The sequence below is a fragment of the Camelus ferus genome, chromosome 6 (genome assembly GCF_009834535.1).
Source record: "Camelus ferus isolate YT-003-E chromosome 6, BCGSAC_Cfer_1.0, whole genome shotgun sequence".
Taxonomy (NCBI): domain Eukaryota; kingdom Metazoa; phylum Chordata; class Mammalia; order Artiodactyla; family Camelidae; genus Camelus; species Camelus ferus.
In genome coordinates this window covers 90,691,878-90,763,966 of record NC_045701.1, presented here as the reverse complement: position 1 = coordinate 90,763,966, position 72,089 = coordinate 90,691,878, and the positions used below count along the sequence as shown (strand labels likewise).

Below are 72,089 nucleotides of genomic sequence, written 5' to 3'. Positions count from 1 at the left end.
AGCACAGAGCACACTGGCCTTCCAACGTGAAGCCACGTCCGCCTCCTGCACCGGCTGGTTTTCCCGTTTGCTACGCTGGCTGGCCCAGGGGCCACAGAAGAGACCTTTGTTCTCCCAGAAAAACAGAACAAAACAAAAACAGAAACCAAAAATATCCCAAACGCTCTCACACACACACACTGTGTCCAGTCAGGACCGAGGCAGGGTGTGAACAAAGGTGTCCCACTGGGGCCTGCTTCTTCAGGCTGGACCTCTCGAAGTGACAAAGAGCCCAGGGACTCTTTGGATGCCGAGCTTTGGTCCATACTCTGGTCACTGTCTGTGTGTGTGTGTGTCCGAAAATGACCAGCAGACCCCCAGAATGCTGCTGAGTGGGCCACTGGGGAGTGTTTTAAGGAGAGAAAATAGGAAATGGAGGATGGTCCTTTAGGTGAGACCGAAATGTGGACACGGCGGGAGCGTGAGGGAAGGTGCCCAGGCTGCCTGTCTGCACACCCGGCTGGGGGTCCACCCGCAGCCCCCCTCGCCCAGCCGACCCTCCGGCCTTGCTTCATCACACTGTCACACATGCTGCGGTTCTAAGGGGTCCCAACAATGTCCGCACAGATACAAATAAACATTCCAGACCCTGGCGTTCCTCCGAGAAGCCCTCTGTCTGGAGCGGCATCTCCCCTCACACTATAGTGAAAGTACGCATTTCTACTCTTCCCCGGATTTCCAAGCGTCAGCAACAGCTCAGCTCCCCCTCTCCTGCCCAGTTTAAAGGTTATTCCTAAAAAGCAGCAGTCAACTTATTTTTGAGTTTTTGAAACTGAGAGAATTGTTTACCAGGAACACACAAATCATTTGTTTCACTCTATACTGCTCACTTATTGAAACAACCCTGGAAAAGCCATTTCAGAACAAATAGAAGATTGGTTGAAAAATGGATTTTTTTTTACAACTATTAGGGTTACTGACGTAAGAGAAGTTGTAGTTCAAACAAACCCAAGGCCACTTGGTTCGTTATGTATTAGTTAAATATTGCTGTTTTCTATCAAACAAAAACAGATATTCTTTTGGTTAAAAAAATTCAGTGATTTTGCCTGTGCAACTTTTATCTCAAGTGGAAGATGATTCTAATTTTATCTGTGTTCAATAAGCAGATTTAAAAAAAAATCATCAGGCTGGAGCTGTTTACTTTCCTTACATTTCTCTGAGCAGCTGAAGGAAGGAAAATCCACCTTGAGCTAGCATTTTCTGAGCACACTAAAACCGCCAGGTCCCTTAGACCCATCTGGAACGAAATTAATTACATCTACATGTTGGTTTAATATGAAATTATTTTATTTTCACTGTATTTTCCTTCAGGCTCTTAGGGAAGAAAAGAAAAAAACAGGGTATCTGGGAAAAGGCTTTGGGTCCTCACGGCCCATCTTCTCTTCAGGCTTTTCTTGGTTTCCCACTTTTAAAAAAAATTTTTTTGGGGGTTGAAAAATGGACAAAGTGTGTATTTTAAATATCAAATAATTATAGATTTTGAACATGAAAAAATTTTAGATCCACCATACATTTTGCCAAAAATATTATTAAAAAATACCGTCTGCTTTCAATCCACTTAAATTAAAATGTCATTCTTTTCATTTCACATCTTCTGATCTGTTCAATCTGACATTTTTTAGATGTGAAAAAGTTCTGCAGACTATTTCAGAGAACGTTTGAAAAAAGTAAACAACCGTTATGTAAAAATTCCACGGAAGCACGCTTGCTTAGTTAACATCAATTTGGAAAACAGTGTTGTGCTTGAAATGGCAAGCGTCGCTCATGGGCACGGCGGCTGCCCCCGCGGGGATCGGTTCCCGGAGGGCACCACGGCGGCGGCGCCCTCGGGGCCGGCTCGGCTGCAGCCCCTGGGCGCACTCTCTTTCCCGGCCTGGGCGCGGAGAGGCCTTCGGGTTTGCTAGCACTTTCCTTCTCTGAGGCGCACGGAGGAGGCCCGCAGGCGCCGCAGGAAGATGCGCGGGTTCAGCCGCGCGTCCACCTGCTCCGCCCGGCCCCGTGCGCCCCAGAGCTGCAGCTGCAGAATCCCAGGGCCAAGGCCACCTGGCGGAGCATGCCCAGCTCATTTCTCCGCCTGGCTCCCTCTGGGCTTTTATTCGCCTTTCCCATCCTAAATGGTTCCACATTTGCAACTTCAGAGGCGCGGGGACTCTTTGGGCCGCGCTCTTGGCCCCTTGGGGACCCCGAGCGAGCAATCACCCCTGCGAGCGCACAGCCGGGCCCGCGGGGAACAGGGCCACGGGCAGGGAGTGAACAATGAGGCCGGGGCTCGGAGCTCGCAGCTCGCATTCCGCGGCCCCAGGCACTGGCCCGGCCTTCCCCGCGCGGGACGCAGCGGAGCTGTCCCGGGGTGCACGGTCTCCGCCAGGTCGGGCAGGTTGGGGAGGAGTCCCCAGGACCTCTGGGCGCAGGGCATGAGCCGGCACGGTGGGCAGTGCGGCGCAGACACTTGCTCTCAGGCCCCGCGTCCCCGGAGGCCACGAAGCCCAGCCCTCGGGGGAGGGCAAGACCACCCACGCCGCCGCCGACGTGGGAACCGGCCGTGGCCCAGGCCTGGGGGCGCTGCAGGTCGCGGGGGCTCTGCCATGCCCACCACTCTCCACGCCTGCACCACCATCCCAAGTCACCGTCCTCACTGGGGAGACTCCAAGCCCACCTATTCTGAACCCGCTAGACCCCCAAAGCCCCGCAACCCCAGGCCTGGGTAGGCGGCTGGGCCCCGCAGTCGCCGGGCACCGGAGGGGGAGGGACCTGAGGACCCAGGGCGCAGTTCCAAAGGCCAGAAAATGGAAACTGTGCGAAAAGAATCCCCAAATCCGGCCGGGCCCAAAGCCCACCGGCTTACATAAAGCCCCAGGAGCTGGCCCGCCCGCCCGCGGCCTCCCCTCCTGAGGGTGAACAATCGGCCGGCCCCTGGCCAGGCCGCCCTGGGGCTGGCACCGCCACCGACCCCCTGACCAAGGGCCTGGCATGACCCCGGGGAGGGGGCAGGGGTCTCGGCCTCTTCCCACCGTCTGCCCCGAGAAACATTTAACTGGCCTTTAATCACATTAGCAGCCGGCCCCAATTAAGGCCGCGGGCGGGGGAGGCAGGAGGAAACGGCGGGCTGTGTCACTCGAGGATAAAGATCCTTTCATGCCCTGGGCCTGGCCTGGGGCACCACGGCGGGCCGCCATCCCCAGCCTTTGATTGCCGGCGCCTGGGCTTCGCCGACGCCGCCATCTCTTTGCTCCCTCCACCCCGCAATGTGCCATCGCCCTCGGGTGACCGGGTGGGCACGCAGGGCAGCGACCGAGGCCCAGGCCCAAGCTCGCGCCCCCATGCTGGCGAGGCCTGGCCCCCCTCCGGCCCGCGCCTGCGCACGGGGAGCGCTCGAAGGGGCGGCGGGGGGCTCGCAGAGGGCCCCAGGGACGCGCCGCCCACGCCGCGGATGCCGAGCGCCCGGCCGGGACCCTGGTAAGGCCGCTGCCCCCGGAGTGGTACGGAGGGAGGGTGACCCCCGCCATGGGCGACCTGGGCAGGTCACCTGTGCTCTCCTGGGCTCCCGAGTCGGGCTCTGCCCGGCCTCCTGGGCCCGGAGTGAGTCCCAGCGGGTCCCCTGGGCCGGGCCCAGGCGTAGGCCCAGGCCGGACGCCGCGGTGGCGGGTCTCCTGGGGGCCCGGCTCCGACGTCGGGCCCCAGAGGCGCAGGGAACCCCCGGCCGGCCGGGGCAGCGGGGCCCGCCCCAGGGCTCTCGTCGGCTCGCCCGCCCAGCGAAAGCCAGCGGGGCGCGCTGTCGAGGGGCGAGGGTCCCCCCGCAGTGCTTACCTTGCTCGGGCGCCCGGATCGCGCTCCTCTCGTCGCCCCGCGCGGGCGCCCGGAGGGTCCGAGCGGGGCGCCCTCTGGATGGGCCAGGGTCGTGCGAGGACAGCGGCCGCCCTCGCCGCCGGAATGCTGATGCGGCCGGCGGCCGGGACTCCTGGGGGCCGCCCGCGACCCCCGCCCCACGGCGGCAGCTGCAGCCCGGAGCCGCGTGACCCCGGCCCCGACCTCCCCGCGCTGGGCTGTTTGTCTCACACAAAAGAGAACACTCATATTTTTCTTTCCCCGGCACAGATTTAACACCCACCCCATCTCCCCTCCCCCGAATTACCCCCCACCTCACACACGCTTCGCTGAGAACCGCCTTCTCTCCGCTCACCCACTTTGTCTCAACTTTATCTACTCTTTCATTCCAGCGTTGTATTCGAGGGCGTCAGTATAGCTTAGAAAGTTTCATAGAAAGTCAGAAAGCAATTAGAGAGGCCCTTTTATTGGAGTTTCGCTGGTGCCATGGAATCTTTTAAAGGACAGCCTGAAGCACCGAACGAACGCAATCCCATTAAGCCGCCAAAACTCCCACAGTCCTCAATAGGGGTGCTCAGCACTTCGACAGACTTTCGCTGGCTCATTGGGAACTGAGGGGTTTCAATTCCTAATTCCGCAGCCGACTCACAACAGCTCGGGCCTTGAACCCCTCAGTCCTTCCTTTCTCATCGGAATTTCCATTGGTAAAATGGCTTACCGGGCTCGAGTGGACATTAATTAATGTCTGTGGAACGGCCCGAGGTCTGTGTTTGACAAGGGCTATGAAAACTTCAAGCACTTTCATAGCAACTCCCTATCCTGACTGTTTATTTGAAATTGTAAAAAAAAAAAAAAAAAAAAAAAAGCTAGCCAGTATCTAGAAATGAGAGCTTGATTGAAACCAACTTTTCCCTCTGCCCGCTTGAAAAATTGATCGGCCAACGTTTGGAAAATGGGTCAAAGGAATTATGTGTTGCTGAGAAAAAGGCCACGTATGACCAAAGTTTCAGCTTAATTGAATTTTAGTGCCAAATTATAACTCACTGAATGACTGGACTTGGGCGCCGGTGGGGGTGGTGGTGAAGGAAAAGGCAGTGAAGGACAGGCAATTCTAATGGAAATACCGTCAACCCCAACTGGGGTCGTGTGGCCACCCTCGTATAATCAGAATTGCAGCCTAATTCCAAAGGGGTGAGGTTATCACACTGTGGCTTTTGTGTGGGAAAACTGCGGACCGGCCCCGGTGTGATTTGTGGGTTTTGGTTAATACGCTTGTGTATCATTTAATGTAGCAGGCGACTCTTCTCTAGAGGGTAGCTTTTCCTTTGTTGTGGTAGAGAGTAACTTCTGTTCTGAACATTAAAAATTAATCTCTTCCTTAAGAAGGCAGTATGTAAAGAAAGCAGGTGTTTTAAAGGGGGAAGGTATTGAAAAAATAAAACAGGTACTTGGCTGTCAAAACGGAGTGCTGGGTTTAGAACCACCCAGGTTTTGCCCTGGGAATGTCACCACAGATGTTCATTTTATTAAACAGAAGTTTGAATTTGGCAGTTTCTGGATTAGTTTTAGAAAAGAAGGGTAGGTGATAGGCTCATAAGTAAGGGGTTTGGGTGGTACAGAAATGAGCACCCGTTTGGGGGAAACGGGTTGCTTGCTAAATCTCCAAGGGGATAATTAAAAATGAGCATGAGAAAACTGGATATTTTATTTTCTGATAGTTTGTATTCGTCATCAATTATTTTGAACTTTTTCTCAGAGTTGCTGCCTTTTGTCCTGTTTCCTTGCCCTCCGGGCCCTGCTGCCTCCAGGGTCAGCTTCCTGGCCTCTGAGCTGTTTCGTGTGCACACGGGCCCCTCGGCCTCTGCTGTGTTGCCACACCTCCCGTGCAGACCTGTCCTAGCTTGGGTGGGGTGGGGGGAGGACAGCAGGCTTCAAGCCCCCGGATCCAACCTCAGGCTCTTCCCCGCTGGGCCTGCGAGATCTTCAGCCTTAGCCATAGCAGTTTTTTCACCCATTCCTTCACCGGCTTTTTTTTTTCCCTGCCTCTCGACACCCCTCAGACCCTCCCCCTGCAGAGACACCTTCCACTCTCCCTCCCTGTCCAGACTGTCTCAGGCCTGGCTCCCTTTCCTTTGTCACTCACACCCACATTGACTGGGCCCCTTCGGACTCCCGGGGGACTGTCCCCCCGGGTCTGGCCGCCGTGGAGGTCTTGGTGCCCTGTCTGTTTCCTTCTCCTGCAGCATGACTTTGGGGATGTTTCTTGTTGAGGAGAAAACAATGGAGGCCCCTTGAGAGCAGGAGTCATTTTACCTCCGTCCCGGGGCTCTGTCAGCACCCACAAAGTAGCCATCCATCAGCCAGTCGCATGCTGACCTGTAAATCAGCAGGTGGCGAGGAGAGGAGCTCAGAGGAGCCCGTTCAACGGAGCTGCCAGCGAAGTCCACGGGCTTCTCCCCTGGACTCGTTGGACCTGTCATTGGACTTTTTCAAACAACATAAAACCATTTAAATTAAACGGACTCTTAAGTTGTTTAAAAAGTGAACATGACTCAGTTGGGCTGCAAGAGAAAGTGGAGGAAAAACAAACAAGAGCAAATCCAGGAATCCACACAGTTCAGCCTGCTCTGGAGAGTCTTGATTTGCCCAAGAAAAGGAGCAGATTCCCGAGAAACAAGCGAGAGATTTTGAAAGAGCTGTGGTGTCTCGTCTGCGAAGACGCCGCCCTGGCGGGTTCACCCGCTCACTGTGCTGCACGGCCAGCTTCTAGGAGGTGGCCCTCCACCCCGCAGGCCCGGGGTGGTTGAGAAAACGTGCCGTCCAGGGCTGTCCCTGGGTGCCTGGAGGGGCTGGAGACGGGCGCCTTCTTCCAGGGAACCTGGCCCATGATAAATTCACCCAAAAACCTCGCGGCAAGGCTGGCTCTGAAGAGGACATAATCAGTCTGGTTAATAGCGCAGGATGAAAGCAACAAGATAAAAATGACGCCAACACAGCCACCTTCAAAACTCTTCAGGGAACAGACACTAGCAATTGCTGCGGTGCAGGAAGAAATGGAAACGATGAAAATAACTCAGGAATTTGAAGGAGGAACATTTAACATTTAGAATTCAGTGCAAATGCGTGAACAGTCCATCTGTGAGCAAGGTATCATTTCTCACCACTTAATCGGATGAACCAAATCAGGAGTCGTAGCATTTCGAGACACTGCTGCGGTTCTGAAGGAGGCCATTCTGAGAGTCTCGGTCTTCAGCCGGGACACTCAGCTTCCTTCCGGAGTACCGATTCCCAGCTCAGGATTGCAAGGAACAGGAAAATAATCAAAAGGAAAAGCAGGTATATAAAACCCAGAGCTGGATTTGGAGGACCACCAGGTGGAAAGGTACACATGTCTCTATTTTCGAGCTGTTTTGAAACCTTTGAAAAGCTTCTTCTCTTTCTCCCTGAGGAAGAGTTTCTTCGATGAATGGATGGATGGGTTAAGCCTTTCCCGTCCATGAAACCACTGACCTTCTGCTCCTGTGTTTCTGCCACCGGGGACTTAGACCAGCTGAAATGCTAACTCTGTTCACATATATTTTTAGAGAGGAGTCTCACGTTCTGAATTTGTTCCAATTCAACAGTTTAAGAAAATACATAGGTTCAGGTTCATTTTAAATGGGTTCACTCAGTGTCCTTCTGGAGGAAAGAGAGAAACAAAACAAAGCAAAAGCGTCTCCTTTAGACTCAAGGGTCGACGGGGAATTACTGTTGGGGTTTGGGCCAGCGACTGGTGAATGGGTGCTGTGTGTTTGGGTGTTTGCTAAGGACAGCTTTGGGTCCCGGACAGGGTGTCAGTTTTAATCCCAAGTGTCCCTCTTCTTCTTCACAGTAATTTAGGTGCTTTCTTCTTTATCCTAATTACATGCCAGGCCCCTCTTGCACCAGACTTCGACAGTACCCATCCACACAACCTTTGGGGCAGGATGTTTTCCAGAACTTAGATTTGTTTTTTCTTTCAGATTTTAAAAGGGGACGACAGGGTCCAGACTGTGTGTCCCGGAATTCTGTAGCCTGAGAGTGCTCCTGTCTCAAAGCCACAGGTATTTTCACAGTAAACACGTGAATCTTCACTCTTGGGGCATAAAATAGAGACCACAGATAACCTCACAGCAGCGGAGGGCTAAGTTTAGGAAACAACTTTTGGTTTTCAGAGTTTTAGAGTTTTGGGCTTACATGTAAGGGATTGTGGGCCCTGGTTTACAGGATCGCACCCCTTTTCCTGAAAAAGAAAGACCCGGTTCCAGGGTCCTTTAAGACCCTTTCCCATTGGTCAGTTTTAATTGTAGCATTGGTGTTTCAGTGTTATTTGTTTAAAGAATGCTGATAGATTTTCAGATAACTCACAGCAAGTTATGGACTAAGGGCCATGCTTAGGGTATTAAAAGCGCCCATTCTAACATTTCCAAGGCTCATTTCCACACGTCCTGCTGCAAGTAGGAGGCATCCTGCCGGCCGGGCACAGTGGCAAGGACAGCAGGTGACCTCTGATGGCCACATCTCACTCCTCCTCCTGCCCCGAAAGTCTCCTATGCCGAAGAAAGTGGCAAGTGACTTCATTTGTCTCTGACCTTTGGAACGAAAATAAACTGTACATGACTAATAGAATATAAGGTACTAAGAGATTTTTAAAATAGTTCAAGTTAGGCACCAGCACGTGGACGGGACTCCTGCGCAGGGTAGACCCCTACCATCGCACCCAGGTTTGACTCAGTGAGCCGTGCGACCTGTATCGAGTTCCCGTAAACATTAGCTGTTTCAAGAGATACAAACATTTTGCCCAGAAATAGAGAGCATTTTGATTTAAATGGGAATGCAATGTATTTACTTACCGCATTTTTATTTTGTAGGAAAAATCACGAGTTGTTTGCGAATTTGATTTGAGTTTTTTATAGACCCACCCACAAGGGCCAATGAAATGCACAGGGGCTGTGTGCATTCTCAGAAATGTCCCAAGTCTTGACTAGATTTTACACTGTGTGGGACATAGGTATTCGACCTACATGGGTGCACTGGTGCAGTTAACATGGAAATCCCGGGGCGGGACGATTCAGTTCTGCCCTTGCCTCTTCAGGAATCCATCCAATGCTCGAAACAAAACAGTCCTGTCTTAGTAATGCGGCTTATTAGGGGGTTTGGAGTTCCCATCAGTGTGCATTCCAGAGGTCCTGGCTTCATGGAGCTGACAGCTTACACTCACAAAAGAGGAAGAGGGTTTGGAGGCCGCATCCCCTGTGTCTGAAAGGGTTGGGACGGGTTGGGGGGACCAGCAGGTGGCTCTCAGGGGAAAACTCTGAAGAGAGCCCTTCTGGTACGTATTTTGGAGCTGCCAAAGTGGCAGGCCGGGCCTTAAGAAGGCAGTGGAAGCGGTGGCATTCTGCTTGGTCAGTCACCTGCAGACCCCACACCTGTGACCTGATGTGTATACTTAAGTGCACGCAGAGGGCAGGTGCCCGACTACAGAAGGGCTTAAAACGCTGGCAGGTGCACTTCAGCCCCGAAGAGGGAGAGGCCATGCCTGCCTCGTGGCAATATTTTCATCTAAAGTTCCTCTAAATATTTCTCACATTAGCACTTTTTCATCTGAAGATTTCCAGGTGTTGAACCAGGGTCTTTATGAATGAAGCATCTACTTAATTTTATGTGATTAAAATTAGGGGAGACAGGTGAAAGTGTAGGCAAGAGAAAAGAGAGCTGGGTTAAAGGGATGGTCAGAGGATGGGGGAGCAAATCCAGACGCTGCCCGAGGCAGGGTGGTTAAGTCACTGCTCTAAAGGCAAAGAATATATATCTGGAGGAAATGCTGATTCCAAGAGACACCTGCGCCCCAGTGTTCACAGCAGCACCATTTACAGCGGCCAAGACATGGAAGCAGCCTAAAGGCCCGCGGACAGATGACTGGATGAAGAAGTTGTGGTGCGCGCACACACACACACACACATACATACTACTCAGCCATAAAGAAGAATGAAATATTGCCATTTGCAGCAACGTGGATGGACCCGGAGATCATCATACTAAGTGAAGTAAGCCCGAAAGAGAAAAAAATACCATATGACATCACGTATATGTGGAATCTAAAAAAAATGACACAAATGAACTTATTTACAAAACAGAAACAGACTCAGAGACATAGAGAACAAACTTATGGTTACCAAAGGGGAAGGAGGGGTGGAGGGGTGGAGGGCTGAATTGAAAGTTTGGGATTTGTAGCTACAAACTACTATATATAAGATAGATAAACAAGTTTCTACTGTACAGCACAGGGAACTATATTCAATACCTTGTAATAACCTACAATGTAAAAAGAATATGAAAAGGAATATATGCATATATATAAGAAACACTATGCTGTGCACCAGAAATTAACCCAACATTGTAAACCAACTATACTTCAATAAAAAAAAAAAAGTAAATAAGAAACTGTCTCTGCCTCTTTCTGACCCAATGCCCAGTGAGAGCCACTGAGCACTGGTTACAGGAGAGGGGTCTTGTGTCAGGTGCATGAACAGGGGTGTTTATGGGGGACCCATCAGCCAAGCCAGGCAAGGAGGGGTCCAGCGACACATCCTTGGAGAGATGATGCCTGAGCTGAGTCCCACAGGATGAGGTGGCATCGCTAAAGACAAGGGATCACATGGGGTGACACACGGGAGACGACGGTGTGGGAAGAGAGAACAAACAGCCAGGGCCCCGGGGACCCCTCTCCATTATGAGGTCTCTGTCCCTCATCCCTGCTCCTCCACCACAAGTTTCCGGGGTGAGCTCTTTCCCTATGGCTTGATCTGCCGAAGACCCTCCTGGATTGTTGCCAGTTCAAGTCCTGCGGACTTTGACACATACTCACAAAAGAGGAACACCCAGTGGGCAGTTTTCCAACGTTCGATACAGAGGATGCTCGAGAGATTCCGGCTCACAGGCCGTCTGGGCTTGCTCCCAGCATCTCTGAGTCAGTGTTGTCTTCAGCTCACGTGTTCAGCAGACGTTTGCTGACTGCCTAACGGGCCCAGAATACTGGCCCAAGCGCAGGGGTAAGTGGCGAGTGGACAGGTTTCTGCCCTCAGGGAGCTTACCATCTGCAGAGGAAGACCTTTAAGGACAACGTAACAGCGTGATGTGATCCAGGTGGGTTTTAATGCCTGCTGTGTTAGCAGCTCAGAAGGAAAGGAAGCTTCAGCAAACATCTCCAGGAGTCCTGCCATGTGCCAGGTGCCTGTGAGGTGCTGTGAGTATGTGGGGTGGTCCCGGCTCTCCGCGAGTTCGGGGCTTGGTGGGGAAAGACAGGGACAGCCACTCGAGTGTTATCAGTGGTGGAGGTCTTGGGGGCACACGGAGGGAGTGGCCAACGCTATGCATGGGGTCTTCCAGGAAGAGAGAAGACCACTAAACAGCTGAGCGTCTCTGCGGCACAAGACGCCCTGGCTGGGGCTGGGGGAGGGGGCAGGATGGCGCGGTGAGGGACCCGAGCCTGGCGGCGGGTGGGGCTTCTCCTGGGCTTGTCTGTAGTTGTTGGGTTAACTACGTGCTCTGTGGGACAAGAATCATGAGGTTGAAGGCATCCCATCGAAGGTATTCTCCTGAATTAAGTTCATATTTTATAGAAAATGTTCCACAACATTAGGCATAATTTGACATCTCTTAAAGAAAAATCCGATTTCCCAAATGTCACCTGGATAGCTATTTCCATGTCAGATAAGCTTCCTGCTGAATCAAAATTTGCGCTATGGGACGCCAAGAGGCGGTAGGGATGCACGTCCTTTTCTGGGACAACACTGACCCTCGCTGCGGATTAGAAATGTGACTTGAATTTCACAAGAGGCCAGCAGGATCCCCCAGACCATCGCCAAGGAGGACTTCACCACCCAGGGCCCCGTGACAGGCCGGGCGGGTAGCTCAGGCCGCCTGGCTTGTGCTGAACCTCTGGGTTCCATTTCTGGGATCACGAGGGAGGAGGGCGAGCCGGGACGCCACGGGGAAGCAGGCTGCTCCCACCTGTTCAGGAGCCAGCTGGTCTGTGCTCGCTGCAGGGAATCAGGTGGCAGCAATTTTGGAGGCTTGTTTCTGCAGGTTTCCTATTTTTCCCCCAGAGTGTGGAGGAGCCGTCTACTCTGAAGACGTGGACGCAGCGGTGGCTGGAGCAGCTGGTCAGCCTGCCTGGGACCCCCGGCAGGCCTCCCGTCCTCAGGCCCAGGAGCTGCCTGTCTAGTCGATGGAATTGATTTGTGGGCTCTGCTGAATACCTTTCCTTTTTCTTTTCTTTCTCTTTTTTTCCCCCAAAGAGCAATGAGTTAGTAATTAGTTGTTCAACTCAACTGTTTTTCTGCCTTCTCTTAAAAAAATTTTTTTTAATGTGGTAGAATTTTTATTATTTTTTTTCCTGGGAAAATTCTCAGGATTTAATTGCACTTAAAAATTGTGGAGCCTGTCAGAATAAATTGCAGATAGAATAGTTTTACCCAATAAAACTAGTCCTGTGATTGTCACCATTGTCAGGCTTCTCAGATAAAGTTGCGGGAAGGACAATTTAAGTCTGCACGGTGAACCACACTTCAAATCAGTATTCAGCACGGCGCTCGTCACGCTGAAGGACATACCCAGGGCAGCAGCCATGACGTTTGAGAAGTCAGACATTGATTTTAAAACGATTCTGAAATTTGCTCCCCTAAACAAAAGGAGAAATGTCTACCCCATCGGTTTTAAGTTAAAGCAGTGCAATTTAATCTGTGAAATTTTTTTCTGAAAAGATAAAACCGTTTCATAGCATATTAAAAATAGTAAAGCATAAGCAATATTACTCACTCCATGCAAAGCTGCACCTGCCATGTAGCTCAGCCGAGTTCCTGCTCATTTCCGGGAGCAGCGGGCTCACTGCTGGGTCCTGAGTAGCTGCGGCCTTTCCTCTGGCCGTGAGAAAAGGAGCCGCCCTTACAGTATGAAAAGCTCACATATATTTTTACCCCCTGAGAAATACTTTCATCTTTTCTTCCTCCATTTTTGTTAAGTGAGCTTCCAGTGCTGAACCGATTTATCTCCTGGAAAGGCAGAACTTTTCAGAATTCGCAGCTTATCTGTACAACTGAACTTGGATTTCTGTGGACAGGACGGGGCTCCGTACTTCTTATTCTTCCTCCTGGAGTCTGACGCTTGTGCTGACCAATAATAAACTTCAAACAATGAATGCCTCTACCAAGGATGGAAAGTAGTTCCTCTACTCTTTGAAACCATTTTTAGGTTAACTGTGTTACGTCTATCAAGAACTAATATCTAATTCATAGATATTTTATGTCATTCCCTACAGACGAGGATGGACGGGGAGAAAGCACCTTCCTTATGTGAAAGTGTCAACCCCTTCTACTCTTCAGCGTTGTGGACAAGGTGAGGTCAATAACAGATGGCTGAGCTGTTGGAACTTTTAAGAGGAAAGATGCTCAATGAGAATCCAAGGAGTTGGGAGGCCAGCCTCTAGGTGCTAACAGCCTCAGGTCCAGCTCCGGGTCTTCCCCTTGGAACCTGGATGCGCAAGTTACTCAGTAACTCTGCATCTCAGTTTCTTCATCTGCAGAAGATGTGGCCATTGGTGTCTCCCTCAGAAGCCACTGTAAGGATTAACCCGGTGACCCAGACCAAGTTCTCAGCGCGGTGCCTGACACCCTGCAGTGCATGATTATGTAAGCCATCATTAAGGGGAAAGCAGGATTTTGCAAAAACAAAGCTAGAAAAATTAAGGTGGCTGAACTTCTGTCTTATGAGTGATGTGTACTTTTTTCGAATGGCATATTGAGCATCGGCCTGTCATCAGTTGACATGATGATGTACATTCAGAGCCCTGAAGAGTTTTAAAAGTTTGTTGCGCATGGAAGTTATTAGGTTATATGTGAGCGTGTGTGTGTGTGTGTGCGTGTGTGTACATATTAAATGTGTCCAGACATTTTATTGGCAGGTGGTCAGGTAATAGCAGTGGGGCTGGTATCAGCTCCATATCTGCTTGGAAGTGACCAGTGTTAGCTTGAAAGTGACCATGAACACCACCACCGAAAAAGAAAGCCCCTGTGTGTCACGTGTGTCCTCTCTGTCACTGCAGAATGCACCAAGCTCTGGAGGACGGGCTTCTGGAGACAGGGGCTCAGAGGCTGTGCCCTGCTGGTGCCATCAGGGAGGCGGGAGGAGGGCTTCCTTCCTCTTCCTCCTGGTGGAACGGGGCAGCCAGGGCCCTGGAGCCAGCTCCCCCGGTGCAGCCAGCAAGTGGGTTCTGGGACCCGCTAGTCCCTTGCAGAGGGAGGCGTGAGCAGGGTGGAAGGGAGGCACACGGACCACAGAGGGCCTTGGACGGATATGGCTCTGCCTGGGTCTTGGGCAACCTTGGAACCTTCCAGAGTCTCACATTCCTTCTGTTGTGTGAAGATTCACTGATGCCACCCAGGTTAGTTGCAATAACCTGCCATCCCCCTTTACAAGCAGGGGAGGTGACAGATGTCACTCGGTGTAATAACACCTCATTCCAGCTGAAAAAGAGGCGATTGCTTTTTGAAGGAATTCACTTTGATACATGCCGGAGGCGGATAAAACAATTGAACGTCTGATAGGAGCAGGAATGTGTTTTGTCCCGCCCTGCCTGCGAGGGGTCTGTTTCTGTGAGTGTGCTGTTTTCCGCAGAGAGCTTTCCCAGCCTTGCGGTCATCTCTGCGTTAGACGCAAAGCCAGCTTACGCCGTGAACTGCGTCCCCGCCAAAAGGCCCTGCCAACCTCTCATAGTAAAGGCCTGGAACATCTTTTAAAAAGTTCAGGTCTTTCTTACACAGTTTATTCCAGGCAACTGTGCTAGAAGATATTGTAAATGTCGAGGCACATTGTTCATGGACAGCAGAATAGGCCCAGTATTCAAATAGCTTACATACCTAATATTTCAGAAAATGCACACAGTATGCTAGTCATTTACTCTCAAGCTGAAAAATTAGATTCAAATCTGTCCACTGAAAACCTTTCTTTTTAAAAAATTTATGTGTTTATTGTTTCTTGACTTGCAGTCGACTGACAGCGTTAGTTTCAGGTGCACAGCAGAGCGGTTCGGTTATACATGTACATATACATACATACTTTGGATTCTTTCCCATTACAGCCCAACACACTAAAAGCCTTTCTGATGACGTATTTGAGATAACTTAAATATGGCAAAAAATATTGAGGATTCGGTCCAGGAATATAAACCAATTTGTATAAAGTATTGCTGGCGATCATTTGCTTGGTTTCATCTGGGTGGCATTTAATGTGGGTCCGTGAGTGCAGACAGTCTGAGTGTGAGTCTTGTGTGTGAAAAGACAACATTTCTGATGGGGCTCTGACGGGGGATTGCATGATACTTTTTTTGTGTGTGTGGTGGGGAGATGATTATGTTTATTTATTTATTTAATGGAGGTACCAGGGATTGAACCCCGGACCTTGCGCATGCTATGCACATGCTCTGCCACTGAGCCACAACCTCCTCCTTGTGATCTGGTTTTATAAGATGTGTTAAACTATATTTTTTTCCCCCAAAGAGAACCTCGTGTTAAACTTTTGTGCAGTTCTTTCTGTCCGTGTCTCCAGTTATTCCGTCCTGAGGCTACAAGGACTTAACAGGCGCTAACCTTAACGGCGCGCCTGGCGCCGTTCCAAGGGCTTTGCCTGTGTTCACTCTCTGTTTCCCGCCTCCCCCTGGCGAGATGGGGCCTCTTCTCAGCCTCCTCTGACAGCTGAGGAAACTGCAGCTCCGTGAGGCTAAAAGCCTGCGCACGTCTCAGTATTAAAGAGGCATCTGGGGGCTCTCTGTTTTCAGTGGCAGGTTATTATATCGCATACCTATACTAACAACTGCAAAGGGACGTAAATTAGCACGCCTGCGTGGGTTTCCCAGCGGTAAGTGTGCTTGCCGTACACTTCTGTTGACGGGCAGCAATAGCTGCTGGAATTTAGAAACTTCCTTCCAGTTCAGACCAAATCACTGCGTGACAATCGGAGGAAGTTTCCAAATGGGATTGGTCCTGGGAAAGTGCAGGGGAGAGCTAGTGTTATATTATAAATGCAACTCCACAGACGATAACCGTTAACTAATAGTTAGCAGGGGAGAGATAAAAATACAATTTTAATTAAAAAAATCATTCTGTGTTCATGGTGCTCTCTCACCTGCCAGATGCTGTGAGAATGTTCTTGCAGGAGCTCACAGACTGGTACGGCAGGAGAGAGAATTGCATCAGTGAGAAAATAAAATGATGCATTTCTGGATGGACAGGAGGAGACATCACTGTGCAAGTGATATAGCAGAGGTATAAAAAGTGAACGTTTTCAGTTAAAAATCCTCCATTATTTGACACAAATGAGCTTATTCACAAAACAGAACCAGACTCACAGACATAGAGAACAAACTTATGGTTACCAGAGGGAAAAGTTGTGGGGTTAGGGATAAATTGGGTGTTTGGGATTAGCAGATACAAACTACTATATATAAAATAGATAAACAGCAAGATCCTACTGCAGAGCACAGGGAACTATATTCCATAGCTTGTAATAACCTAAAAAGAAAAAGAATATAAAAGGAATATACTATATATAACTACTATATATAAAACAGATAAACAACAAGGTCCTACTGATAGCACAGGAACTATATTCAATATCTTATAATAAATGATAATGAAAAAGAATATATATATATAACTGAATCACTATGCTGTACACCAAAAACTAACACAACATTGTAAATCAATTAGATTTCAATTAAAAACAAACCTCCATTTCTTAAAAATACCGGCAGTTTTGACAGTAACACCTACTTGGGGTACACTCACAAAGAACAGTGACACTTGATAAAATGCTGATCAGCATTACATGCTACTGAGACCAGAATGGCTCCCTGGGGCTCCGTTACGCAACCCGGTCCCAGACAGACCAGCAGACTGCTTGGGAAGTAGCTGGGGGCTGCACTTCTGACATTTGTGTATTTCAACAGGTTTGATTGAGTGGTTAAGGGAAGTCACCGACGAGCAAATATGCTTGAAGGACCCTCTCCCCCACAACAGTCCCCCTACATGAGAGAGTCCCAGGAGCGTGGGCAGGTGGAGGTGTGGGAGGTGACGCATTCGGGACTTTTAGGCTCTGGGTTCGTCTCATTAGGGAATCAGACATGTTTGTGCTCATTTCGAAACAGAAGAAATAGACTTTTAGAGGAAGAAGAGAAACTCAGCTCTAATCCTGCCCACTGGAGTCCGTGGCATAACTTCCAGATGGTGATATTCAGAGTCTTTTGATATTCCTCCAGCTAGGAATATGAAATACATACAAGGAAAAAAAACACTTAGGTCCTGGAAAAAAAAGATAAGCTCATCCTAGCGACTGGCAATCCCTTGTCTGTGTTTAAGGAAACGATCACCTTCTGGTGTGAGTGTCATGAAGTCAGCTCTGGGCGGTTCTGGAGTGTAAACTCCACATGGCCACCCAGGATCCGGGACTTCGTCTGCCTGCTCACTCTGTTCCCAGGGCTCCAGACAGGGTCTGGGGTGCCGTAGATACTCAGAAATATTGATGACCTAGTGACAATGATGGACAGGGATGAACCTGGAACGGGAGCATTCCATAGAGGAGTGCCTTTCAGGCAATGATTTAAAACATCGTAGACCACCGAGCACAGTGGGGTTGGATAACCAATGTTCTTGAACCTTTCCCTAGGTTCTTCTACAACCAAAGAAGAGTAAGGAAGACCCACGGAGGAATTTCGAAGAACACAGGACTGATTTACAAACAAGCACAAAATAGAACGTTGGAGACATTCAGCGGCACTGAAGGCGGCAGGGGATTTGGAAACGATCAGAAAGTGGGCTCAGTGGTGAGTGCAAGCAGACGTCTGTGTTTCAGAAGTAATTTTTAAGGATTCACTTTGAGAGGGAAGAGCGATTTTCCTTTCCTCTTTTGTGCAGGATGGGTCTCCATCATGAGCTGTTCCAACCGGACTAGAGAATTTCTTTGGCACACACTGGCTCAGAACCAAGGGGAAAAATGCCAAGTCTCCATAAGACTGTCCGCCCCAGATGACCGGAGTCAGTTGGAAACATCTTAGTTTTAAGAAGGTGGTGGAATTACATAATTATTCACCACTCATAAGAAATTAAAATACCTCTTCCAAATATGAAGTTGTGAGATAACACAAAGCACAAATTCTAGACTTTCGGAGAGAGTGTGCCTGTTTTTCCTTCCCACGCAGAAACCCACGTCAGGATGTCTGGGCTGAGAACACGTGGCTGCGCGGCCCTCGCTTCCCCCGTGTCCCTCGGCGCACAGGACAGGTCTCTCGGGAGTGGCTCCTTCCAGCACCCGCCTGGGGAGTCTGGGGTCAGTGGCGACGCTGAGCCGCTGAAGATGCAGCACGCTGGAGAAGCAGGTGGGCAAGCGGTCATCACAAGGTACCCAGGGCTGCAGGGGCACCTTCTCCTCCACCCACGACAAATCTGCACGAGGTGAGGAACAATGGAGAAGGTCCTAAAATAAAGGCGCAGGGCTGTGGGAGGAGTAGGGCAGTATGGAGCAAGGGTCAGATGGCCCAAGGAATCTGTGACTCTGGCTGGGGTCCACTGCACCTGCGTCCTGTGTGTGAGTTACTTTGAAAATCACAGCACCTCATTTAACCAGATTCATTTTGAGAGTTCATGTTACCTGTTCAAAATCCCAGGGAGTTGCCTTTGGTGGATAGCTTGAGCATCCCTCACTCAGTCTCATTTTAAGCATCTGCCCTGCATCTCAGTACAAGGCCCTGGGGGTTCCAAGGCAAAGCAGCCGAGTTCCTGCCTGCAAGGTGCTTATCATTAGCCCCATGGTCAGACGCGTAAACCACAAGGAGCTGGACCAGTACATCACACAGTGGGGAGGAGAGGAAATGCAGGGAGGATGGTCACCCCAGAGCAGGAGAGGGGCGAGCCCTGGCGTGTAGAGTGGGCGTGGGCTGAGGGTTGGAGGAAGTGGGAAACCAGGACTGTGTTTGGTGGAGGCAGGGCTGCAGAGGTGGGGGGACATGGTGACTTTGGGAGGCTTTGTGTGCTGTGCTGAGGGGCTGGGTCTGGTGGTGGTGGGAGCTGAGTCTGGAATTCTCTCCAGAGGTCCTGGTAACCATTGCCAAAGCAATTTATTGGAGACAGAAGCCTTACTGTGTTGGGCAGAGGAGTGAGTGGGACGTACAGGGGGGCAGAGTTTTGAGGATGGCAGCTGTGCCTTACTCATCCCAGGGTCCACTGTAGGGTGCAGAGTGAGTCCCCAGTTCATTGGAAAGACTTACTCAATTTTAGTAAAAGCTCATAATCTTGACTTAGGAAGTAGACTTGTGAACTTGACCAATAAGAAGCAAGGGATGAACCCAAGATCTGTCCAGTCTGTATTTTCTCCACTTTTCCCTCTCCAGGGGGCCTTGCTAGAGTTCCTCTTCCCCACAAGGAGTCTTATCTTTGAGTTGCCTGTTACCTGCTTAGGACAGAAAATTCAAGAAACAACTCCCATCACATTCTGTCAAACACTTGCCATCTACCAGAAACACACAAGCTGTGTGGGGCTGCTGCCCTTTGGGAACTCACGGTCTAGGTTCTTTGCTTGTGTGGTAGAAATTGGACAAGACTGAATTCTCGGAAGAAATGATGCACACAGAGGAGTTAGGACCAGAGAAGCATCAGTGCCATTCTGTTTGTGTTTGGAAACCCTGTAAGAGAAATAGGCCACAGTACAGCAGTTATCACGAGAGCCGTCTTCAGTCAGTCCCACCTATGGAGAATTAACTAGCTTCTGCCAGTAACTCTGACAGTGAAGGGGTTAAAATAACAAATAAATGACTTTATTTAGACTTGAGCATCTCTGGCATTTTTTTCTCGATTTTTTCCCCCACAGTATTTGATGTGACAGCTTTTGTTTGCTCACACTTGTCTCTCTTTTAAATTTCTCATATCAGCGGTAAAAGCTATTTCTTTTTCCTGTAACATCTTGAGCTTGGTATCCAATGAAGGGAGAAATTGCTCTTGCATTACTTGAAATTATAATATTATACCTAATTTTTGGGGAGAAAGATGAGCGTAATTTAGATCTCCAGGCACTGAAGGTTTTGCAGACGGGTCATTTACAGCATTATTACTGATTAGTCACCCATGAAAGTGTTTTTACTGCCGGGGAGGCGCCGCCTTTTCTGGTATTCTTTAGAAACGCCAATTTTGAGGCCCGTCCAGGCAAGAGGAGGACAGTCACCATCCACGGTGAGGCCACGGTCTCTCCCTGATGGGCCTGTGGTTGGGAGCGGAGAGCCCCTCCGCAGGGAGGAAGGGCGCAAGGGAGGGAGAGCCGGTGCCGCCGTGGCACGTCGCCTCCATCAGCGTGCCGCGCTCCGCACCCCTGTAATTTCGCACGCGCATGCGCACACGCGGCCGCAGCCGCCCCCCCCCCCCCCCCCCCCCCGTCTGCGCGCGGGAAAAGGGTACCCGGAGCTTGGCTTTTCTGGCCTTGCTGAGATCATCTATAGACCATGAACAAACCAAGATTTGTTGGCTAACCATTGAAAAGCAATTCTGGAAAGAAACCTTCTGTTTCCCGACGTTTCCTTATGGGAATGAGAATCTGTAGTCTTTCCCAGTTTCTTTCGCCTCCCCAAGCCCCCTTCCGGGGGCCACCATTTCCCAAAGGAATTCTCTTACGGGGTGTGAGCCTTTGGGCCGCAGCTGTCCGAGCACGCGCACAGTTGGAGCGGCTCCTGGCAACCCTCCCCCGACGCCGCCCGGGCTGGGGGTGGGGAGGGCGCAATGCTGGCTGAAAACGGCAGGGGAGAGGCGCCGGCCGTTCGCCCGCGGCCGGTATTTCCCAAACGTCCCGTGTAAATCGCGGGAGCGCAGCGTTACCACTGCAAAGGGGGGCGCCGAGGAGCCGCATGCCAGTGGAATTCTGTAATGTGGGCCACAGCGTACGCTGCGTTGGGGTTGAACCGAGGCCTGTTCTAGAGAAACCTGTAAGTGATTAAGTTCTCCCTGCAGCAAGGTAGAGCCGGGCCTGAAGTGTATCAGCACAGGGTGAAACCTTTGCTGGTGGTTGCATATATATGTATATTTCTTCTTTAAAGTAAATAAATACAGAATTCTGGCAAGACAAAACAAAACAAAGCAGAAAAACAGAAAACCCTCGTCTCTCGTTACTGACCTAAGGAGAAGAGGGAAGACGCCGCCGTGTTGGTCGCATGCTTTACATTGCTGAGGTCAGGACAGAACTTAGATTACCCTGTTTCAGCAACTCCCAAACCATGTTCTGGGGACTATAAGATGCTTCCTGTGGAGGAGGGGAGAAGAACTTAACGGCCAACTCGGTTTCGGAAACCTGTGTATCATTTCCCCTCCTCTGGGGATTCACGGGGCTCGTCAGCCTTTCAAGAGAATACTGTTTGCCTTAGTTTGACCCAGTACTTTCTCATTCCGTGTGATCCCAGAATCCTTTTCCTCAGGGCACCTGCTAGCATCATAGGGGAAGCACTGATTTCTTCATCCACATGGGGAACGCTGCCCATTGGTCGCTGACCTGCCCTCCCTGACCTCGTCTGTGTCTGCTCTGTGGTGCTGTGTTCATGTCGGTGGTGTTGCAGTCTGTTGTGGCACGTGTATCCGGCTTTCAGGACAGACTGCAGGCTTCTGGAGGAAGACAGGACACTTTTCCTGTCTCATCTTTGTTTCCCCATTCAACTGCTCTCTCTTCCTGCATTCCACTTCCTCGGTGGAAAACCCATACCTTTGGTGGACTCTTCACCTCTCTTTGCACTGGCAAGGATAAAAGCATCAAGAAAAATTTTCATTGTAAAATTAGGAGAAGAAATCATCGGATGGACTGAGGCTCAGGGCAGACAGAGAATCTGGTACCTGGCGAGGCTGAGTGGGTAGCAGGCACTGTTCGCCTGGGCTTTGAGCAGAGAGCACAGGGCTGGGAAGAGAAGGCTTGAGTTTCCACTTCTACGAGGAGTCAGGATGAGTGACAGTCCTCGGTAGGGGGACTCGGGGCTGTCACCAAGAGGGAGGCTGGCGAGACGGTGTGATGTCCATTGCTTAGTGTCGTGGGAGGAGCGTGGGCTTTGGAGTCTGGTGGTCTTGGCTCCGAATTCCAACAGCTCCACTTTTTAGTCGCATGATCTTAGACTAGACTTTCAGTTTCTTTATTTTTAAATGTTAAAAAATATTTATTTTAAAATTCACTAACTTTTTGTAAATTTGAGACTTATATTAAGTATTTAAAAGTATTTAAAATTATAACTTCAATAACATTTATCTCATAAGGTGACTGTGTAGGTTCCAGTACGAATCTACTTGCTGATGTTCATGTAAGTGTGGAGCACACCTGTTAACATGGGTTACCTGGGAGAGGTGGCCTTGCAGGACAAGGTCGTTGAAAGCCCTGGTAGCCAACATCCAGGAAGGCATCCCGTGAGCCTTGCTCCCGGTGTTCAGTGCCACAGTGAAGAGGGCCAACCTGGGTAACCAGCAGGACATGACAAAATGGAGAAATGTGAGTGTTGAGGCTAGCTTGTAGACATTGTAGCTTCCACTGTGTTCTCTCAGTTTTTGCTCTGGGAGAAGCCAGCTGCCATGTTGTGAGGACACTCAAGCAGCCTTATGATCCATGTGGTGAGGGACACAGGCCTCCTGCTAACAGCCTGCGCCAGCCCGCCAGTCATGTGAGCTGCCTTCTTGGAACCAGAGCTTCCAGCCCCAGTCAGGCCTTCAGATGAAGGCAGCCCATCCAAGTCCCTCTGCCCAGAGCCACCCAGCTCAGTGCTCCCAACATCCTGATCAACAGAATCTCTAAGATAATAAACGTTTGTTACTGTTTTAAGCTGCTAAGTTCTGAGTTGCTTTGTTATGTAGTGATCGATAACTAATACAAGTCAGGGATGTGAGAAAGCAGACAAAAAGAAAAAGGCTGCACTAAAAAAACTAATGTGCATGATATGATTTCATTCACATAAATTTCATATAAATATGCATAAAGAAACTTGAAAAAATACAGTCACAGACTTGTAGGAATATCTATGTTACAGTGTCAATTGCCAAGTGGCGAATATAAATTACAGAATAATGTGTGTAGAATAAGTCTATTTTGGTATAAGCAAGCCATAAATCAGCGCTGTCATGTGTTTACAGAAGCAGGGGGAAGGGCGTGCTGGCTTTCTTCGGGAGGTGATTATACCTGCCTTCGTATATAATCTTTTCTTGCGTTGTTTCACTTGTTATAATAGGACTTAAATTATTTTTGTAATTTGAGACCATAGGTAAATAACGATTTTTAAAAATTAAAAAATAAAGCGGCTGAGAAAGAGAGAAACAAGTGTTACAAACTGCCTGACATACAGAGGCATTCATCAATGCTGCTTTCTGTGCCGTGGGTGGACTAGTTTGGTGGTCCACGTAGGGCGGGCTGGTGAACCCTGAGGACCCTGTCTCAGACTCATGGTTTTAAATGAATAAATTAAAATACATAGGCTTTCGAAGGAAACCCATTCTGTTGAAATAAAGTTACAGTGCGTGAAAAGCCAAACTTGTGATGTAGCAATAAATGTGCTCCTTTGTTAGTATTTTCGAATAAGACCTAGTGGTGGGTTGAACAGCTTCCGTGACTTTGGAGCAGTAATGAGCGTGAGTGAGATTTTGAGGCACCTGCGGCAGCTTCAGCGCGATGAGAAAACAGCTGGGGTTCTGCGGCTGGCGAGGTCGCGGGAGCTGAGGCACTGCCCTCAGGCTTGCTGCCTAAGTTCCTGATTGAAAGGAGAGTTGTAATATCTGTTAGAAGGTAGTGAAAATAAAGATATACTGTTTTTTTTTCCTCCAGTCAAGTTCATGGACGACTTTGCAGTAAATGTTAGCTACACGTGAGTCAAAGTCAAAGTTGGGGGGACATTTGTTGAAAGTCTACGAAGTCTTTGTGCGCAGGGCTGGAGATGCGCAGAGGTTCGGCTTCTCCAGGGGGCGGGGCACCGGACACTGATGCAGCCTGGATGCCAGTGGGGCTTCAGCCTGGGTGAGCGGGACCCAAGGCCGGGGCTGCGCGCGCCCCGTCCAGGCGCACAGCTCTCTCTACTGCCCTTCTCTGCTCGGGTGTTTTTGTTATTTTTCTTTAGAATGTTTGAAAAATCAACACATAGTTGAAAAAAGCACACTGCCTTGTTGTTTATTTATGTATTTCTTAATGTATTTTCCTCCTGATTCGTTTATATTTGGGAGGAGCCCGAGTCTCCTCCTTCCATCGCATTTGGGAGGAGCCGCGCTGTGACCCAGCCAGTCACCGAGACGCTCAGTTTCCTTGCGTCTTCCTACCCGTGTGCATCCTGTGGGAACCCACACAGGCAAGGAGTGCTTTGTAGTTGGAGACTCGGGCGGTCCACAGTCCTGCAGTCAAATAATACCAAATGCTCCCTGAAGTACCTGCTGTGTTTAATTTTTATTTATTTTTACATTTTTCTGCTTTCTTCACGGTTCCCATTTTGTTCATTTTAAGCCTTTCTTGGCAGCTGCTTTCTGAAGGCAACACTGAGCTAATCGGCCGGTCATTGCTGGGCCTCTTAAAGCTGTCAATCATTTAAATATTTCTAAAATTATGGGGTTCGTTTAGGAGCCCAAGGACTTGGAGAAACACACCAACACCAACAGTGGTAACTTTGGACCGATTCCCCCTCCTCCCTGGGCCTCTTTGAGAGATCCCACCATTTGTGGATGTAAATCATGTAATCTGCCAGTGAGTCGAACAAATTGAAAAGGTCCAAAGACCCGGAGCCAAAGATCAAGGCCTTCCAGAGCAGTACTTGGATGTTCCCATAACCAGCCAATCACTTCCTCCCTCAACAAATGTTTACCAAGTGCCTCCTGCGAGGGAGGCGCTTCGCTAGGAGCTGCAGGGCACTGCTTCTCCAACCGTGTGCCGCGCACACTGGGGGGTTAAGAAAGCTAATTTAGTCAGTTGTGACCAATATTTAAAAAATGAACTAGAAACCAATAGAAGGGGGAGGATGGAGCTCAACAGCAGAGCGCACGCTTAGCAGGCACGAGGTCCAGGGTTCAGTCCCCAGGCCCTCCTCTAAAAATAAAGGAAGAAATAAACCTAATCACCCCCCACCAGAAGCCACCCTCCAAAAAAGGAAAACACTGGTAGTAGATACTCTGTCATGAACGTCTTTCCCAGATGTGTACACCCCCTCAACAAGCATGTATGTACTAGATTACAATGTACACCATACTTCTTTGTTTTGGGTCATTGTCAGAAATTGAGAAGTTCCTGCTATAAGGAATATTCAGCGAACATTAAACGTTAGAGTGCCCCCATCCTTAGAGTCACGGTCAGGTGGAACAGGGGACACGTTAGCTGCGGCACATGAAAGGCTAACAGCACAAGGGCAGCTGTGAGGCTCTGTTTAACACCTGGGGGAGCACCTGCCGTAAGTGAGCATCAATTGCCCTCCCGAGTTGGCCTTCTCTTGAGGCGGGTTGAGGGGCTCTTGGCTCCTCTGTCCACCTGTCTTTGGACTGCCAGTGGGCGGGGCATTGCCACTCAGGTGAGTGGCTCCTGGGAGGTCGTGGGAGGAAGCCTCTGAAGGAGGCAGCTGGGAGCACCCAGCGCCCACTGAGCTGGGAGACGGGAGGCTGGTGAAGGCCTCCAGGTGAGTCACTCTTGGAGGATGAGATGAAGCCTAATTGTTCTCTATGTTAATTCCAATGGAGGATCCAAAGATTTGGAGTACGTTATTTTTGGGAAGAGGTCCCTCCTTCTTTTTATATAATTGCCTGCTGCTACTGTTTCAGCCTTTTATAGGCCATTAGAGCCACACAGATGTCACCTTTTCATGTGGATTCTGGCAAGAAAGCGTATTAGCTGTCTGTTGCCTGATAGACTTTCAGACTTATTTCTTGGAAAAGGCTGTGTCCTCATTCAGCCAAATGGGATGGCTGTCTCTTGGTACCTCCCAGGGGTGTCGAGGAAGACTGTCCCTGGGCCTCTGGTTGGTTGGCACACTTGCTTGGCCAGCAGTTGTTGTCAGGAACACCAAGGTACTGTGACCATGAACCTGGCTTTGTGAAATGTTTTGCAGACTCCATGTGTTGGAGTCGTTTTGCCTCTCTAGGATTTGTCAGTGGCATTCGAGGAGAAGCTTTTACTAAAAGGGAGTGTGAACAGAAGTGCCTGCCAGCATTAGAGGAGCTGGAGAGATACTCTCCTGAATGGAAAGAAGAGACCCTGAATCTCGTGTCCCCAGCCCCTCCCGCCCTGGCCATAAATGATTACAACCACCAAGACTTTGTGCCCTCTGAGCACACTATTGCTTTTCATTGTGGTTTGTAGCTGCTCTTGCTGTGTGTACTGTAAGCCCTGGCTGTGAGGAAAGTGTGTCAGGAAAATCCAGGCCAGGCTAGGAATATCTGGGTCAGGACAGTTTGTCCTTTCAGAGAAGTTCAAAGTTCTAGAGCTGATCATAGCACAGCACGCAATATCCAGAACTGCCCCAGGCCAAACTGGTTGATCCCATCCATTGGGTCCTGCATCTTGTTCATTGACCAGGCTCTTTGGTGTCCTGGGTGCTGGTCTCTGGCCGTCCCTAGTGCAGGAAGAAGGATGTGAGGGATACTGCCGGTTGAGTGGCAGGGTCAAGTCTGTGTAGCACCAGTGCGAATTGTGTCATTTATCTAATTAACTTGTCAGTTATTGAACTAATTTTCCAGCCACCCAATAATGATGACCCCTCATGTGAACATTTGCTATAGGCTGTCAGTGTCCTGGTTCATCTATTTCTAGAAAAACCAAAGAAAGCAAGAAAAAGGTAATGGGCCAAATCCCCACTTAACTTTGTATCTTTTTGACAGTTTAAGAAGTGCTCAGTGCAGAGCATTGTCTGTTGCAGACACACACCGCCCTGCTCATTGGCAGACCGTTGCCGTCGTCTGTGCAGGCAAAGCTCTTCTGAGGACATAGAGGATGCTTTCTTATTTGTTTGCATGAGGAATGGAGAAAGGGTGTGTGTCCCTTGGGACAGGTGAGGGGTGACGTGGAGAAAATATTGTTTACAGCGGTGGTTCTCAGTGGTAATGGATCTGAGGTCATTTTTCTAACACATGTTTTGTGATGCTCTGTGATAAATTACAAATATGGCTACATGCTCCCCGGTCTGTGAACGCTCTCCCTGTGCAATGTGGCACTGCCTCTCCTCTCATCGACAGGTGGCGTCTGTTGCCCTCCTGCCTTGCATCCGGGCTAGTCTTGTGATTAATCACAACCAGCAGAATGCAGTGGAAGTGATGCTGGGTGACTTCAGAGCCAAGGCTTCAAAAGCCTTTGCAGCTTCAACTTTCTCTCTCTTGGAGCCAAGTCACTGAGTGAAGAAGCCCAAGCTAGCCACCTGGAGAGGCCACGTGAAGGAGAGCTTGGCGCTTGAGCTGACAGTCTAGCCCCGGATACGTGGCCATCCAGGACCAACCAGTGCTTGGCTGGTCTGCCAACTCGTTCCAAAGACAAAGTGCGCTCTGCCAGCGTGTCGTGGAGCAAAGGGGTGCCATCCCAGCTGGGCCCTGCCCAAGTTGCCAACCCGCAGAACTGTGAGCGAAAAACGGCTGCTAAGTTTTGGGGTAGTTTTTTATGCACCAGTAGAAAACTGATACTCATCCTTTATTTTGCCTGAAAATCATAGGTTATGTAAACTACTACACATAAAATTAAAAAGAAAAACATAATACCTGACTTGTAACACAAAAGGAAATCTAGGAAAGTAACTTACGATAAATGACGTGCAAATACTAGAGCACAGCACTCTTGCAGTCACGGTGAAGCTGCAGAATGTTCCTAGAATCCCGGTGAACTCATCAGCTTCAGATGCAGACTGCTACACTGGCGGCGAGCCAGCTACCGCGAGTGGTGTTGCCATCAGTGATGTGATTTTCTGAAATGGTAATCAATTCTTTTTTTTTTCTTTAACATTGTTTTATTGATTTATGATCGTTTTACAATGTTGTGTCAAATTCCAGTGTTCAGCACAATTTTTCAGCCATTCATGGACATATACACACTCATTGTCACATTTTTTTTCTCTGTGAGTTATCATAACATTTTGTGTATATTTCCCTGTGCTATACAGTGTAGTCTATTCTACAAGGTAATCGATTCTTGATTGAATTCAGAGACAAAAAACAGTATTTTACCACAAATAATGTAGCAGTCAGATTCTTAGAGAATTAATTTTATATTAAAAGCCTTTTGTTTACTCATAAAATTATGAAGTTTTCATTCTAGTTACATTCTAAAGTCAGATAAATATAGACATATTCCAAAACTGAAAGAATTCACCACCAGTGGACCTGCACTGTAAGAAAGGCTACAGGAAGTTCTTCAGGCAGAGGACATGGTTAGCATACGGAATGTGGATGATGTGTGGGGATGAGAGGCACTGGAAGTGCTAAGTACATGGGCAAATGTTTAAGATTTTTTTTCTTATTGTTTAGGTCTCTTTGAAATATAGTTGACTGTTTTAAAAAATAATGTAGTGTGAGTTTTATAACATATGTAAAAGTAAAATGCATGACAACAGTAGCATGCAAGTCCGAAGGGGAAGGCAAGTGTACTATTTTCAGGTTCATGTTCTGTATGCAAAGTGGTATAATATCTGTTGAAGATAGACCATGATAATTTAAAAAAATGTACACTATAAATTCCAAAGTCACCACTAAAGTAGAAAATAAAGACATAAGCTTACAAAAGAGGTAAGGTAGAATTATTAAAAAAATACGATTAATTCAAAATGAGAGAGAAAAAGAGAAAAAAAAAAAAGAACGAAGGACAGATGAAATGAATAGGACACAAATAAGTTTATAGATTTAAACCTAGCCATACCAATAATCACATTAAATGTAAATGTTGAAAAATACCCCAATTAAAAGGCAGAGATTGTTAGACTAGATAAAAAAGCAGTACTCTATGCTGCCTATAAAAAATAAAGTAGAACAAATTGCACCTTAAATATGAAGACATAAAGAGATGGAAAAAGATTTACCGTGATGATAATAATCAAATAATAATAATAATCAACGAGTTTGAATAGCTGTATTAATATCAGACAAAATAGATTTCAGAGTAAGAGTAAAGATTATTACTAAGGATAAAGAAGATACTGAAGTCAATTCAGCAAAGGGACCTCTTAACAATTTATGCACCTAGTAACAGAACCTCAAAACAAATGAAGACCCAGCTCATTATGTGAGGCCATTACTACCCTGATACCAACACAAGACAAAGACATTACAAAAAAAAGAGAATTATAGACCAACGTCCTTCATGAGCATAGATGCACAAATTCTAAATAAAATTTCAGTGAATTGTTCCAACACTGTGTGAAAAAGATATTATATCATGACCACATATGGTTTATCTCAGGAATGCACTCGTGATTTAATATTAGAAAATCAATCTGTGTAATACATTATATTAACAAACCGAGAAAGAAAAATCAAATGGCCATTTCAATAGAGGCCAGCCTCCTCTCTTTTCAAAAAGCATTTAACAAAGTCCAATATCTATTCATAATAAAAATTCTCAGCAGTCTAGGAATTGAAAGGGTGTCCTCAGTGTTACACAGGGCATTTGCAAAAAACCTTCAGCCAACGTCAAAGATTGAATGCTCGTACTCTAAGATCAGGAACAAGACAAGAATGTGTTGTAGTTACCACTTCTATTCATTCTCGTACTGGGAGTTCTAGCCAGGGCAGTCAAGGAAGAAAAGTAAATAAAAGGCAACTAATTTGGGAAAGAAGAAGTAAAACTGATTTTATGGACAAATGATGTGATTATCTCTGTTAAAAATCTGATGGGATCTACAGAAAAGCTACCAGGACTAATTAGTATAATGAGGCTGTAAGTTTACAAAATAAATACGTAATCGTCAATTATATTTTTATGTATTAACAATGAAAACTCTGTAGGCCCCTGCCTGACGGCTCTAGAGAATAAGCCATGGGCTGAACTGACAAACAAGCTGTCAGGAATGTCATGTGTCCAGTATGGATGGCTGGATAGCCAAGGATGGGTGAGATCCTCAGAGGAGGACAACCTAAGACAGGCACAGGCAGCCGGATGAGAGATGGCTTACTTAATGAAGCTTTGTGACGAACTTTAAAACAATCTGTCCTTGATCATGTGCTTACACCCTGTGCTTACTGCAGGAGCTTGGGGACCTAAATAGATTAAGATTATTAACATTGTCATAACTTTGATGATATGTGAGGCATCGTGCATGTCCTATATAAACCCTTTTCCAAGAATCAATAAATAGAGAACTGCTTCGCTTCTCTCTGCACGGTGTTTGTGTGTACATGATATCAACAGAACTCATGCATCAAAATTTAGAAATATTTTATAACAGCATCAAAAATGTGAAATACATTAAGGATAAGTTCAACAAAAGATATGTGGGTTCTGTACACTGAAAACTACAACACTACTGAGAGATGTCAAAGAAGACTTAAAGGAATGGAGATGTACAGTGTCTGTGGGTCAGAAGAGTCATTAACATTTACCTGTGAATTCTCCCAGTATTGCCATGTAAATTAATGCCATCTCAGTCAAGAATCTCAACTAGTTCTTTTGTAGCACTTGACAAACCTGAAGATTTCTAAGATCCCTACGGAAATGCAAAGGACCTCAAATAGCCAAAACAACTTTGATAATGAACATTAACATTATTTGATTTCAAGACATTATAAAATGACAGCAATCAAGGCAGTGCAATATCGGTTTAAAAACAGACTAATACGTCACCCTGCACATTTGTGGACAATTCTACGGAGGTTCAAAAGCCTGTCAGTGGAGAAAGAATAGTCTTTTCAACAACTGGTGCTTGGACTTTGATACAAGTATATACAAAAAATTAACTCAAAGTGGATCCTAGTCCTCATTATAAGACCAATGCTATAGAATTTGTAGAAGAAAAGTAGGGAAAACCTTCCATGACCTCGGGTTAGGCAAAGATTGCTTAGATGCAGCAACAACAGCATAATCCCTAAAAGAACAAATTGTGGAATTGGATTTCATCAAAATCAAAACCTTCTACTCTTCTGAAGACATTTTTAGGAGAATGAGAAGGCTGGGGAAAATATTTGTAAATCATGTGTCTGATAAAAGATGTATCCAGAATATATAAGGAACTTTAAAACCTCAGTGATAAGAAAACAAATAATCAAATAAAAAAATAGACAAACACAGGGACAGACACTTCACTGAAGAAGATATATGGATGGCAAATAAGTTCATGAAAAGACGCTCAACATCATTAGTTATTAGGAATTGTAAGTTAAAAACAACGAACTGCCACTACACATCTGTTAAGGTGGGTAAGTTAAAAAGACTGACCATTGCAAGTGTTGACTAGGACTTGGAGCATCTGGAACTCTTCTACACTGCAAGTGGGATTGCAAAATGAGGAAGCCACTTTGAAAAGAACGTAGTTTGACAGCCATCCCACCCCACCCAAGAGAACAACACGTGTATGGGCAAGTGTTCTTACAAAGACTTGTACACAGATGTTCATAGCAGCTTTATTTGTAGTTGCTCATATTTAGAAACAACCCAGATGTCTGTTTGTAGGTGAATGGGTGAACTGTGGTATATCCATACAATGGAATTCTACTGACCAATAAACAGAGATGGACTCTTAACAAGCGCTGCGACATGGATGAACTTCAGGTTAAGTGAAAGAAGCCAGGCAGAGCACATACAGCACGAGTTTATTTATACAAAGTTCTAGAAAATCACAAACTAATCTGCAGGGATAACAGATTGGTGGTAAGGATGGTGGGAGAGAGGGGTGGCTCAGAGGCATTATGAAGGGACACAAGGAAACTTTTGTGGTGAGGTGATGAATATTTTTATTATCTTGATTGTGGTGATAGCTTCAGAGGTGTGTGAGTGATAAACTGTGTTCCAGTTGTGCAGTTTATCATATGTCCACTTTATATCAAGAAGGTCATTGCAAAGTCAAATGGCACCTCCCAAACAACATTGTTTGCAAAATTGTTCCCCCCAATTTTCCATAACGCCCCAAAACTTTCACTGGGGACACTGGTTAGGAGCGTAGAAATCACTGTGGATGGTTTACTTGTTCATCCTTTATCCTCGTCACATTTGCCTTTTCCTGAGAGACGCTATCCCCACAGAGCCCCGTGCTGTCGTGTGAGTGCGTCTCCACTGCAGGGGCAGCCAGGTTGTTGTTAAAGCCTCAAGCGATATCCCTGTTGTTGCTATTGTTTTATCCCAAATTAAGGATGATATTCAAGGTTGTTCTTTCATCTTATTTATGCCCATCCAAATCCATCCCATCGTCGTGGGGGGGGTACAGCTCAAGTGGGAGAGCGCGTGCTCAGCGTGCACAGGGTCCTGGGTTCAACCCCCAGTACCTCCACTGAAAGTGAACAGATAGGTAAACCTAATTGTCCTCCCCCTAAAGATTATTCCAACAATAAGAAAACAAATCCAACTCAGCATTTAAGGATCTCAGCTTTCTGGTCCACTTATTTTTACTGTCTCCATAGACTTGTTGACTTTTCCAGGTCTGAGTCAGCCTAGCAAACAGTAACTGAGGGCCTGCATCTCTGCTGCATTCAGCTTAGCACCAGGAGCTCCTTAGGGCAGAAGTCACATCTCAATTGGTGCTTCCAGTGTCTAGCTTAACAAATGCCGAGTTAAACTGTGAATTACTTTCGCATGCTATGTACTGACTGTATTGTATTATTTGTTAATGATTTTGTGTATTTACTCTCTCCCCTTTTCTGTATTCTTGCCCCTTGCACAGGCTTAACACAGAGGAAGTGACTAATTCTTAGAGATCTAATGATTTTGGGGAGCATACAGAGAATCCATTAACAGCTAATAAGTAGCCTTGAAACTTTCTTCCATCCGTCAGGACCCACTTATTAACTTTGAATGCCTTAATAATGGGCTTGGCTGGACAGAACAATTTCCTCTTGTAAAAAAGAAAATGAAAAAGGTGATGTCTAGGCCTGCGTGCACCGGTTACTTCATCCCTCAAGCGTCTGTTGTTGTTTTTGGCTCTGGTATGACATGGTTTAAATAACCCTGATTAGTTAATTTACCTACAAAAGCATGGCACTAATAGGTACTATGAGGGATGTTGTTTGTTTAGCCCTAAGCATGCCAGCTTTATAGGGTATTGGTTTTTATGGCAGAATCTGAGTCACTAAGATTAGAGACACCTAGATTTATTTAGCAAATTCAGAAATATGAGAACCGGAGAGAACTAAGACGGTTCCAGGACATAGGAAAAGAAGGACAGTTGCGCCTAGCCTGTGCTGTGGTGATACGGCTGTTACGCCCGAGAGATGATGCGTTCTGAAAGCATGCGATTTCAGAGCGGTCAGGAGGGTTCAGGAATAATCAGTCCCTAGCTGGCTGTTCGGGAAGTTCAAGGTTGTTTGGGGAGGTGGGGTCACATCCGGATCTTGTGGAGACCGGTGCTTGGGAAAGCGGTGATGCAGGTAGAGCCCCAGTGCTGGGCTGGGGAGAGCCATGACACGTTAGCTACTTATACATTAAGTAAATGATCCCAGCTCCTGATTATACACAAAATTCACACTTGTTGTCATCAAGTGAAAAAATGCTGAAAACTATAAAGAAGTAGATAATGTTCATTGTCGTTCCTCCTCGATAACCTTTACGTCTATGCTCTTTTTAATACATATTCATTTCTTATGATGAAAATTTCAAAAGTACAGCAGCTTTTTTCCAGCGAACATTTAGATACCCACACCTAGATTTTGCTATTAACATTTTCCCATGCTTGCTGTATTATATATTTATCCATCTATTCACTCCTCTGTTCTATCAGTCCATCTTGTTTTACTGGTGCATTTCAGCATTTTAGCATGCATATCTAGAGTTCAATCTGTGTTTCCTTTTGATGTAAAAGTCCAACATGCTAAGTGTTTGTTCCCTGCTTGTGATGGAGGTGGATATACACTGAGGTGACGCCCGGTGATACTCATCTGATATTCAGACCCTGTATAATCCCCTGTAACTTGCTCATAACCAATGGCAGATGGCAAAGGTGTTAGGACGTCACTCCTGTGATTATGTTACAGTATTTAAGACCCCAAATATGAAAACAGATATATGTATGTACTTGCATGACTGGGACATTGTGCTGTACACTAGACATTGACACATTGTAATTGGCTATACTTCAATAAAAAAATAAATAAAATTGTCCAGGACCACCTCCCCCCCAAAGATCCCATATTGCTAGTAAACTGGACCCAGAGACTTCCTGTGGGCTTGGTGAAGTAAGTGACCATATTGGAGAAACTCATGTGACAAGGAACTTATGGGTGGCACCTAGGATCTGAGGGTGGCTTCCAGCCAAGAGCCAGCAAGACCCTTGGGCCCCTAGCCATACAGCAAAGCAATAATTCTCAAAACAACTGTGAAAGTGAATGCAGAAGCAGATTCTTCCCCAGCTGAAGCTCCAGATGAGAACAGCAGTCTTACAGGACCCTGGATAGAGGACCCAGCTAAGTCACGCCAACTTCTGACCTACAGAAATTATGAGATAATTTGTGTGTGTTGTTTTAAGTTGCTAGGTTTGTGGGAAATTTTTATGCAGCAGTAGAAAATGAATACAGGTGTTTGTACCTGGAAGTGGGTGCTGTTGTAACAGATGCCTAAAACCCTGCGGCGGTTTTGGAACTCACCAGGGGACAGAGGTGCATGGTGGAGAAAGTCCAAGTCATCCTAAAAAGAATGTTAATAATAGGAATATGGGTTTGGGGGCACTTCTGGTGAGGGCTCACGAGGAAGTGAGAAAGGCGTCTTTGGGGACTGGAGGGAGGGAGCGTACTTGACCCGGAGTGACTGAGAGCGAAGTGACGTCTCCCGTGCTGATGTGGGAAGCAGACTTATAGCTGCGGAACCTGGTTATATAGCTAAGGACCATTCCAAGCGAAGTATGGAAGGTGTCCCCTGGTTTCTTCTGGCTGCTCATAGTAAAATGTGAGAGGAGGGAGATTAATTGATGGAAGAAATGTTGAACAAAAAGGAAGCAGGACTGGGTGAGTTTTGAAAATTCTATGCCTCGCCAGATGACAGCAGAATGCTCAGATTAAGACATTGAGGTCTAGAGAAACATCTGAGACATGACTGCATAACCTTTTGCTAAAACCTGGACAATCAAATGGTCAGATAATTCAAACCGATGGACTTTTGGAAAGGGTGTGCCTCACAGATCCTCTCAGTCAAACCAGAGGACCTCCAGAAGGAGCCATCACACTGGCTGTCGGCCTCTCCATCTTGCTAGCACACAGGACCAGAGACTCTCCTCATGAGCTTGATGAAATAAGCGGCCACGTTGGAGAATCACACACGACAAGGGGCTGAGGGCACCCTAGGGTCTGTCAAGGGGATCCAGGACCTGGAGATGATACCAGCAAAGGCTGGGGCTCCTGGTCTCATAGCTGCAAGGAGATGAATTCTGGCAGCTACCCTGATGAACTAGGAAGTAGATTCTTTCCCAATCAAACCTTCAGATGAGCACACAGCCTGGCCACCACGTGGATGGCCACCTCGTGAGATCCTGAGGTGGGGGCCCAGTGGACAGACATCTCACGTGGACTAATGACTAACACAAACTATGAGATAATACACGTGTGGTTTTAACCCTCTGAGTTTATGGTAATTTGTTCTGCCACAAAAGAAGGAAATACACTGAGTACTGGCAGATTCATACTCTGGAATCCAAGCTTGCGCCCAGGTAGAGAACCTTGCCATCATCCTAGAAAGTCTCCTCCTGCTGCCTCCCAGCCAGTCCCCACCCTCCAACCCCTCAGAGGCAAACTCTCTTCCGATGCTTTTCACACTGTAGATTAATTTCACCTGTCCTCCAGTTTCATGTAAGTAGAATCATACTGCGCACACTCTCTTTTTTGTTTGGCTTCTTTCACTCGGCATCATATTTTTGCAACTTTGCAACTTGTTGTGTCTGTCAGTAGTTGGTCCTTCTTGTTGTTGGATGTGACTCTGTTCTGTGACTGTATCACAATTTGTTTAACCGTTTTTCTGTTGATGAACACAGGGACAGTTGCTAGTTTTAGGCTATAGTGAGTAAACCTGCTATATACATGTTTTGAACAAGTCTTTTTGTGACTGAATATACATTTTTAAATTTCCCTTAGGTAAATACCTAATTGTGGGATTGCGTGTGGCACAATTCACAGAATCATAGGATAGGCATGTGATTCTAAGAGTCTGCCAGGTATTTTTCCAGAGTGGCTGTCTTATTACCCATCCTCACCAACGACTGCATGGCATCCGCATCAACATTTGGTGTTTTCATTCTTTTTAATTTCAGCTGCTTTGGTGGGTGTGCAGTGGTGTATCGTTGTGGTTCTAACTTACACTTTCCTGATTTCTAAGTATGTTGTGTACTTTTTTTGGTGCACATTGGACAAAACATCTTCTTTTGGAAAGTCTCTTTCTTCTTTTTTATTGAAGTATACTCAGTTTACACTGTTGTGTCCATGTCTGGTGCACAGCATAACGTTTCAGTCATACATACCTATGCATATATTCATTTTCTTATTCTTTTTCATTGTAGGTTACCATGAGATACTGAATATAGTTCCCTGTGCTCTACAGTAGAAACTTGTTTATCTATTTTATGTATAGTAGTTAGTATCTACACATCTCAAACTCCCAATTTATCCCTTCCCACCTCCTTTCCTCCCTGGTAACCATAAGTTTGTTTTCTATATCTGTGAGCCTGTCCCTGTTTTGTAAATAAGTTCATATTTGTGTTATTTTTAAGATTCCACATATAAATGATATTGTATGGTATTTTTCTTTCTGTTTCTGGCTTACTTCACTTAGTATGATGATCTCCAGGTCCATCCATGTTGCTGCAAATGGCATTATTTTTCTTTTTTATGGCTGAGTAGTATTCCATTGTATAAATATACCATGACTTCTTTATCCAGTCATCTGTCGATAGACATTTAGGTTGTTTCCATGTGGAAAGTCTCTCTTTAAATTGCTTGCCCCGCTCCCTTTTTGAGGAGGGGGGTTGCTTGTGCTTTTATTGTACTTACTGAGTTGTGGGGGTTCTTTATATATCCTGGAGACCAGTCCTGTGTCTGATATTTGTTTTGCAAATGTTTTCTCTCATTTGGTGGCTTGCCTATTAATTTTCCTATAATATCTTTTGATGAGCAGAGACATTTAACTTTCATGAAGTCTAATCTTTCAAGGCTATTGCATTATGTGACTTGTTTAAAAAATCTTTGCCTATCCTCAAGCCATGAGCACATTCCCCTATGTTTCCTCTGCAGATACCACAATTCCTGGGTTACTGTAGCTTATAGTAAGTTTTGAAGTCAGGTAGTATAAGTCCTCTAATTTTGTTCTTTTTTTTTCGTGGTTGCTTTTGATATTCAAGGTCAATGCTGTCCAGTAGAACTTTCTGTAATGATAAAAATATATATCTGCACTGTTTAAGAGAGGTAACCACTAGCCACATGTGAGTATTTAACCCTTGAAATGTGCTTAGTGCAACTGAAGAACTCAGTTTTTCATTTTATTCAATATTAATTAATCTAAATATAAATTTGAGTAGCCAGGTGTTAGTGACTACCATAATGTACAGTGCATCTGTAGACCCTTTGCATTTCCATATACATTTTAGAGTGAGCTTATCAGTTTCTACAAAAAAAGGCACTGGTGTTATAATTAAGATCACACTGAATCTGGAGATCAGTTTGGCCAGAAGTGACATCTTAATAATGGTTAGTTTTTGGACCCATTATCATGGCATCCATTGATGTATGCCTTCTTTAATTTCTCTCAAAATGTTCTGTGGCTTTCTGTGTACTGGTCTTGCACGTATCTTGTTAAAATTTATCACTGAGTATTTCACGTTTTTAATTGTATTGTAAACAAAACTGTTTAAAAATATTTTTCAATTGTTTGCTGCAGTCAACTTTTGTAGACTTATCGTCTATCCTGCGGCCTTGCTCCATCCACTAGTGAGCTCTGGTGCTGCTTTTGTCGATTCCTTCTCATTTTTTATGTAAACAATCATGTCATCTGAAAATAGAGACTGTTTTACCTCTCCCTTTCCAACCTGGATGACATCTGTTTATTTTTATTGGCTTATTGCCCTGGCTAGAACCTCCAGTGCAATGTTGAATAAGAACGTTCGTTGTCACTTGTTCCCAATAAGGTTGGGAACAATTTCAGTCTTTCATCATTAATATGGTGTTAGCTCTATGTACGGTGCTATTTCTGGTTTTATCATGCGTCAGCTATGAGTTTTGTTAATGCTTTCTATACACTTATTAAAGTGATCATAGAGTTTATCTCCTTTAGTCCATTAATACTGTGAATTACATTGATTTTTGAATGTTAATTCAATCTTAAATTTCTGAGGCAACTCCTACTTTGTCATCGTATATTATCCTTTTTTATATTTTTCTCTATTCTGTTTACTAATACTTTGTTAAGGATTTTTGCATCTATGTTCATGAGTGATATCCATAATTATATTTTGTAATGTCTCTGTCAGGCTTTGATTTTAGGATTTTCGGGTGCCTCATACAACTAGCTACGAAGTGTTTCCTCCTGTTTTTAGAAAGAGTTTGTGTGTGGTTGGTACTATTTCTTCCTTGAATGTTGACATAATTAACTAGCGAAGATATCTGGGTCAGCGGTTTTCTTTGTGGCCATGTGTTTGATAAAGAAAGTAATTTCTTTGACAGATACATGACAATTGAGATACTCTGTTCTAAAAAATTTGTCCTTTTCATCTAAATTGTCAAATTTGTTAGAGTTGGCATCATCTCTTTAATATGTGTAGCATCTATAGTGATGTCCCCTGTCTTGTTCTTTTTTTTTTTTTAATTGAAGTACAGTCAGTTACAATGTGTCAGCTTCTGGTGCACAGCACAGTGTCCCAGTCATGCATACACATACATACATTTGTTTTCGTATTCTTTTTCATTAAAGGTTATTACAAGATACTGAATCTCCTGTCTAGTCCTTGTCATTGTTAACTTGTGCCTTCTTTATTTTCTTGATCACAATAGAGGTAGGTCAATCACACTTATTTTTCAGAGGACAAGCTTTTGGTTCTGCTGGTTGTTCTGTCCTTTTTTGTTTTATGTTGCATTGCTTTCTGCTCTTAAGTTTACTATTTTCTGCTGACTTTAGGAAAAGAAAAGCAAAGAAAACCCAATGCCTTAAGTTGGTACCTTGGACCATTGATTTTTGATCTCTCTTATCAAATATAAGCATGTAAAGCTATTAATTCCCTTTTAAGCACTGCTCTAGGTCAGTCCCACAAATTTTGATATGTATCTCTAGTATCATTCAGTTAAAATGTTTTCTGATTTCTCTTGTGACATATTCCTTAACCATGAACTTTTTACAAGAGTGTTAATTTTCAAATATTTGGGATTTCTAAATATTTTATTGTTACTGATTTCTAATTTTGTTGTGGTCAGACATCATACTTTGCATGACTCAGGTGAGACCATTCTACCTTTTGATGAATGTACAATTTGCATTTGAGTAGAAAGAATTTTCTCCAGGTTTTGGGTGTAGTATTCTATAAATATCAGTTAGGTCAGGTTGGTTGATAGTATTGTTCAAGCCATCTGTAGACTTAGTGATTTTTTTTTTTTTTTTTTTTTTAGTTTTTCTATGAATAGTTGAGTGAGGGGCTGTTAAAATCTCCAACTATGATTATGGAATTGTCTATTTCTGTCTTTAATTCTGTCCATATTTGCTTCACATACTTGAAGGTCTGCTGTTAGATGCATGTTCATTTATGGATTATGTTGTGATGATGAGTTTATGCTTGTATCATTATGATCCCTCCTTACCTCTGTCCATACTGCACTCTTGAAGTCTATTTTATCTGATATTAATATATTCACTGCAGCCTTCTCACACTTGTTTTTCGATATGTATACTTATACTCATTTACTTTCACCCTGTCTGTATCTTTATATTTAAAATGTGCGTCTTTTGCAAACAGCATATCGTTAGGTCCAGCTTTTTTGTTTTTTAATCCATTCTTATGATCTCTGCCTTTCAATCAGGGTGTTTAGTCAGTTAACATGTATTGCATTTTTTAATATAATTGGATTTAGGTCTACCATTTTACAATTGATTTTCTATTTGTTCCATATGTTTTTTGTTCCTCTTTGAATTTTTTAGTGATTTTGCTAAACATTACAATATACATCCTTAACTTATTAGTCTGTTTAGTGTGAATATTGTAGTTCACCATGTAAAATGTAGAAACTTTGCAATTGCCTAAATTTATTAACTTTTCCCTGCCTTTTATGCGATAGTCATTAAATATGTTGCATCAATATTATAAGTCCATCTAGACAGTGCTAGAATGTTCACTTAAATAGTTATAAATATTTTTAAACAAGTTAATAAAAATTTTTAATCATTATCCAGGTATTTCACATGTTCATCATTTCTAATAGTTTCCATTTTCCCCAGAAGATCTAAATTTCCATGTAGTAGTGTTTCCCTTCCAATGAAGAGCTTCCATCTTTGAATGTAAACCTTTGAAGATGGGAATTTCCTAGTACAGGTTTTCAGGCAGTGAATTCTCAGTTGTCTTTTATCTAACGTTTTTTATTTTATCTTAATTCTGAAAGGACATATTCACTGGGCACAGAGTTCTGAGTTAACAGGTTTAACATTTGTTTTTAATTTAGAGCTTTAAAGATGTCCTAGCGGGCTCCCGCCCTCTGTCACGGTAAACCCGAGGGCATGGGAACTGTCCCATCTGCAGCGTTTCCGGCTCCTCTGGTTGATTCAGCGTTTACTCCTCAGGTTTCAGTTGGAGCTGTTTGACAGTGGGCGCCGGGCTGTCGTCTTCTTCTCTTCTTGACGTTGTCTGACTTTCTTATTGCAAATTTGTATCTTTCAGCAAGTTCAGGAACCTTTTGGCCATTATTTTTTTCAAATGCTTTCCATCCCATTCTCTCTTTCCTCCCTTTTCTAATTACACTTAAGGTAGATTTGTTGTGCTGTATTACAGGTTCTTGAGTCTCTGTTAATTTTTTTCTGATTTTTTTCTTTGTGTTTCTCAGACTAGATAATGTCTGCTGGCTCATCCTCAAGCTCGCTGACCCATTCATCTGTCACATCCACTATGCTGTTAAGCATATACAGGGACTTCTTTATTTTCATGGATTGTGTGTTGATGCTCTAGAATTCTTTTAATTCCTTTTTTAAAAATTTCTATTTATATGCTGACACTTCCTACCTTTACATGCAGAGAGAGCATGTTTCCATCTCTGTCTTTACTTTTAAATCCTTGTCTTATAATCTCAACATTCAGGTCATTTTGGAATCAGTCTCCATCATCATTATTTTTTTCTCTGAAGGATGGGTCACATTGTCTTATTTCTTCTGTGTTGTGTAGTTTTGGATTGTATCCTGGACATTGTGAATGCCATCTGGATTGTGTTATATTTCTCTGAAGAATGTTGACTTTTTTTTTAAAGCAGACTATAAACTTGACTGGATTCAAACTGTGAATTATTTCTTTCGGTAATAGCTCAAACATTAGCTCAGTTCTTTGTCTTTTGCTTAGCTGCTTTGAACCACCTCTCACCTACATGGTTATGGTGTTACCTAAAGAATTTGGGGTGCCCCTTGTCTGATTCTGTCTTTCTCAGAATTATCCCCTCACTTTCCAGTGAACTTGGTTGCCCTGAACTCTGTCCTTTTGTTCTTTAGGCCAGAAAACCTATGGGTTTTCCTTTAAAGATGTAGCCACTTCTGTGGTGACAGTTTTGAACTTCCCTCAGGCCAAAAGCTATGAAAATGGGAATTTCATCTCATGTCATTTTTTTCTTCTTTCAAACGTCAGATTCCTTTAGCATCTGCCTGCCTTTCCTTTATCTTCCAGTGGACAAAAGTCTTGTTTTATATTTTTATTCAGAATTGATAGTTGTGATCTGCAGGAGGGTTGGGTCTGCAAGAAGCTTGCTTGGCCATACTAGGAGCAAAAACCTTTCCTCTTTTCATGGAGGTTAGATACATTTTAATTTTAGATAAACTGTATGAGATTTTTTTTCCTTAAAAACAACACCTAAGCTCCTAATAAGTCAAGGTAAAAATAAATGAAGGGCTTAAGATGACCTCAGTCCCATTTGTCTAAGTCCTGGCTTACTTTTACTTTTATAAGGAAGATACTAAATACTAATTTTGTTTCAAAATTTACAGAATGTTCTGTTGCTCAGTAAGTCTTTATTGAATGCATGAGCATTATGATAATGTTTTCTGCATTTTACATATAAAACAGTCTAAAATTTAGTTTTTAGTATATACCATTTCTGTGTGTATATATACACATACATGTGTATTATATAGAGATATTCATCATAGGGGTATAGTTCTTGTTTCCATGGGTTTATTTTTTGCCTGTATGAGCTACTATTCTGATAAACATCTCAGTACATAAACCTTTGATGCCATATCCGGGTGTAGAAGAAGCCTCTTAGCCGCTCTTCCACCTCACTGACTGGATTAAACTGGTGTTTTCTACACCTTCTGCAGTGCCGCCTGCATAGGGGACTTTCACTTTTCTGCTCCCACTGTTTGGGATGTGCACTTACCAAGAGCTAATTGCGTTTGTTCCCGGAGCTGTTTATGCCGGTTGTTAACATGACTTGGTGGATTGGAATAAGACTGAAAAAAGCAAGAGGATGGTTGTTTCTATAAAAACAATACAAACGGACTTGAACGCTTTGAGGACACTCAGTAAAGTGAAGTGATAATAAGGGTAGGGACAATAAGGTGAGGGTAAGGGCAAGGCGACTGTAAATAGGTTGGGGAAAAGAATTGTAAGCCCAAGAAAGAGCATAGTGTCTTATCAATCCCTAAATATCTTGAAGTCTGTGTCTCACCTCAAAATATTAAGACCATGAATCCTATGGGCGTGGTTTACACAAGAAAGACGCCACAGAATTCTGATCAGGGGTGGTCAAAACTCCGAGAAAGGCTGTGGTCCTTCACGCAAGACTGATGATTGACTGAGTCTGTGTGGTGTGTTTTTGCTGTTGTTTATGATTTCCTTGTTTAACTGAACTGGCTGATCCCCAAAGCATGAGAAAAGCAGATTTGAATTGTATTTCCTCGGCTAAGTTCCTGGAAATGAAATTACAGTGTATTTTTTAGACTATTGATACGTGTTCCCTAACTGCCCATTAGAAAGACTGTATCCCTTCGTGTTTCCACGTGGGGCTGTTTCCTAAGTGTTAAACTTCCGTGCAGCCAGGCTGGTGTCTTCCCTCCAGCTCCCATCAGCAGCCATGTGCTGGACTTGAGTACCTGGGGCCTGAAACAGTCTTGAAAGACATCCCAGGACTGTCCTTTGCTACAACGAAATGGAATTTAATTCGTTTCCTGTTAATGGCAGACTTTCATGAATCCTAACCTTAAATGCCATAAGAGCCTGGGGATTGTTTGCCAAACACGCTAAAAATTTCATCTATCACTTTATAATATTCAGACGGTCACAATTTTGTTTTTAATGCTAGAAGGTACCATAGGGGTCAGCTTATTACATCCTTCTTTTACAAGTTGAGTCCAGAAATGAGGAGCAGGGAAGAGTGACTTGATCCAGGTCCTGAAGATTAGTGTATCTCAGCTGAGCTCAGAGATCAAGTCTCCTGACTCCTGGGCTGGTCCAGCTCACCCTGCTTCTGATGGGGAAGGGAAGCGATGCTGGAATTTATCATGTGGGGTTCTGTATTTTCAAGGGGGGAGCATGCACAGTGTTATTGGGTAATGCCTATACTATGAGCTAACATTTATTGAATGCTTAAATGTGCCAGATACTGTCTTAAGTGCTTTAGCCGGATCAAATTATCGTATTATGTATCCCATGTAAACTTCATAATGACTCTCCGAGGCCCCGTTTTATAGATAAGGAAACGGAGTGTGGAGAAACGCCTGAGGGCCGATACCGTAAGTGCTGAAATCAGCATCTGATTGCCCCCCGTCTTGCTCAGAGCCTGGATCCTTACGCATCCGACTAAAATGCGCCTACGTGTTGTAAAAATGAAAGGAAAGTAGCACTTATTATGGGTCTACTCGGAGCCTGGCATTTTGAGATATTTTACACACTTAAAAAGACGAATTTTCACAATCTCATTTTCAGTTTGAAAGCATAAATATCAAGTAAATTAAATGACTTGCCCAAGGACACAGCTAGTAGGTGGCAAAGCCAGACAGCAAACCAAGATTTGACAAACTCCGAAGCCCGTGGTCTTGTTAAAGACTGTGCAGCTGGAGCACCACCCGGATGCCTGGTTCTGGTGACCTTGGCTGCACACCGGGATTACCCAGGAGGCATTAAGAGACACTGACGTTTCCCTCCCGCCTCCACAGTTTCTGACTTAATTGGGCTGGGGTGCAGCTTGGGCAGCGGGATTTTTAAAAAGCTCCCAAGGGATTCTAACATGTAACCAAGGATGCCACCCACTGCAAAAGATTCAGATGGTTTTGGTCATACCATACGATTTCATTTCTTTGTCCAAATATGGGAATAGGGATAAATCACATAGCTAAAAGACATGTTTCTACAGTGTATCAGTTTCCTGGGCTGCCGTGACAAAGTATCACAAACTGGATGGCTTAAAACAACAAAAATGTACTCCCTTTTGGTTCTGGGGGCTAGAAATCTGCAGTTAAAGTGTCAGCAGTGCCGCGTTCCCTCTGACATCTCCGGAAGACTCCTTCCCGGCCGCCTCCTGCACGCGGGTGGTGGCATCAGTCCGTAGCTTGTCGTTGCCTCACTCCTATCTCAGTCTCAGTCTTTACGTGGCCTCTTCCCCTCGTGTTTCTGGGTTTCCTGTGTTTCTGTGTTGGTCTCCTTGTGAAAGAATAGAAAGTATGTCAGTTGGTCTCTGTCCCTGATTCCCAGCACAGGGCTCCAAAAAACCCTTGGAATTTCCTAAGTGATAAAAGCAGCAGGAGCATCTTTTGTTTTGGCATTTGCTCTTTGACCTGTCCCCGACACAGGGCTCCTAAACCCTTGGAATTTCCTGAGTGATGGAAGTGTCTTTTGTTTTAATGAGGCCATTCTGGGTGGGCTCCCGCGGGGGGACGGGTTCACCAACCTGGAAGTGGGCCAACCCTCATAGGGCTGGGATTTTTATGGAGGCTCCCTCACGTCGGCATGAACACGTCCACGTAGCAGGAGGCGGACACACCCCAACTCCACGGGAACAGGAACTCCTGTGCACAGGGTCCTCCCAGACCTCGCCTGTATCTGTCTCCATCTGGCTGTTCATCCGTGTCCTTTGTCATATCTTTATTATACAGTACACTGGTAAAGGTTTATAAGTGTTTTCCTGTATTCTAAGAGCTGTTCTAGTAAATAATTGAATCCAAAGGGGGAGGGGTCATGGGAGCCCCTGATTTGCAGGCAACCAGACAAAGGTTGCTGAGCAACCTGGAGACCTGATACTTTCCATCTGCAGCTGAAGTAGGGGCCACTCTCGTGGGGCTGACCTGGAACCGGAGGGGTCTGCGCTCTCTCCGGTTAGCTCAGAACTGAACTGAATTGCAGGATACCCAGCTGATGTCTCAGAATTGCTTGGTGTGGGGAAAAACAAACACACAAACCCGCACCTGATGTCAGAAGTGCTGTGAGTGTGGTAGTGGTGTGTGAGAGTAAAGGAGAGACGCACAGAAGTGAGTTTTTTTCTACCCACCCCTCTGTTTATAAGAACCCAATCTAATCCAATATGACCTCATCCTAACTAGTCATCTGGGCAAAGACACTACTTCCAAATAAGGTCACGCTCTGAGGGTCCAGGTAGGCATGAACTGGGGGGGGGGGGGGGCAGGGGGCACTGTTAAACACAGGACAAACAGGAAATTCAGTAATGTTAGATTCTTAAGGATGTGTGAGTTTCTAGGGAATGGGCAAAAGTGAAGTTCTATGACTTTTGGATCCGTCTGAATTTTTTAAAAAGCTATTTTTAAATTTCTTAAATACATCCTCCCCCACCAAAAACAAGGCATCCAGCCCTAGTAATTGCATCACTAAGTATACAAGGATCTGTATATGCCATCACCCTGTGTGTGCCTAGGTCCCTTTGGCACGTTCAGGAAGACAGGAGGCCAGGAGGCCCAGCCTGTTTGTCCCAGGTGTGTGCGAGTGTTCACAGAAGTCTGCGGAACAGGTAGGTTGTTCCAATGGGGAACTTTTGAGGAAAAACCCGTCTGATCTGCCTTCTTCTGTAAACTGACAAAAGAAATGTACAGCGCCCTTTAAAAGAGGCATCAAAGAGCTATTTACCTTCTTTCCAAATGGGGTTCATGAGATGTTACGCATGGAAGCAACCAAAATTTGGAGTTTCATTTTGGGATCATTATTTTACTCAAACATTTCCTTTCTTTTTCTGTAAAGAAACCTTGATGACACTTTCAAAGTACAGTCATTGAAAATCTGACAATCCGATTCCTTGAAGGACCTTTATAGGTCAAAATTGTATATTACCACCCCCCCCAAACTTGGAAATAAGCACCTACTACCCTGACACTGCTGTGTCCTCACACCCTCGTTCCTGTCAGGAGGACCACCTGCCAGTTACAGCTGATCCGTGAACAACACAAGTCTGAACTTCGAGGGCTCACTTGCGTGCAGAGTTTCTTCGGTTGGTTCTCTGTCTTCCCCGCTTTCTCCACTGTGCACTCAGCCTACTGCAGGTTGAAATTTCCATCCATGGTTGGTTTAATCTGTAGACGCTGAACCTGTGGATACGGAGGCCAAGTGAATTAGGCTATTTTATGTAAGAGACTGGGCATCTTTGGCTTTTGGTGTATGGGGGCTCCTGGAACAGACCCCTGTCCCCTCTTCCCCCTACTGTGGGTACAGAGCAATGACTGTACTTCTATCTAATGCTAGTCAGGCTATATAACATTTTGACAAAACCATAATTTTCATTTTAGAAAAGACAGAAAGGATTTGATTATGAGAAGTGGCAAATTCCCCTCTGAGGCTGTCACTGAGACCCGCCCCCCACCCCAAGGGCAAGCTTTTTCCAGGCCCCGCTGACTTGCGATGCTTCTCTTAGCCCTGGGCAGGGACGCAGACAGATATGACTCACGGGCTGGTGATTTACCCAGGGTAAACATGAGACCTGGCACAGAATCCCATGATTGGACTCGTCGTTTTTTTGTTTTTTTGTTTTTTTTTTTTTTAAGCCTGTGAGTCTTAGTAAAACCTCAATAGCAACATTTAGGCAACTTCATAGATAATAAATCTCCATTTCCACTTGGAGAAGAATCCTGGCCTTTCTGTGTCAATGTAGCCTGCCTTAAAAAGGTTACAGTTGGATCTAACTTGTATTCGGCCGAGTCCTTAGGGAAAAATTCAAGGAAAATCAACACTTTATTCTTCAGTAAGTGCCGCAGAATCAGGCTGTCAAAGACTCATCAGACGGGTGCTATTAAGGCGTCCACAGGATGTGCGATGCTGTGACAGTATGAGGACTGGTTGGCGTGTGACGGTACCCGACGAGGAATTTGATGGCCGTTTTGCACTGGGAGCATGGAGACACCATTGTCTTGGACCACATGCCTCTTGTGGATACTGCTCAGAACCATCAATGCAGTTTAACGTGCATTATTAGCGGCAACCGTGAACACCTACCACGCCTGGCTTACTGTGGACTTTCACAGTTGCTTACTACTTAAGGATGATAGGGCTGTGAAGAGTTTTCTTTCTGTAACCTCGAAAGTCATGGAACAAAAACCCATTCCCTGCAGACAGAAATAACCAGCCAAGGAAATGCATCACTTTAAAACATGCAGAAAAAGGTATCTGTGCATCTTTTCATTCAGTGAGTTCATCAGAGACTTCCGTGAGTGGACTGGAGATGTGAAAAAGCTTTGTGTGTCTGAAATTTGCGTCCTCCTGACTCTTCGGGGCTCAGCTAAGTGCTGAGTTCATCACACATGTGTGTGCACACACATCTAGACACACACTCAGAGTGGTTAGAAAACATGCTGACACAACTGGGGGTGAATCTGGCTGATTCCAGGCAACTTAAAGTTAATGAAAGAAGCTTTCACATATGGAGGCCTGGGGAAGTCATCCTGGCTTCTCCGTGATTTGATTTGAGTTTCATGCTAACAAGAACCTGCTTGGATAGACATACATTGTACATCAGCTTTAATCATTAAAGAAAAGCCTGCATGGACCAGAAGTAAAGAACGTCCACGTTAAAAATAAATATGCCAACAATGCTGTGTCGCCTTCGATGACAAGACTCTCTTCCCAGGTGCCAAGGCCACACTGACTCACCGTGTACGTGCTGATCTTTTTTTTGAAACCTTGAAGGAATGTATCCCTGACTTGTTTGATGTCCTTTGTTCCGACAAGAATAAAACTGCTCTGAAAACCATGCTTCTCCGGAGCAGCACCGGAGAGCGGAGAGGCTGTCAGATAACCGTCTCACCTACCTGAGGCCTCTGAAAGTCTTCTTCTCTTCTGTATTAGACTCCTGTAGAGCACGCAGACTGGTGACACCAGGAAGAAACAGGCGCAGGCAGCCGCCCCAGGCCCAGCCCCGGGGGACTCCGGACAGCGCCAGCGTGGAGAGCGCAGAGGCCGGCCGGGAAGATGCCCGTCTTTCTGAGAGCCTGGCCCTCCCTCACCGACTATGAAAAATAACATCCTATCAGGGGCTGAGTGTCACTCAGGGAAATTGTGGCAACTAAGCCCAGGGACCGCTTTAAAACGTTCTTCCCTGCAAGGTGAGAATGTGCGGCAAGCTGGGGAAACTGCGGGAGCGCTGTGGCCGGGGTGCTCCCCTTGAGGCTGGCTGGTGGCCTTTGTGCCCTTGCTCGGTGGCAGTTTCAAGAAACACTTCTCTCATTTGTTTCCTCTGCAACTCACGGACCAGGGACAGCATGGCTGGCCCCTGGGCCCGTCTGTCACACGTCCTGTCCGGTTGCACCTTTGGCAGGACACCTTGTGGGCTCACTTGGAACTCCAGGCCCTCCCTCCAGGCCCTGCCCACCGGGTTGGGCGGTGAGCTGTGGACAGCAGCCTCCCTTCCAGGAAGACAGCCCCCAGGAGAGGGCTCCGGGCTCCGCCGCTTCGCAGGTGCTGGCCTCTGGGCCTTCTCTGGTTTCCATGAAGTCTCGGGGTGTCTTCAGTCACATCAAAGGGACTCATGAAATTGATTTTAACCTATTTGTGCAATACCTGCATTTTTGAAGAAGGACATGTGTCCTGAAATCAAACAGATGGGGCTGGGACAGGTATAGGATTTGTCAAGGGGCATGCGAGTCACAATCATTGCATGAAACTTGCATAGGGGGCAGCTTGAAATCGTGGGACGACCAGGGGCTCAGACCTGAGTCTGAACCTTGTTCCATCACTGCCTGTGACTTGGGCAGGTCCCTGGGCATCTCTGTGCCTCAGTGTTCTAATCTATAAAGTGGGGGTAGTAATGCACACACCTAGCAGAGACTGGAGGAGGACCAAATGGGGCTCTGAGCAAGTGCTTCATACAAGGTGACCTTTATCACTGTTACTGTTGCAGAAAAATGTGTTACAGCTCACTGTTACAGCTCAGCACTACAGCTCAGTTGTGACAGCAGCCTGGATCTGGGTGAGAAACCAAGCAGCACTGACAGCTGGAGAACTCAGGTTTATTACACTAGCAGCCCCACACAAGCTAACACTCCAAGCTCTGGACCCCCTCTATAAGTTTACACAGGCCTTTATAGGCTGCCAGTTTTACACTTTGCAACATCATATGCAAATAAAGTATAACAGAAGTTGACCAACCAGGAATAAGCTTTGTAGAAATAGACCAATCAGGAGTGAGAGAAATAACCAATCAGGAGTGAGAGAATGGACCAATCAGGAGTGAGAGAAATAACCAATCAGGAGTGACCTCCATGCAAATGAAGTACTACAAATGGACCAATCAGAAGTTAGGGAAGTGGACCAATCAGAAGTGAGAGTAATAACCAATCAGGAGTGAAGGAAATAACCAATCAGGACTGAGCTCAGGGAACCAATAGAATTTTAGGGGCAAGTAAGCCCTTTCAGAGGCAAAAAGTGAGATAGAGCCTCTGGGCTAGGGAACTGGATGGTGCCGGCACGAGAGTAGTGGCCCTGCTTGGGGGTCCTGCTGGTCTTTTTATGGGGCTTCCCGCCTCCTTACCAGCAAAATATCCTGCACAGATTCTGAAAATACTCTTGAATACTCTACCAATTGGATAAGAATGCTTCCAGCTCATCAAAGAAGAAACAGACCCACAAAAATAAATCCCCACAAACTCTTTCTGAACAACAAAGTCACGGTCCTCTGAGCTCGCCTGATCCCCTCTGACTTTGTAACAAGCCTGTTATCTCTGCAGGGAGCAGCGGGCCCTTTTGGGATGAGGCAGGCTGCAGACAAAAAGTTAAATAGATTCAAATGTAAGCAGGTCTAAAAAGAAAACAGAATTTCCTGTTAGAGGCTTAGGAAAACAATTAGAAATAAACGAGGTCAGAAGGCACAGAAAGGCAGAAAGTCAAGGAGTCTGAGGAGCAAAGGGGATGGAGAAATTCACTCACTGCTTGACTCCTTTTGCAAGGGTGAGACAGCAGAGCCCCACCCAGACTTATTCAGACCCTGTCCTTGACTCACTGGGCTCTCAGAGCTCACATCCTCTGTCTGGGGGAATTTAACCTTGCCGCTCCAAGGATGTTTGTTCTGCTGCTGGGCAGAAGGGCCTGAGTGGGCTGGGGCTGGGCCCTGCCTCTGGGTCTCTGAGAAGGTGTCAGGCCAGGAACCTCCCTTCATGTCTCACGAACAGGATTCCTCTACAGGAAGGTTGTTCTTTAAGCAGAAAGGGTGGCCGATGCTGTCCTCAGCAGCAGGGATACCAACTTTGAACCTTGATGGTCCACAGCATATTGCAAACTTGGGTACCTGCCACGGCAGATCAACATCTACACATCAAGGCTCTCTTCTCCCACAAAACATGCATTGCAGGAAAAGGAAGGACGTGGTGGATGGTAGATGGCTTTCTCTTGGGTGAGGCCCTGTTGTCCTTGGTGTTTATTCCTGGTTGGATTCAGCCCCTCTCCTTGGCCCTCAGGGTCCCTTTGCCCATGTCTAGACCACCTTGACCCCTGAGTGTCATGTGCAGGCCACCTTGTGTCATCATTTTTGGTTTAAGTCACCCAAGTGTGAACACCTTGAAGACAGGTGCCAGGTTTCAGGCACAGGCTCTGGCCCTGAGTGTGCTTGGTTATGGCTCCCAATTGAATGACAAAGGAATCTGGGCTCTCACTTCAGGGAATAGGAAGATGCCCTTCCAGAATCTTCCAAGGCATCTGAGAAACAAAGGCGGGCTGGGTTCTCACCATATTCTTTTCTTGCCTTGTCAGTGTTTGTGGCTTTTATGGCCATGCCAAGAGCAGCCTCAGAGGCTGGCAGACGCTCTGGTGTCCTGGCCGGCTCCGTGTTGTTGGGTAAAACGTAGCCTCTGTGGCCTCGTGCGAGTCCTCTGGGCCTCGCCCATTCCCTGGATCTTGGCTCCTGGCTTCTGATGTTTCTGCTGTTCAATCTTGAGGCTGAACTGCATCAACAAAGTGGAGGGAGGGTGACTGTGACACCCCTCCACCTCCCGGACCATCTGCTGGGCAAAAGCTCCCCCGGGACCCTCCCCTCCAGGATGACGCAGCATTTTGCAAAGACGCATTGCCAACTTGATGAAATGCAAGGGAGACCAAGGCCCAGGCAGACGGGCCACCCACAGTTGCAGAATGATTTAGGCAGTCGGCTGGCAGGAAAGTTGATGTCCATGGCTCTCTGTTCTGAACTTTCTGCACCACTCTGTGCTCTGGAGAAGGGAGAGACCCCCATGGCCAGCTTTGCCAGTGCAAGACGGCTCCGCAGGGCTGCCGTTCCTTGACCCCTGACCAGTGGGTATCTTCATTACACCAAAGATTGGAAGGAACCACCAAATGGGATACATATTTAAGGAAATATGCACACAGCTCAGTTTATTTTTCTTATCTGATTTTTTTTCTGGTGCAAGATGAGTACTGTTGAACACTTGGCAGCCGCCTCTCCATACTTGAGTTGTTTGTCATTTCTGGGGCTGCTGATGCTGTTATGATTTCCCTTTTGGGAGGAATTTACAGGCACATGTTGACCCAGCTGAACAGGAACAGGGAGCAACAGGAATCTGACGAACAAGGACCATCACCGACCAGAGAGGATGAATTCCCTCCTTTACCTGATGCCGCCATCAGGGGAGCCGCTCTGTGCATCGTCGGGCTGAGCCACGGACCGCGCCACAACCCCAGTCCTGACACCCAGATCCCCTCTGAGCCCGGCCTTGAGATAAACCTGCCTTTCCTTTCACCACTATCTGTATCAGCCCTGTGCTGTGTGGTCGGACTATCAGGAGAGCCAGCTCTCCGTGGCAGCTGTTGCTAGGTAAGGCACGGGTTCCCGCAGAGACCAGCCTGGGAGGGGATGGGGATGTTTGCTGGCAGAGGGCCAGGTGGTGATCGGAGGGGAAAGATGCAGAGGCCCCAGGGAAGGGCAGGAGGCAGGACCTGGCCTCCCTCTTCACCTCATCCCTGCCGCTGTTTCCTGCCTTTCCAGGTCCCTTCTGGCCTCCTCTCCCCCAAAGACCTAGCCTGTGCCTGTCTCTTCTTTACAGAGACACTTGTGCATTCATTTGCTACCTTTTCTTGACACCTCCAACCTGCCAGGGACTGGGGATCCGGAGATAAATTGTGCATGGGCTCTGCCTTCGAGAAGCTCAGGGCCCCGTGGGGGAGGCAGACCCCACAAACGATAAGCCACAGACCCAGCACGTGGCTGGTGCCTTTATGGTTGCAATGGATGCTGCCAGTACCTTGCCATATCCCTCTGCTCCACCCTGGCAGTCACCTGCTGGGCACAGTGACAGCCTCCTGGGCTTCTCTACCTAACAACTTTTTCTGGCCACTGGAGTTAACATTCCAGGAGGGACCCTAGGTTACTGAAGGTTGGGAGTCAACTGGACAATTCTTAAAAATAGTGAAAGTGGTAAATTTGATGTTTTGTGTATGGTACCATAAAAAAAAAAAAAAAAGACTTAAAGACCAGGCGTTGGGGGTGAGGCCGAGGGAGAAGGGTGACCCTTTCTCGGATGGAGTTAGGAGCCCAGCCCCAGAGCCCACGGCCTGAGTCCCTGTCCTGGCCTCCTGGTCCACAGGAAACCTCCCCTCCCAGGAGAGACCCCTTTCACGGTGCCTACCTTGGGGAGCTGCGGTCAAGAGAAGATGCCTGTTTGCTGCAAAGCAGCTCCCACAGTGAGCGGCACTGAGTTTGAGGAGAGAGCTGGCCTGGACGTCAGGGCGACCCCAGCGCTCCCCCCGCCACCCGTGTGCCGACAGTTCCCGAGCGCATCTCCCCGGGCTGGAGAAGCCTCCCCACCCGCAAACGGGGCAGGTGGCTGCCCGCTGCCCCGTCACAGGCCCGCGGCCCCTCTCGGCCCTCCGCGGCCAGCTGGCCTCCCCGCGGGCGTCAGCCCCCCAGGGGGACGGGTGGTTTCTGGACAAAAGCAGAGCTTTAAACCGAAAGAGGAACCGAGCGGGGAAATGAAAGTAAACGCTGGGTTATCGACCAGAGTGGGGGCAATGCCTCTCTTCCTCCAGATTCCTGTGTAACCTTCAGGCCCCGTTCCAGCCTGCCGCTCGGCCCCCTCGGCCCCTCGGCCTGGCGGTAAGTTGTCCCCAGGCCGCTCTTTGGAAGGGGCTGAGAACTACAGCCGATGCTTTACAGCGGCTCGCTCTGAACTTTCCCCTCTTCTTGTTTGCTGAAACGCACTGTTTTCAGGAAATCCATGTGGTGAGGCAGGACTCCGCAATGACAGTCCTGGGGCCAAGTCCATCCCTCCACCTGTTCCTGTAAATAAAGTTTTATTGGCGCCCAGCCAAGCCCATTCACGGCCACAGCGCCCAAGGCTGCCGCAGGCTCGCACAGCGGAGGCGGCGCCCTTGCGACAGAGACCACGTGAGCGGCAAGGCCCCAAATATTTACTATCTGGCCCTTTGCTGAAAACGTTGCCAACGTTCTGTTGTAAGAGCTGCTGAAATGTTTCACTCTTTGAGGACCAGGGCACATGATTAGTGTTTTTGCCCAATTCCGACGCGCTGAAAGAGGGGACACTTCTCTCCTCTGACGTGCTCGGGGGTCGTCAGGAGGTACCGTCTCACGGAGCAACTACGAGCACCAGCCAGCATCTTGGCCAAACCGAAGAGAGGACTGAAGAAGAAGATGGCGAAGTGGTCCGTCAGAGGCCTCCTGACCTGGCAGCTGGACTCTAGGCCAGGTGTGAGGTCATCGCATTGGCAGACCTCCAGCAATCTTACCCGCATCCTTAGAAGCCTATGTGTGTGTCGCTGGGGGGAGGGCTCTTTCTGGCCGAAAGTCTTCCCAAATTCAGATACATAGGCACAGTCCGTGACACAGTTTTGCTTTGTTGCGTAATTCTCCCCAAAGTGACATGGTGCGTCTGGAGCTTCACTTACCTCCGATTGGGCCTTCCGGGTGAGAGAGGATTCAAATGTAGCCCCTTCTCTCCCCTGGAGTTTTCTGCTAAAAAACCCCGCATGATTTGCAGTCAGCTGGACCGGGGTTTCTCGGCGGCACCGCTGTCGGCGTGGGGCCGGGTGTTTCTTGGTTGGGGGAGTGCCTCGCGCACAGCGGGATACGATGCTTTGCAGCGTCCCTGGCCTCCGCCTACTCGTTGCCGGTAGTAAACACGACCTCCCCCAGCCGCCCCGGTCACGACAGCCCGGACTCTCCCCAGACGTTGCCAAAGGTCCCCTGAGGGCCGAGCTCCCCACGCCCCCGCCAGCTGGGAGCCACAGGCTTGGTCCGGGGAGGAGCCACGTGGACGCCGCTCTCCGGTGAGGGGCTCTGCTAGTGCACGTGAGGACCGGTGCTGCCGGAAGGAGCCAGAAGCTCTCCGCTCCGCTCCGCTCTGCGCTCTGAGGCGCGCGAGCGGAGAGGACTCGATGGGGCTCTTACCCGTCCGGGGGGACCCGGCTCTCAGTCTGCCGGGTGGTGGTAGGGACAGTTCCTTCCTGGCTGCCTCCCCCTCCGGACCTCCAGGGCAAAATGAGCACCTCTTCAGCTCAAAGCCGTTGCGCTCAAATATTCCTTCTTCAGAGGCACATGTTACTTACAGGATGGAGAAACGCCCGCTACACACACACAGATACCTAAAAAATAGCTTTAAAAAAGTTGGAAATACTTTTAAGAGGGAGTTTGATCTGCAGTAAAAAAGTTAATCAACTTCGGCGTAGAGTATTTGACTAGGCAAGCAAGGGAGAGGCTGGAACTCTTCCTAGAGAACCGATAATTAAATGACTCTCAGAAACTTTGTTTCCCTCCAAGTGCATTTTAATGTAATTTTCTAACATGGAAACAACAGCTCTTCTCCTGGTTAAGGAAAAAAATCAGTCCCCACCTCGCAACCAACAGAATCGAGGCTTTGACTGATCTCTGCGATCAGGAGACGATTTGCCTGGAGAGTAACAATAGTAACACTGCGCCCGTCACCAGGGAGGGTGCGTGTATCACTTCATTTGCCGGTGATGGTGTAAATTCCAGGCATAGGGTGAAGGGCAGGGAGGCTGCAGAGCGCCTGCATCTTCTGTGGGAGCCAGGGCCTTCTGCTAGGAGAGAATGAGCCAGATTTCACCCCCCCCACCTTGAAAAGAATTTATTTTCTGCAGATTGGCCGAAACATTCAATTGTTTAAATGCGGCATGTTGGAAAGAGCAGAGGCGAGAGCGCATTCCTGCTTCCCGCTCCTCCTTCCCTCTGATCTGGAGCATCACTGAATGGTCCCTCTCCTGTGCCTGGATGGATTCATTGCAAGAATTTCCCAGTCTCCATCCTTCCTGTTCCCATAATAGCCCTTCTTCTCTGGTGACAGCAGACCTCTCCACGGGCCCAGCTCAGATTCTTTGCTTTTCCCCCCTTTCTCCTGGGAGGCCAAGTTCTAAGGGGCTCCTGCATCAGCTGGGAGGGCTCCCTTGGGTATCCTTCCCTCTGCTCTTTCCAGGCCCCAGCGTGCCATCCCCAGAATGAGAAGACTGGCCTCGAGTCCCAGGCCATTGCCCGCAAGGCTGTCATCCCAGGAGCCTGCGGGTGAGCGTCAAGGCCCGAGCCCTCCCTCCAGGAGGGCAAAGGGGGGCTTGCTGCTTGGTTTCACCTGCCAGGGCTCCATGGGAGGAACATCCAGGTGCACGTGGCTCAGTTATTTGTGCAAATCACTGCTCCCACCCATGGACCTCCCCTGTTTCAAAAGCCCTGAAAATCTCTCTTCTCTGATACAATACACTGTTCCAGCTCGCTCAGGTGCTGGCGAGGGATAGATGCGTCCAGTAAACCGGGGCAGCCCGGTGGGAGAAGATGCTCTGGACAGGTGGGCATTTCTGTCTTGGCTCTGTTGCTTTCTGGCTGGAGGCGAATTACTTAACATCTTTGTGCCTCCATCTGCTTTCCTGGGACATAGTAATGGTAACCCTGCTTCATAGGAGTGTGGTGGGGAAAGCTCTCGATAAGTATTCACAGCTGCGATCTGTGCAGGGACACTCCCCCCGCTGAGGGCGTTTCTGCCTGGCCGAGGGAATTCTGGTCTCATTTGTCTTGCCATCACACGGTCCCAGGTCAACAAACAACTGAGAGCTGACCAGCGGGTTTTCCTGGGGATTTCGCATCTAGTCCTACGGCTACTTGAACATGAAGGAGGAGTAAGTAGGGTGTCGTTATCAGCTCCATTTTACAGAGGAGGAAACTGCGGCACAGAGAGGTTAAGGAGTGGCTTGGTGTCACACAGCTTTTAAGCAGCAGAACCAGAATCCCAAGGCAGGCCGTCTGGCTGGGGAGCTGCACTCTTCCCAGGGCGTCGGCACAGTGGGTTTGCATCACCAGGCTTTGCGTGAGGTTTGCAAAGAGGCTGACATCTTCATTTTTCCATAACTCCTCTCAATTTTCAACCACTTCTCAACCCAATGATAGAAAATTCTGGATTCAGTGATGCTAGAGAAGCGGGGAGATACGTCCATATTGGTGGGACTTTGGACCATCCCACCTCAGCACTTGGTTTTACCCAATCTGGCTTTTAATCTCCTGGGTTTTATGTACCTTTTTGTCCTTCTCTTTCCTTGGTTCTTCACATGCCTATGACAGAGAGCTCGCATCCTTTGCCACCATGTCCCTCTGCTGTCTTGGATAAAAGACTTCACTTTTTGCTTTATTTACTCCCCGGGCCATTTCTGCTGGCTTTTAGAGTGACAGAAAGCCCAGAGCATTCTTAGGACCTAGAGGTGAGGGTCTTCGAATTCACTCGAGGCTTGGATGCATTTGTACTGCAGATCTCAGCTGGCTGGCTCTCCCAGCTACTAGAGAGCATTTCATAGAAACACATATTCGGTGAAAAATAACATTGCACCAAAGACAGCTTGAGTTCTGAAGACCATTTATCTTTGCTCTGGCTCAAAACCACATTCTCCCAAACAAATTACAACGAAGGTAAACCAGAGAAGTCCTACTTTTGCTGCAAACTTGACTGGAGGGTATAATTTTGAAGTTTCGAGGAATTTGGGAGTGTTGGGGAAAAAATTTCTAATTGCAGGAAACAGCAGAGGCACAGGGGAAAATTTGTAAAAACCTGGACCAACTGGCTAGAGAAATCCAGCAATCAAATCACAGCCCCAAAGCCGAAAGTTGCTCAAGGCTGATCCGTCGTATCTTGGCGTATTTTATCATTGGTGAGATTTGGGAGGTAATTCACTTTGAGATGGTTCATTGCGTCTCTGCCCAGTTCTCAGTGACACCCCTAAAACGGGCCAGCAGGTTCCAAGTGGATGGAGAAGATCAACTGGTGTTCCGGTGACGGGAGCCAGCCACAGGTTTCTCACAAGTCTCCGAGTAAAGCTCGGCTCGGAAGCTTTCTCTTCCACATGCTAGGAGGCATCTGGGGACGTGGCAGAGAAATTAGGGTGCAGAAGATTACTCAGCTAGTCTTCAAGACATCACCTCTTGCTGCTCTGCAATTACACGGGGTGCTCCGAGGCTGGTGTCGGACAGGAGAAGGCTGGATGGCATGGCAACAAGATAATTAGGCACAAATGAATTAACCGAAGCGGAGGTGCCAGCCTCGCTGCAGCCCCCTCATTTCATTACATGCAGCCCCTTCCTCTCCTCTCCTGTCCTCTCCTCTCCTCTCCTCTCCTCTCCTCTCCTCTCCTTTCCTTTCCTTTCCTTTATTTCTTTCCTCCCTCCTCCCCCTTCCTTCCTTCCTTCCTTTCCTTCCTTCCTTCCTTTCTTTTTCTTCCTTCCTTCCTCTCTCTCTCTCTCTCTTTCTTTCTTTAAATCATTTTTAAGCAGCACCAGAAACACCAAGAAGAGAGTGAAAAAGTGAACATAAGTGAGAAGAATGTGTATTCCATTGACCCCATCTGGAAGATACTCACTTGGACTAGCTTCCCTCAGACACCGCTCTAGTGGACTTGTTACCGTGGGTGCTGTTCACACCCAGAAATTACAGAGTTCGCCCGCCCTCCCTCCCTTCCTCCCTTCCAGTTCCATTCTGTCCAGTGAACATTTATCAAGGTGTTCTTTGTACTGTAACTGAGCAAGACCCTCTAGGGCCTTCCTGGGACAGGACCCCACCCCCACCATGTCTTCCACCTGCCTCTTGTTTGTAGAAAAACTTCAGCCTCCTAGGGTTCCCCGAGTTTCAAAGAATAAATTGAATCAGAGAAGTGAGATAATGCAGAAACAAAGGAAAACATTCCAGCAAGACAAAATAATCATAGCTTAGCCACTAAGTCAAAGTCAAGGACCTGTAGTTCCTCCTCAAGGGCCAGAAGGAATATTCTGAGCCGTGTCCTTGAGCTCTTTTGCGGACACTGAAACCCCCAGCAGGTGGAAGAAGTTAACTGTGTGCTGCCCACAGGCACTGTCGACCGCAGACCAACTGGAACCAGAAGGTTGATGGCGGTGACTCCTGATGACCTCACCACTCACCAATCAGAAGAACGTCCACGGGCTGATCCTGCACCTCACAACCCCCTCTCCTCAACTACCCCCACCTTGTCTTTAAAAAGCTTCCCCAAAAGCCATCAGGGAGTTTGGGTTTATTGAGCACTAGCTGCCTGAACTCCTTGCTGGGTGCCTGTAGTAAACTCTGCACTTTCCTTCACCACCACCTGGGGGCAGTAGATTGGCTTTCCTGCACATAGGTGAGTGGATCCAAGTTTGATTTGGTGACAGCAGGTCATGTGCTTGTTGTTGGGAAATAGAATTAAACAAAACTAGGTCCAACTCTTGTAACGTAGAATGGGGGAGGCATCAAAGCTGGAGTTTTATTTGGAGCAAACGTGTTCTTTGAGGGTTTGTGGTGAACAGGGGGCTGCAGGGAGCACCGACGCCGCCCCAGCGGGCCTTCCTCTGCGTTTGCAGTATTACCTGGGCAAGGCCTTCTGGCTCCCCTGCAGGGGTTAGCGCTCCCTTGACCTTACATATTTTTCCAGTAGTTAAAATCTCTAATACTCATCCTTGTATGCATTTTTTGTTGTTGGATGATGGCCCCACCTTTAAGGTAGGATTGACAGATTTAGCAAAAAAAAACAACAACAACAAAAAAAAAAACCAACAAAACAAACAAAATTAATAGGAACACCCTTCCCCCAGGAGGATGCCCTGTTAAGTGTGAATTTCAGATGAGCCGTGAGTCATTTGTTTTAGTGTAAGTAGGCCCCGTGCAATATTTGGGACACACTCATACTAAACATTGTTCAGCTGTTTGCCTTACACTCAGATTTTTACCGAGTGTCTGGTATGGTATTATTTGGCAACTCTTCTCTGAGGAATTCGGTAGACGGAATTTTAGGTCAGGAATAGTTTAAGAGATGATTAGGTTTTAATGCCTCAGTCTTTCAACTTTGAAAAGAGAGGCTGAAATACGTAATATGTAACTTTTTAAAATTAAAAACAATAGTGGCGCCGTAGGGTGTGAATAGTAGAGTGGAAAGGACACGGACTGTGTGATCAAATGGACACAGGTCGCATTTTGGCTCAAAGACACCTACTGTCTGGTGTGACATCCTGGCTCTCCTCCGTCCCCAGCACATGGGGGGTGGACTTTCTCCCCACATTGTCAGTTAGGTGCCTGAGCCCAGCGGACTGTGAGTAGGGGAGATGCCAGTCATTCCTTGGGGGCAGCGTGAAGAGCCAGGTCACTGCTGGCCACGCCCTCCCTCTGCCACAGTGATGCGCAGTGCTCCAGGTGGGGGCTGCCCCCTCTGGAGTCCTGGGTCCTGGGTCATCCTCTGGATTAAGGATAAGGGTGGCTCAGAGCAGAGCTCTCAGCCCAACAGTGATGGCCATGTAATGTGAGGAAAAATAAAGAGATGGTGTTGAAAGTCACTGAGATTGGGGATTGGTCCTCCACGGCAGAAGCAAGCTTATCCTGACCGATACACTGCATCAGTGTACCCTGGGCAAGCCCCTTGCCTCCCACGATACTTGACGTCCACATTTGGAAAGGTAGGGATAACATAACCAATCTTCTTGTATACAATTTTAAATTTTATAAGTAGTCTAAGAGCCTAAGAAGTTGCAAAAATAGCACAGTGTAGGCTGAGACTTAAGAGCATTAAACATAGTTTGGTGGAAAATCCTGGTTTGGTTCACCTGAGGCATAACTCTTCCTGGTCATCAGTGGATGCTCTTAAAGCCAGAGGGGCTGAGAGCTGGTACTCAGAAAGTTCCTGTAGTTTACCGGGTAGCAAGAACCTCTCACAGTGAATGAGCAGCCTGCTGCTTGGAGGTCACCATCCGGCGCCCGCCTGTGAAGGGCAGCCCTGTTAGAGAAGCGTCTGCTCTTTATTAACTGCAAGTTGACATTTAAGGTTTCTTCTTTCCTTAGGGAACTGGCCCAAAGGCTTATGTAAGTTTTCTCCCCTGCGTTCACAAGGCGTGTTAAAGCAATGCAGAATGTCTGCTGAAACCACATGAAAAAGCAGGCAGGAGCTCTTCCTTCCACTTACAACATGTCCTTGATGGGCCAAGGTCTTTGGCTACATACATTTTTTTAGGAAGGTCTTTCCTGTTTCTGGAGCTGTCTGATGGCAAGTCAGTCTACATCACTTTTTGGCCAAGTGGGATTGGCCAATTCTCCCTCTTTTAAGAGGCGCTGCTAAGATGGGGCCCGCGCAGCAGAGTCCCGGTGAGCTCAAGGACAGAGAGCGTTAGGGAGTGACACTGTAACGCTTCCTTTTGTTGGCGCCCGCTCCCAGGAGCGCCCTCCTTGTGGTCGCACATTTACTAAGCATCTCTCCACCTCTGAGTCCTCAGACTTAAAAACGAAAGGCTGGGAAGTTTTCTTTCCAAGTTTCCTTCTAATTCAGGAGCTCTGTGTTTGTGGATCCTCCAGCATGTGGAAAGTCCTCCCCCATTTCCTCCCACCCAACCAGGTCTGTGTGTACAGAGCCTGGGCGGACATGGATTGCATGCTGAAGGGGCCCTGAGGACAGACTCTGCCCCCTCAGGGGTTTGATTATTTTATTAGCCTTGTCACACCAGCATTTAAATCATTTCAGTATTTACGATTTTTGTGATTTAAAAGTAAGACTAGACTTTCGAACAAGAAAGATGGAGTGAAATCAGAGAGGAAAATCATCTTTTTACTAGGAGATGTTTGTTTAAAGTGACAAGTGAAATCCCTTACAAATACTGGTTTACTTTGTAGCTAAACTTCAATGCCTGCAACGAATGGTCCCCAGGCTTGTGCTGGACCTCGCTCCCGGGGTGCAGAGGCCATAGCCCGTTTCTTGGACTAATTTCCATGTATTATATAATTTTTTTCTGGATTTTTTTTATGCCATGTCTCAATTCAGAGTGTGGTCTCTGAAGCTGCCAATGGTTGCCTGCTCCACTCATGGATTTATTTCAAGTTGCTGAGAGCAGGGATTTCTGAGCTGCACGGGCTGAGGATGCCTGCCCAGGTGGTAGAGGATGAGAACTGAGTCCATGGGGACTGGAGACAAACTGTCTCTGTGAACCCAGTCTTGTATTTGATGGGCTCCAATTAATATCCTATGAACTTGGTTGTGATAAAAGAAGAAGCCATTGGGCTGTTATGCTGTTCCCAAGAATCTTGGAATCATACGTGTAGATACGCCCCACTCCTTGTCTCCTTATGGGTTTCGTGGCAGCCCTGCATACCAAATGGCATTTTCTTCTAGTCTTCATCACTTCAGGTTGATATAACAAAATAGCATAGACTGTGTGGCTTAAAAACAAACATTTATTCCCCACAGTTCTGGAGGCTGGAAGTCTGAGATCAAGGTGCCAGCAGATCTGATGTCTGGGGAGGACTCACTGCCTGGTTTGCAGACAGCCGTCTTCTTGCTGTGTCCTCCTTATATGATGGAGTGAGAGCCCCACTCTTTTCATTTTCTTAGAAGGGCACCAATCCCACCACCCTCATGACCTCATCTAACCTTAACTCCCTTCCCCAAACCCCACCTCCAGACACCATTGCACTGGGGGTTAGGGCTTGAACATATGGATCCTGGGGGGACACAACATTCAGCCCATAGCTTTTTCTTCCCCTTTCCTCCTATGTTAACTGAGAACCTGTTTGTGCCTGGCTGGAGGCTGAGGCTCTGCAGGCTGAGAAGACCTTGTTCCTGCCTTCCTCTAACGCACGTTCTCATAGAGACAGCTGGTAAACTAGTCTTCATGAGTCAGTGCAGCCAGGGCTGAGCTGGAGGTGTGTGCTGATTGCTTGTGGTCCGTCTTAGAGGCATGAGATGAACTCTTGAGTTCTCAAGAAAGCAGGGAAATTACAAGGGGCCTCAGCCGAATGTAGCAGTGTGAGAGCACACAGTTTGTTTAGGGAAGCAGGACCTGTGTTGGATTATGCAGATGCTCCACAGATTAGGTGGGTTTGGTCATGTTGGGCCTTGAATGCTGACCTAAGGGGTCTGGAGATTAAATGACAAATTAGTAACAGAAACGAATCTTCAGAATCTCTGAAATGTCAGAATTTTAGACACAATCTGCACTTCTAAATAATGTATGGGACAAATAAAGATATTGCAAGGGCAATTAAAAATTTTTTTGAACTGAGTGAAAATCTGACAACAATGTATTATAATATGTGAAATGCAGATAAAGCACTGATTACGGGGAACATCTATCACTTTAGATGTTTATGTTAGAAGAGAAGGAAGATCCTAAATCAATGACCACTGTAAGCTAGAGGGAAAAAGCAAATTGAAGTCAAAATAAGTAGAAAAAAGAAAATAAGAAACGGAAAAGCAGAAATAAATGAAATAAGAATGAGAAACAAGCAGGAGAGAAAAATCCATGTAATCAAAAGCTGGTTCTTTGAAAGACCCAAGTAATTAATAAACGCTCAGCAAGACTGGAGAGGAAGGGGGAAGTCACAGATCACTAATATTAGAAATTGAAGGGGGGGACATCACTACCAATCCTACAGATGTTGAAAGGATCACAGGACAATACAGTGAACAACTTTGGCTATATGCCTGCAACTTAGATGAAATAGATGTGTTTCTTGAAAGACAAAAATAACCAACGCTGATTTGAGAAGAAATAAAACAGCTGAATAACTCTGTAGCCGTTACTTTAACTGAATTTGTAATAACAGACTTTCTCACAAAAAACTCCAATTCAGATGGCCTCATGGGTGAAGTATAGCAAATATTTAATTTACAATTAATATTAAGGCTGCACAAATTCTTTCAGAAAAAGAGGAAGGTGAAAAACCTTTTTAACCCATGGTATCAGGCCAGTGTTAGCCCAGTACCAAACTCAGACGGTGTCTTTGTAGAGAAGCTGGGGGTTAGTATCCCTTATACACTTAGAATAAAAAAATCCTTGACCAAACATTATCAAATTAATTTGACAATAAAATAAATTTTTAAAAATTGAAGTGCGACAGTCGGTTTACAATGTTGTGTTCGTTTCTGGTGTACAGCATAGCGACTCAGTTATACACGTATGCATTCCTTTTCCTATTCTTTTTCGGTATAGGCCATTACAAGGTCTTGAATACAGTTCCCTGTGCTCTCCAGTGGGACTTTGTTGTTTATCTATTTTATATATAGTAGTTAGTATCTTTAAATCCTGAACTTCCGATTTATCCCTCCACCCCCTTTTCCCCTCTGGTAACCACAAGTTTGTTTTCAATGTCTGTGTCTGTTTCTGTTTTGTAAATAAGTTCATTTGTCTCATATATTTTAGGTTCCACATATAAGTGATATCATACGGTATTTTTCTTTTTCTTACTGGGTTACTTCACTGAGTGACAACATAATAAATTGATGATGCGCTGTGACCAAACGGGATTACCCCAGAAACGTAAGTTTGGTTTAACATTAAAAGAAATTAATTGTAATTGACCGTATGCACAGCACAAAGGAGAAAACCCATATGATCCTCTCAATAGTTTCAGAAAAAAGTATTTGACAAAATTCAATACTCATTCATGATAAAAACTCTCAGTAAACTTAGAATAGAAGAGAGTTTCTTCAATCTGATAAAGAGCATTTCTGAAAAGCTTACAGTTCACATCACACTTGATGGTAAAAGACCGAATGCTTTCCTCTTAAATGAGAACAGGGCAAAGATGTCCACTCTCACTACCTTTTTTAATCCAACATTTTACTAGATATCATAGCCAGTGAAATACAGGAAACGCAAAGAAATGGAAGGCATACAAACAGAAAAGGATGAAACTAAACCAGCTTTATTCACAGGTGACTGATTGTACAAGGAGAAAATCCGGAGGAACCTATTTTTAAGATTTAGTGGAATTAATAAGAGAGCTTAGCTGGGTTTTAAGATACCTGTAGTATCACTATACACTGGTAACTAATTTATAGCAGCTTAAGAAGAACTTCAAATATCAGGGATGAAGTCAACAAAATATGCAAAGACCTGAACACTAAAGATTACAATATATTTCTGAGCAAAATCAAAGGAGAACTAAGTAATGGAACAGATATCCCAGCTGGCGGGCTGGCAGACGTGGTGACATTGAGATGCCCGCCACGCCAGATTAATTTACAGACCCAGTACAATCACAGTGAACCCCTGGTGTGTTCAGGTTTGGGCTGAAATCGACAACTGACTTTAAAACTTACTTGGAGATTCAAAGGCCCTAGAATAGCTAAAGCATTTTAAATGAGAAGAGCAATGCTGCAGGACTTGAGCTGCCCAATTTTAAGACCTACTATAAAGCTACAGGGATTAAGAGAGTGTAGTAATGGTGCGAGGATGGACATATAGACCAATGGAACAAGACAGAGAGTGTGGGAATAGACCGGGCATGTGTGGGCAGTTGAGTTTTAACAGAAGCACCAACTTGCAATGGGAAAAGGAAAAGTTTTCAACAAATGATGCTGAAGCAACTAGATGTCTGTGGGAAAACATGACACTGCATGAAAACATGACACGTGCAAAAAGTTTACTCCAGGTGGGGCCTAAACTTATCCGTAAAATCTGAAAGAATGAAACTTCTGGGAGAAAACATTGGAAAAAATCTTGTGACCTTGGAGTAGGCCAGGTTTTCTTAAATAGGACACATACACAAATCAAAAATTATAACAATTAATATGGAATTTATCAAAAAGCATAAATCAGCTTTTCAGAATATACTATTAAAATTAAAAGCTAAGACAATGGGAGAAAATTTTCATCATACAGATTTTACAAAATCTAGAATATAGATAAAAGAGCTTTAAAAACTCAGTAATATGGAGACAGCTTCCATTAACGTTGGGAAAATTTGTCCGGCAACTTAAAATGAGCTGTTTTGTTGCTGTTGTGTGTGAGTGATACCTTTAATTTCCCAAAGTGGAGGCAAATATTTCTTTTGCTACTTCTGCTTCCATAGAAGATAAAGTCCCAGGGACTGGATTTATCCTCATTCCTGAAACAACCAAAAAACTAAAGCAAAACCAAAAACCAAAACCCAAAAAACCAGACAAGAGATATGAAACAACAGTTTGTAAGGCACTGGGTATCATGCCACAGAGGGCACAGATTCTCCGAGAAATGGTAAGTGACTGAGTGAGCCCCACGATTGCCCCAGCTTACTTACTGCTTTGACAGCGTCTCTGGGCTGCTGTACAAGGACGTGAAACCCAGACAGGGGCTGGCTGACTTGCCGAGTTGAGGACAAGGAGCCGAGAGTCTGGGGAGACCGAAGTAGCTGAAGTTTGCAAGGCAGAACACTGGAGAGCAGAAAACCACGTGTGACAAAGTCCAGAGGATGGCAGGAGCTCCCTCCTGGAGTGCTCCGGAGAGCATGACCAGCACAGGCGTGGGAGGAGGTCACCTGGAGCCGGGAAAGTACATTCAAAAGGCAGGCGTGCGGGGCCAGGAGCAGTGCCGGCTCCCATCGGCCGGACTGGAGAAACTCACAGCTCCCGGGCACTGGTAGAGCTCTCAGGAAGGTCCTGCCTCAGTAGTGGGAAATAATTAGACTTAGACTGAGCTCTATTCCAGACCCACTGAATAAATCACAAAAGTGAGACCTGAAAGAGTCAGTTTTTCCCAAGGAGCTTAATACAACCCTCAAGTTACGCCAAGAAAGCGCAAGAATGTTGAAAGAAATAAAGAAGTCCAGCACCCAACAAGGTAAAATTCGCAATGTCTGGCGCCCAATTCCAAATTACCAGACGTGCAAAGAAGCACAAAAATACCACCCATCATAAGAATAATCAGTCAACCCATCAGTCAATCAAAATTGACCCAGAACCAACACGTGTGTTAGATTTAGCAGATAAGGACATTAAAGTGTTATTATAACTGTATTTTATATGTTATAAAGTTAAGTAGAGACACAGAACATTTAAAAATGACCCAGATTAAACTTATAGAGATGAATGCCGCAATGTGTGGGATGAAAAGTACACTGGATTGGATTAACAGGAGATTAGGCATTGCAGAAGGAAAGATTAAAGAACTAGAAGACACAGCAATAGAAACTATCTAAAACAAAGCACACACAGAAAACAAGTATAGAGCGTCAGTGATCTGTGGGAAAACTTCACGTGGCCTAACATGAGTGGCAGAGGAAGGCCTGAATACAGGGAAAGGAGATGGGAAAGGCATCTCTAGAAAGAATGGCCCCCCATTTCCGAAATTCTATGAAAACTATCAACCTGTAGATCCAAGAAGCTGAATGAGTCCCAAGGACAAGAAATATGATGAAAACCACACCAAGGTACATCACAGTCAAGTTGGTCAAAACCAGTGAAGAGAAAGTATTATAAGGAATCAGAGAAAGAAAAGACACATTACGTATCTGGAGAAACCCAGGTAAACATGACAGCAGATTTCCCTCGGAAACGATGTGCAAAGAGCGACATCTTTAAAGAACTGCCAGCATATGTTCTCAGCCCAGCATTCCGTACCCCGAGGAGATGGTTTTTAAATGCAAAGGGGGTTTCAGATACACAAAATCCTAAAGAACTTATCTCCAGCAGGCAGCAAATGTTAAGGAAAGTGCATTAGGCAAAAGGACAATGACACCGGATGAAATGGGAACACACACAGAGGAAGGAACAGCACCAGAAATGGTAACTCTGTGGGCAGACGCGGAAGGCATTTCCTTCTCGTTTCCATCTCCTTAAAGGAGAGCTGGCTCTCTGAACAAAAATGGTCACGACGTATTTTGACGTACGTGTAAAGTTAACTATGAAACACTAGCTTAGAGACTGGGTTGGGAGAAACGGAAGTAAGTTGCTTGTATGTGCGGTGGCAAATTCAGTATAAACTGAAAATGGATCTAAGGGAGCTTTTGGGGGGTGATAGGAATATTCTGCACCTGGTGACTTGAGTGCATACGTTTGTCCAGACTCATCTGGAGACTTGGAATGGGTCCACTTTATTGTGTAGAAATGATGCCTTTAATTCCCCGAAGTGGATGAAAATATTCCTTGTGTTATCATTGCCGTCACCAGCAGCCTCACCGTCGTCACCACCACCACGACCACCAGCACCGCAGCAGCAATGGTAGTAACATTGTTTCAATACTGATCGTGTGCTGGGAGCTGTTGAGTGATCTGTGCGTGTTGGGGCTTTTAATCGCCATTTCTTAGCCGACGGACTCACGTCCTTTTATTAGCCTCAACTTTCTGACGAGGACACTCAGGCTTTCAAAGTTTCAAGGTGGAGATTTAATTTCTGGCAGTCCAACTCAAGAGGCCAGATTAATATCTCTACCCCTTTGCCATCCCTTTTCCATGTGAAGGACAGTTATCTTTCTACATGAAAGAGGGTCAGAGAGCTCAAAGCACTCCCCAAATGCAAACAGCATCCACATCGCTGTCATTCGCCCGGAAAGCACCAGCTCATCTGGCGTGTGTTTGGCTCAGGAACAGGCTCTCATCCGAAGGACTGATACAGTAAAGAAACGGGGATGATCACAAAGCTTCCTGGAGCCACCCCCCCCTTCCCGATCCTAGTGCAGACGAGCGGATGTGGTCGCAGGCACGGAGAAGAAAGGAGCAGTGTTATCTCTAAGATGGGAGGGAGGGTCAGCGCTTTCTCTGATCGGCCAGGAAGCACTCGGGCCTGTGTAAACACTGAGATCTCAGCTAAGCAGGGATATCTGAGTACAAGCCCACACACAACTACAGAGCTTCACGCACTCAGGGAAAGCGCGGGAGAGAAGCGCGCCCGCTGACAGAGCTGTGATTTTGATGAGCTGGGATTGTGTGTGCTTTATACCCCTTTTTCCTTTATGTTTGTCTCTGTTTTTCATATTTTGTATAGCAAGCATATGTTCCTTGCATAATCAGAAAGGCATTGGTTTTTAAGGAAATCAAAAGTGCTTTTAAGATGAAGAAATTAAGTGCTGTGGAGACAGGATTCCAGCCCCAGATTAAGTGAAATGGTGGCCTAAGTGAAATGAAGGCTTCCTCCGAGCACAGGGTGTGGAGTGGGGCCCATCAGACCCTGCCCCGTGGCGCGGAGCGCTTCTGGTGGGGTTGGAGAGATGCTATCTTGTTTACAGCTGCCAGTGCGCACAGTGTTCTGGAAGGACTCAGGAGTCAGTGACTAAATATTTAGAGAAATTACGGCTTTCCTTACAAAACTGCAGGGCTGATTACATATGGGCTTGCCTTTACCGTCAAGGCTCGGGGAGGTCTCAGACGGCTTCTGGGGCCTGGGGCCACGTTGACTTTGTTCATTTTCCACTTTTACTTCTGCTACTTTGAGCTGTTACCATTAAACTGGAAGAGGTTTGGCGCTGATACAACTTCATCCTTCTTTGGACTGCACTGCACCTTCGCCTTTGGGAGCTCACCAAGACTGCCAGGGTGTGCGGTGGGGACAGAGAACACAGGAGATGTCTGTGACCTCTGCATCCCTGCTCTGCCGTTAACCTCCAAGACCTAGAGCAACTACCTAAGCTCTCTGTGCCTTGGTTTCTTTTTAATTAATCTTGTTCTTTATTACTGTTTAAAATACATGAATCATGCACAAGATTATAGATCACATGTATTTAGGTTGTAAAGCAGAATGATAAAAACCTACGAACCAGTATTGGGTCCTCCTGTACGCTCTCTGCCTGTCCCAGAGATAACCACTATCCAACTTCAATTTCTTTCTTTTTTTTATTCGGAAATACTTGATCTGTATTTAGATTTTGTAAAACATACAGTTGCTAAGAAAAATTCACGTACTCAGGTTGTTCCAAGCACACATTAAAAAAAAGTGTTTTGGTAAATTATTCATGTATAAGTTTTTGAATTTAGTTTTTAATTAATATTAAATTCTTACTCCCAGTGGCCACAGGTGCTGTGTTTGCAGGTACACGCAGCTCACGGGTACCATGCTGAACAGGGAAACACTCCATCAGAGACCATGACTGTTAAAACCTGAGGGTTTTTTTCACTTTTATAACTTTTTTATGCTAATCTTTTTTTTAAATTGAAGTATAGTTGATTTACAATGCTTTAAGTGTACAGCAAAGTGATTCAGTTGTGTGTGTATACATGTATAAATATTCTTGTTCCAGGTTCTTTCCCATTGTAGGTCGCTGTAAGATATTGGACATAGCTCCCTGTGCTCTGCAGCAGGGCTTTGCCGTTTGTCTGTTTTGTATGTAGTAGTGTGTGTCTGCTAATCCCTAACTCCTGATTGGTCCCTCCCCCTCCATCTCCCCTTTGGTAGCCATAAATCTGTTTTCTATGTTTGCGAGTCTATTTTTTGTAAATTGAAGTAAATTTGATTTACAGTGTTGTGTTAGTTTCTGGTGGACAGCACAGTCATTCAGTTACACATATCTGTTCTTTTCTGTTACAGGTTATTACAAGCTGTTGAATGTAGTTCCCTGCGCTGTCCAGTAGGACCCTGTCGTCTATTTTACGTACAGTAGTTTGTACTGCTAATCCCATCCTCCTAATTTACCCCTCCCCTCCACTGCTTTCTCCTTTGGTAATTATGTTTGTTTTCTAGGTCTGTGAGTCTGTTCCTGCTTTGTAAATAAATTCACATGTGTCATTTTTTTAAGGTTCCAAATTTAAGAGCTGTCATATAGTATTTACCTTTCTCTGTTTGATTTACTTCACTTGCTATGACGATCTCTAGGTCCATCCATGTTCTGCACGTGGCAGCATTTCATTCCTTTTTATCACTGACTAGTAGTCCATCGTGTGTGTGTGTGTGTGTGTGTGTGTGTGTGTGTGTATACCTCAACTTTATCCAGTCATCTGTCGGACATTTAGGTCGCTTCCATGTCTTGGCTGTTGTAAATAGTGCTGCTATGAACATTGGGGTGCATGTATCTTTTCAAATTAGAGTTTCTTTCAGATATATGCCCAGGAGTGGGATTTCTGGATCATATGGTAACTCTATTTTTAGTTTTTTAAGGAACCTTCATACTGTTTTCCATAGAGGCTGCACCAATTTACATTCCCACTAACAGTGTAGGAGGGTGTCCTTTTCTCCACACCCTCTCCAGCATTTATTATTTGTAGACTTTTTGATGATGGCCATTCTGATGGTGTGAGGTGATACCTGATCGTGGTTTTGATGTGCATTTTTCTGATAACTACCAACACTGAACATCTTTTCATGTGCCTGTTGTCCACCTATATGTCTGTTTAGGTCTTCTGCCCATTTTTTGATTCGGTTGTTTGGTTTTTTGATATTGAACTGTATAAGCTGTTTGGATATTTTGGAAATTAATACCTTGTCAGTCTCATAGTTTGCAAATCTTTTCTCCCATTTCGTAGGTTGTCTTTTTGTTTTGTTGATGGTTTCTTTTGCTATGCAAAAGCTTTTAAGTTTAATTAGGTCCCATTTGTTTATAGATCAGTTTCTTACACTCTTAAAAAAACTCACTTGTGTATTCATGACTAAGTGTATGTTGTTTAATTTTTATTTGCTTTAAGGGTTCCAAAAAATGTCACACTGCGGCATGTAGTGGTAGTTTATCGTCGCTGATGTATAATATTCCATCTTGAGGGATCTTTGGGTTAGCTTTGCTTACAGATATACCTAGTACCTGGGGTTATCAGGTCATTAAGTACATGAATGTTCAACTTTACTAAATAATAACAAATTGTTTTCCAAAGTGTTTGTATCAATTCATACTCTTATCAGCAATGTATAAGAGTTTCTGTTTGTATACACTCTCTCCAACACTTGATGTAGTCTGACGTCGTAATTTTTGCTGGCAAAGTACAAAGTGATATCTTATCAGTGGCTTTAATTTGTATTTTTCTGATTATTAGTGAGATTGAGCCCCTTTTCTTAAATGTATAAATATATTTGTACTTCTTCTGCAAAATGACTATGTGTTTCACTCATTTTTAAATTGTATATTTTATTTTCTTTCCTTTTGTTTTGAAGGATTTCCTCATGTGTTTTGGATATGAATTCTTTGTCCTTTGTATGTGTTTCAAATATTATATCCCAGCTTTTGGCTTTTCTTTTGACTGTTTTAGAGTAGCTTTTGGTGAACATAAGTTATTAATAACTTATAATTTATTAACCTTTTATTTTATT

At 46.1% G+C, this 72,089-nt stretch overlaps 1 long non-coding RNA gene across 2 annotated transcripts; it reads right to left on the bottom strand.

Annotated features, from left to right (window-relative positions):
- Positions 1–42,149: 42,149 nt before the first annotated feature.
- LOC106728550 lies at positions 42,150–54,786 on the bottom strand. 2 transcript variants are annotated; one of them, XR_004320946.1, is made up of 3 exons: positions 53,263–54,786; positions 45,108–46,749; positions 42,150–44,860 (listed from the first exon to the last, which is right to left on the bottom strand). It is a non-coding gene; the product is annotated as an uncharacterized LOC106728550 (long non-coding RNA). The 2 variants fall into 2 exon arrangements; XR_004320945.1 differs by having other exon boundaries at positions 46,531–46,749.
- Between the last annotated feature and the right edge of the window lie 17,303 nt (positions 54,787–72,089).